Here is a 72,089-nt window from a genome sequence, read left to right as displayed (position 1 = left end):
CAGTCCTTTCCCATGAATACTGGAAAGTAGATAACTAATGCCACCGTCTTATTTTACACATTGCCTGTTACTCTTTGTAGTTTTCGTTTTTGAAACTTTCGACTTTGTTGTTTTTGATAGTACACTGGATTTGTTTGTGCACACAATGCTACATTCATTTAATAATTATTTTGAAGAATGTGACACTTTGCTCTTCACTTTGTTTGGAGTGTAGAGAGTACAGTGAGACACATCTGATTAGTTTGCATGCTTCTGGTCGTTATCTTCCACTACCACAGTATAACTGATTGCATGCACACATTATGGTTTACTTAGTTCTTTGCACCAAATTTCAGATGGCTACGATCTATAATTTGCTACATTCTGTTTTTACACATTGTTTTGTTACTCTACAGTTCCACTGTTTTTTTCTGAGTTTTACTTCCTTAATGCAGTACTTCTTCATCACAGTTTTTTTGTCTGCCGAGGCTGAGCCTTCATGCATCATCAGTGTCTCACATTTTCCCAACTGAAGTTTTTTTATATTCATTCCTATAGTACGAATCATGAATTGTAAACCTGTTATACGTTCGTTTAGCTGTATCTAGTCCTTAAAATTCACACACCTTCCTTTTTCCAACGAAATTTACTTTTTTCCATGGAGATGCACGTTTCATTTTTTTCACTGTGAATTATTATTTTTTAAAAGATTGATTTCTCTGTTTTGTGTGGCGCTCTTTAGTGGTAATTGTAAAATAAATTTTGATAAGAGGAGATTAACTAGAGTGCTGTTAATTAAAAGAAGCAGTCAAGTAAAAAGAAAGTCTAAATTATGACACTGTACAGATAAATTTACCACTAAGAGAGAGAAAATTAATAATTCAAGATTCTGTCTAACCTGCTTTGATACCACAGAGTGGGCCGGCCACACACATCGTTTGTTGGCTGCACGCCAACCATTAGTATTGCACATTAAGAACAGAAATACTACTTGGAAACTACATTTACAGATCAGCTTACCAGAGTAAGGGACGACAAGTGGCTGCTGCAAATTTGAACATCACTGATGCAGTGGCCAGCAAAAGATGTGTTGGCCATCTTGCAGTTCTCCTAGCTTAAACCTAGAATATTTGGCAGGCAAGGTTAATGTTGTTGAGATGAAACATCGTTAAACAATAACAATTGTTCATATAATGACGATAATTTTACATAGGTAAATACTTTGCACACCTTGAAAATATCTTTTGAGTATAACTGCCCGTTACAAAATCATTCAACAGAGTGATCGAGAAGAGCTGAGACATCCAAAGAGTGCGGGCCTCAGGAGAGAGAGAGATATTGGGAGAGAGCGAGCCAGACGTCGCTCATGTTAATGTACAAGTAGACAACATAAGGAATCTTACTGTCATTTTTCCTCGATCTATTCCTGTTTGGAAGCCTCTTGCACAGAAAAATATTCGAAACACTTCGCTACGCTCCTTTCTGGCGCAGCTGATGGCATACATTTAGGTTGTTGAATCTACCTGCACTTTGTCTGATGCATTATTTGTAAATTAAAAATACAGTTGTTCTCTTTCCCTAATTTTAAATTCAGGATGCTCTCTCACATTTAAGAATTAATTACAATTTTTCATTATAAGACAATTTAATGACCATACACGGAATTAATAAAAAAATACAGCGTTTCTTACGTAGATTTACATAAATTATTTTAGTGTTTGGGGTTTCAATTTATTTGCACCTAAAAAGAAACATTTCAGTTAGCTGCATATTGCCTCTATTCACACAGGTCGTCAACGGAGCGTCACGTCAGGTCACGTCAACTTTTCTTGAGGATGTAGTTTTTATGGTGTCATGGTCTGCTATTATCGGAATATGTTGTTATTGTTATTATTAATAACAATAACAACGTATTCCGATTTTGTGCTTTTGTTTCTTCTTAACCTTAATTTTTATTATTGCCCTTTTCTTTGTGGAAAGTTGCAAATGTTTTTCCATTGAAGGCAAATTCACGCTAGCCGTCACGGGTTTGTCACATCAAGATACAGTCACGTCAATGTGTATTCACACTGTCCCTCTTTTATACGAGAAGTACAGAGACACAATGCAATTGGTTATATACGTCCAAGCTGTAGCGCAGACTGAAATAACGGTCGCAACACCCTGTCTCGTTTTTGTTACCCATAGCCATAGCAGCACCACAAGCGGTCACCAAGCAATGCTTCTGAAGACGACATCGGCTGAGTGCGAATATTAACGTTTATATTGATCTGTAACATAATTTTTATAATAAAAAGTCTGTGTAGTGCTATTTAACTTGACAATAAATATGAAGTGACACCACATTCGTCTTTCTTTAGTTTCCTCGAAGCTTTGGACTAGTACATTATGAGGCAATTTATCTACATTTCTATTGTAATTTATCAGATATGTCGTTTTGATTTAATAACAAAAAAATGTTACTGAACACGAGGAGACACGACCTTTTGCAGAAAGACATTTTATATCTACCCAGCAAAGTGAAACTTTGGGTTCTACACTTCCAGCCAAATCATTCCTATGTGGAATGTAATACCTGTAGCTTAAGAGAATATTTCACAGACGTGGTAACAAACTGTTGGAAGCAATAAATCTTTTTCCCATTTCCACAGATGTTGTTAAAATTGAGCCACAAATGGCAAGAAGTTTCAAAACATTTGAAGCAAAAGCTATCACATTTACAAAATTTTTCATGTCTTAGTAAACTGTATAAATGCAAGAAAGGGCAAACCATTAGAATGCATAAAAAAATATTACATGTCAAGGAGAGTGTCTATGATGTTGGGTTCTAAAACATGAAATTAATTTTTATGTTCTCTTGCTTTCAGCTGAGTAATCTGCAGATATAAACATATTCCAATGTATCTCTTCATGAATAAGTTGTAACTTATCTAATTGAATCAATGTGATTTAGCTGGTTTTACATAAATTTGCTGATAATTCATGTCTCTTGATAATTTACTAACACATGGAATGCACAATAATAACAACTATTACAATGAAAGTGACCGTATGCTTTCTCAGTGCTTGGAGCGCTAGTGTCGCTCCAGCTGCCAAACAGTAACAATTTCTGTGACTGTCTTTATTAGATTGTGGCCATAGTCCAGTTTCTGCGAAAATGACATTTATCGGACTCAAATGGTTTGCAGCTTGCAGGAATAGCTTGTATGTTATTGAACAAAGAAAGAAGTGCAAAACAATGCTGAAAAGAGATTGGGCCCAAAAATATTATTACACGACACAGAAGGAGAATTTCAGACACTGCAGTGAGCTCGAAGACGAGGTGTCTGCATTTTATAAATATTTAAGAAAGTCGAAGCACCAATTTTTTTCAAATCTTACTTCAAATTGCAAGCAGAATTACTAAAGCGAACACAGTTCTGTGAGCTGCCATCACACACAGTGAGAAATTGATTTGTTTATTTTGGTTTCCAATCCAATGCAAATTTTTGTGGATTTGTCATTTCTTCCTCAATACCTTTCCCTTCAAAACTTTTAGATTTTCTTTGCATCTTGTATTTGGATTTTAATAGTTCAGGCGCTTTATCGTTTGATTTAAAGGAGAAACACAAGTTTTTCTTAGTTCATTAAAGTCTGCACACTAGTGCTTAACAACGATAATGAACACTTCCACTATTTGCAAAAAGTATAAAACAATCTGTGTTTGTTAATACAGAGATATTTAAATGTCATAAAATTGTTCACAATGCAAAACTTTAATACTCTTTCTCATTAAAAAAACTTCCACGTTCTCATATTATTGCACAACTGTCATAGTCAGACAACAAATAATTGTTTTTTATTAAATCTTCAAGCTGATTTCTTGTATTTACTCTTAAAATAGTAATTTCACCAACTGTAACTAGCTCACGAACAAAGAAATGTCTGAGTCGAATAGCAGCTTCATTGTCCACTCATAAGCAAGGTTTCGAATCCCTTAGTTGGCAGACTTCAGTTAAAAGTTTCTTGATCCAAACAATTTCTCATGCTGCTTCGCAAGCCGCTACAACTGCAGCTTCTGTAGCACAGATTACAACTGAAGTCTGTCGCTGACTCATCCAACTGACATGTGCATCAAAATACAAGCAAAGAATACCTCTGTGATCTCTCACTATTACAATGAGAATGCCTTTGTCTTCACCATTTTTGTAAATATGTCCATAGTCATATGTGCCTCTGAAATAGTGGAAGAGTCATTTTGTTATTACGTCATACTCTGCTGGTTTTTCAAAATTTCTAGGAACTACTCCAAGAACATGTACTATGCCTGGTCTTGTCTCACACACCAGGTACATCAAGGATCCAACTGCTTGCCTATAATGATATTCAGTACTGTTAGGGTTCTGTTCCATACTGTCGTCCTTAATAATTATAGCAGCTCTGCAATCACTCATGCCAAAGTGCTCGAAAACCTTCTTCTTGTAGTAAACCAGACTGACTTCTTTTCTGTCAGTTTCCAGTCCTAAGAAATTTGATACCAGATTTTATTTTATTTTGATTTCTCCTTCAAGATTTCCAATAATTTCTTTAAGCGCAGTATCATTGTTCGCTACAATGAATCCATTACCAATACAGAGTACAAAGAAAACTCGTAAGAACCTTCCTGTCTCATAAAGAGATAGGAATCAGTGTCACTTTTCTTAAGTCCTAATTCCACAACATAATTAATTCCAGCAATGGGGTCCCTTTTTCAGGCCATATATGCTTATCTTTAATGGACATACTTTTCTAGAACCATCATTATAATCTTCAGGCTGTATCATAAATATTATTTTCTTCACATCACCATAAAGAAAAGCAGTAAGCACATATATCTGTGCAACATACACTTTCTCTTTGGCTTATTGTTGTGACACTACACTCATACCTTGTACAGTGCCATGATCTTTAGTGTTCTGGATTCCGCCAGCCCTTATACCCAAATACCAATGGTGATGGAAAACATACTGAAAGCAACAATCATTACACCATTCAGATTGTTTGCGAGTATGTTTGTGACCTCCAGTCTACGTAACACAGCTCAAACTTGGCTACAAAATCTAATCTTCAGCTTTGACCATCTTGATGAGATCTTCATCTTTTTTACCCCCACATAAGAGTATCAACAACACCTCAGGGATGTTTTCAAATGGTTTGAGCAATACGATGTTGTTCTGAACACAGTTAACTGCATATTTGGATAATCTGAAATCGATTTTCTCAGTGATCCTGTATTTTCTGCAGGGTCCTGTTCCATTTTGGACAAGGTTGAAGCTACTCTGTGAATTCAGAAGTCAAGGAATGCCAGTGTGGAATCGTTTCCTTTGGATGCTAAATTTTTATCTCCAGCACCTACTGTGAGCAGCAGAACTGCAAGAGCCGTTAATTGCTGCACTGTCCGGCCCTAAGATTAAATGGAACTCTCCAGTTAAAAGACTCAGGCATGAACTCTGTCTTAGAAGCTGCTAAACAAAGCACGGTAGACGCAACACTTCTGGAGCATCCTAAACTCGATGCACCCTTATCAGTGATAGAGCAAGACTGGCAGCTGTGGGGGCAGCAATGGGCAAGGACTCGTGGAAGTGCTAGCCTTTTATTTTAACAAAAGATCGCCATCACAGCGCGGTTGGTGTATCTACGACCAAGTACATCTCGCTATTTATGATGCCATCAAATACCTTTGGTTGCAGATGAAGCGAGAGACTTTACTGTCGATATGGACCAACAAACCATCAACATATAGCAAGAACTGTTCACCATGACACTACAATATTCGAGAGTTTATTGCACAGTTTACCATTAATATCAAGCATATCTCTGGTCAGAACAATGTGGTAGCCGATTGTCTTTCACGAGTTAAGTGCGTTTTGAGCCCCATTTACGTGAAATCACATCCTCAGGTACAACAGGCCCAACAAGAGCTACACACTACGCCAGCTCAGCACTAAAGTTGCATCTTGTGAGTGTCCACAGTGTAGATCTTAAAATTTTTTGTGACGTCTCGCCAGGAAGATCCCCACTGTTCCTCTCTGCTCAACTTCATAAACGAGTCTTAAACAATTTACATAGCTTGTCTAATACTTGAGTTCATTTGACATTCCACCTGATGTCGAAGCTCTTTGTCTGGCCAGGACTGAAGGAAGACTGCAAAGAGTGGACCCCCGTGTGCATACCGCGCCAATGCAGTGAAGTGTTGTGCCATGTATATGCAATGCTGGGCAAATTTCCAAATATCACCTAACATTTTTCGTAGGTACTCCTGGATGTTGTGGGTCTGTTACCTACATCAGATAGCCAATGATACTGTTTGACTATCATCGATCGTCTCACCAATTGCCTAGCGTCAGTACCATTAGACAACATCTTCACAGATACATTGGCCTCCACCTTCATGTGTGCATGGTTCTCAAGCTTCAGTTGCCTACTGCACATAACAACATAGGACAACGACTGTCTCCATGGACAGTGTCAAACCAGCACATCTTTTTCATAACGTAGTGCTGCCCGATGTTTTGAGAATATGCTTCCTGCCTCTGTTCCAGCACCACTGCCGCAACCACGATCTCAAACTCAAGCATGAGTACAAACTCAGCGACTGTCTGACTCAGTTTCACAGCCAATATGCACTACCTGCTCTGGACAGTAAACGCATTTTCCTGCACGTTTCAGAGTTGACACTCTGCTTCAACGACAGGGGCTGATGTAGCGACAAACTTGTCTTTTTCTGTGTGCAGTCATCACTCAGTCAAGCAAAACATACTGCCAAAGATGATGTTACAGAAACTGTCTTTTATTCTTTGCTTTTCTTTCATTCTGTAGGTAATTATACATGGTTACAACTTTAACTCTACAACTTATTTTCCGATAGTTTATTCAGTGTGTTAAGGATTATATTACAGTCATGTAAGACGTCTTCTCACTAATGTAAACTATTTAATACGATTGTTTCACTATTCTATAAATAATGTTATTGTTCTGTGTTAATTGACAGTGGATCTTTTTATACTCGAAGAAACATACTTAACAAAGTCAAGCAACACTAATCTCAGCTGCTCCTGACAAACTCATAACTGAGATTTCTTTGGTACATAACATCAGCAACATGACTAGGACATCTGTAAACAACGGTTCTCATATCTTTGAAAGAATGTGTTTTGTTCTTGGGTACGAACTGTTAATGCCATCGCGAACATTTTTAAATATAAAGTTAGCAAAACTTTCACACATTTCTAACTAACATTTTTATACAAAGAGAATGAGGTTTGCACACACCGTCGGTTATGTTCTCACAATTTTATGTTACCATAATGTTAAAAGAAAAGAAAAAATTCCTTGTTGTCTATATTTATGTGCTGCTCCATGACTCTGCTGCCAGTACCTTTATTCTTGGCTTTTGTGTAACTTTTGTGTTTTTTTCAGTAAATGTGTTTTTTCCATATTGAGGGTGTAATTATGAAGTTAATAAAATGTATTCTTGCCTTTAAAAAAGTATTTTTCATCAGGTTATGGGCCCGGTACACGTTTAAAGACAAACAACATAGTTAAATTAAAACAATATTTGAAATGAGCCTATGTCTGTAAAGAAACATGATTATACAGTCAGCATTGATAAGCTTGAAGGACCTGAGGACTGGGTCAAATGGAAATGGAAATGCTGCGTGCATATGGACTAGAAAATATTATTAACAGTATACGTGAACGTGTAGAGTTGCCCCAAGATGCGACAAGTGCACAAAAAGAAGCGTAAGTGGAATGGCACAAGGACGACGCGAAGGCAGCAAGTCTTATAGCAAGTGCGCTAAGTAAACCCGTCTTAACGTGCAAGATTGCTAAAGAAATCTGTGACAAACTACGCACCCGATTTGAATGCCGTCTTCAGGCTGCTGCCTCGGAGTGTAGCGGCAGTGGGTAGTCTGATGCGTCGCAAGGTACACCCCAGGTGTTACATGCTTCACCCACTGTCCCTGCTGTCGGGCGCGGTTGGGCCACCATCTCCCCAAGGGGAAGAAGGCCAGTGTTCATTCTGTCTGCTTGCCGGGGGGTCTCATCCGAGATGTGGAGGAGGCCCTGCCGGCGGCGATAGAGAGCACTGGGTGCAACCCGACTGCAAATTGTCGCTCATGTCGGCACCAATGACTCCTGCCGTCTGGGTTCAGAAGTCATCCTCAGTTCGTACAGGCGGTTGGTGGAATTGGTGAAGGCGGAAAGCCTCGCTTGCGGGATGGAATCAGAGCTAACTATTTATAGTATCGTTCCCAGAACCGATTGCGGTCCTCTGGTTTGGAGCCGAGTGGAAGGCGATTCTGTGGAGAGATGGGGTGCAAATTTCTCGACCTCCGCTATCGGGTGGAGATATGTAGGGTCCCCCTGAATAGGTCAGGCGTGCACTACACGCCGGAAGCGGCTACAAGGGTAGCGGAGTACGTGTGGAGTGCACATGGGGGTTTTTTAGGTTAGAGAATTCCCTCCCTAGGTCCGACAAGACGCCTCCTGAGACGCGGCAAGGTAGGAGGAGGCAAAATGCAACAGGGAATAACAGCATTAATGTGCTAATAGTAAACTGCAGGAGCGTCTATAGAAAGGTCCCAGAACTGCTCTCATTAATAAACGGTCACAACGCCCATATAGTACTAGGGACAGAAAGTTGGCTGAAACCAGACGTAAACAGTAATGAAATCCTAAACTCAGATTAGAATGTATACCGCAGAGACAGGCTGGACAGTGAAGGTGGAGGCGTGTTTATAGCGATAAGAAGTGCAATAGTATCACAGGAAATTGACGGAGATCAGAAATGTGAAATGATATGGGTGAAGGTCATGGTTAAAACAGGCTCAGACATGGTAATTGGATGTCTCTATAGGCCCCCGGGCTCAGCAGCTGTTGTGGCTGATCACCTGAAGAATAATTTGGAAAATAGTTCGAGTAGATTTCCCCACCATGTCATAGTTCTGGGTGAAGATTTTAATTTGCCAGATATAGACTGGGAGACTCAAATGTTCGTAACGGGTGGCAGGGACAAAGAATCCAGTGAAATTTTTTAAGTGCTTTATCAGAAAACTACCTTGAGCAGTTAAACAGAGAACCGACTCGTGGCGATAATATATTAGACCTTCTGGTGACAAACAGACCTGAACTATTTGAAACAGTTAATGCAGAACAGGGAATCAGCGATCACAAAGCGGTTACTGTATCGATGATTTCAGCCATAAATAGAAATATTAAAAAAGGTAGGAAGATTTTTCTGTTTAGCAAAGGTGACAATAAGCGGATTACAGAGTACCTGACGGCTCAACACAAAAGTTTTGTCTCAAGGACAGATAGTGTTGAGGATCAGTGGATAAAGTTCAAAACCATCGTACAATATGCGTTAGATGAGTATGAGCCAAGCAAGATCGTAAGAGATGGAAAAGAGCCACCGTGGTACAACAGCCGAGTTAGAAAACTGCTGTGGAAGCAAAGGGAACTTCACAGCAAAAATAAACATAGCCAAAGCGCTACAGACAAACAAAAATTACATGAGGCGAAATGTAGTGTGAAGAGGACTATGCGAGAGGCGTTCAATGAATTCGAAAGTAAAGTTCTATGTTCTGACTTGGCTGAAAATCCTAAGCAATTTTGGTGTTATGTCAAAGCGGTAGGTGGATCAAAACAAAATGTCCAGACACTCTGTGACCAAAATGGTACTGAAACAGAGGATGACAGACTAAAGGCCGAAATACTTAATGCATTCTTACAAAGCTGTTTCACAGATTGTCGCACAGATGACAAAATGGTAGATATCGAAATAGACGACAGAGGGATATAGAAACAATTAAAATCGCTTGAAAGAGGAAAGGCAGCTGGACCTGATGGGATACCAGCGATAGAGCTGTCGATTTCCATTTAACCAGTTACAAAAGTGCAAATGATTGGCACAACCGTATGGCTCTAAATGGTGAACTTTCTGCTCAATGAAAGGATACAGTCCAGTCTCATAAAGAATCCTACTTACTGTAGATTGTGATATGTTCAATCGAGTAGCTAGGCGTCTTGTACTTGAATTAGGACTATGCTCTACTGAATTAAGAATGTTTTCTTCTTCTTGAACTTTACGATGTCTTTCGGAGTTAATACAAATACTGGGAAAAGTACCAGTTTCTAGCAATGTTTGATATGTTCCACTAAATGTTTTGGCACTCGGAATCCTACGATTAGGATACCGACAGCGATATTCCTCAACAGCAGCTTTCGCATTATCATCACAGAAGCCCAAAATGTACACCATCTTTCCATACTCCTGCAATAAAACCTGTGTGGCATCGCAAAGTGTACTGTACACAGGCGTCAATAATAGTGAACAGTGAGTGTAGTATCAAGAACCTGGTTGTTATGCAAAGGTACCACTCGCTGCACTTGTCTACCTAAGACTGAGTGTGTCCTGTGAACACAAGTGTAGCGCTCCATGCACCAAAGCATGTTTCGCAACTCTGTTGTAGCTCCTTAACTGATCACATTACAGTATTTACATTTTTTGTTCCAAATAACCTAAGGAATAACCTACAGCAACCGCTGGGAAAACACCGTGACTCACCCTGTATACATAAAGATAATACATTCTTCTTTCACCTTTTCCATCCAGTTCTTCTATAAAAATATTACAATAACGTCATTTTTCAGTTCATGAAAGCTGTGCTATGACATCATTTGAAAGTTTCTTTATGATTGGAAAAACTAATCTTCATGCATTCCTGCAGTTCTCCTGCATCCAACATGCTATGTTTTTCTTCTGGTCCCTCTCTGGATGGACCTGCAACTGTGGCAGATGCCTCCCATATAACGTTACTAGTTTTGAAAAGCCTGAAGCACACTTGAAACATGAAAGGTGAAGTACAGTAGTCACAATATATTCAAGCCAACTGATCCAGCAGATAATAATACATCATAATCTAAAACATGCATTAGTATGATTCTTGAACTTTTCCCAGCGTATTCAATATTCTATGAGCTTTTGGGATTGGAGCTGGATCATGTTGACATCTTAAGAGCAAAAATATTTTGGCAAGAAGACGACATGTTCTGACTGCAATCCTCAAACTTCACAGAACATGCATTAGTAAATTAGATTCAAAACAAAGAGTTATGTTAAACTTAGCACTGAATAATTAGTAACCATGAAAATGAATTGAATGAAGCCATTTCTGTCTCTTTATATCGTCTATTAGAAAACTGAACACTTGAACATTGTTTTCTGATTTATAATTTCTGTTGTGTTTCTGTATACAACACTTCAGAACAATAATGAAGATGAAACTGTATGAATGTATATTATATTGCATTACTCTAACACAAACATAAGTTAGTAAGACATAATATGATTTCCGTGTACTTAAATAACAATTTCATAATGGTCACATAATGGAACATAGCCAATACATTGTTGATAAATGAGTTGACTTTTCTATCTCGATACTTCTGTTTTCTTTGTATTCTTAGGTTTTGTGAAGTTTCTGACAGGTCAGGCATAACTAATTCTGTACTTCATTTTAACACTGAACTTCATACCAGTCATCATTCAATGGTTGAGCCAATAGGAACACTATTATATTTGCATTATATTTTATTTCATGTCAGGGATATCTTTAAATCTCTGAAGACACACACAATTGTTCTGTTTCTATCTCACTGCAACATTTACACTCAAAGTCTGAAGCAAAAATTTATTATCTAAATATTCTTAGATACATTTCTTTTGCAGTAAGTCACCTATGGATGATGTTACTTAAATAAAAATTAGTGATTAAAAAACCTGAAGGTTAGAATGAGATTCTCATCACAAGACTGAAAAACATTTTAGCACTTTATAAATGAAATATCATACCTTTTTTATTTGTAATCTTTGTTGTTACTAGCTTTAAAGAAGCGAAGTACTGTGAAAAAGATGTGTTTGCAGAAGTTTACTTCAGCTTCTGTCTGCACTTCGTACGTTTTTATGATGTTGGTTCTATCAGTTACCTGTTATAAATTTTACTAGTGAACGGTCGCCTTTAGAAATTGTTCTGCTGGTTCAGGTACCTTGTCCAACTGCCGCATACAAGATTCCTTTCTTTCTGGATTTTGATCCTTGCTAGATGTTGCTGAAATGTTAGATCGCAAAAACTATTTTGAGCTACAAAATAAACTCCCAATTCTCGTTTGCACTTCTCTGTATCCGTAGTCTTCAAGTCCCAAAAAGACAGATTCCAGTGATTGTAACTCAAAATAGTTTAACCAGACATTAACCCATTCTGAAACATAACTTCTGACACTTAATGGCTGCACCTTAGTTCTTTTTTAATGTAAATGCGATATATTTCTTTTTGGTCCATCTTGTCTTGCTGAGCTGTCCATGACACTGTCAACTCAGAATGCAGAAGCCTACATATAGCCTTATACAGCAAGTGAACACCACGCTTCACTTGACAGCTTGCTGCTGTCCTTGTCATTATAATGCATGTACCCTTGGTACAAACGCATCTTTCTTATACACTACATAACAAATATCCGTTATCACAATCATCATTAGCTGCTATGAACACCCATAGGGAGGCCAGGGTATTTCATAAAAAACACCTTGTTGCAGTACATATATCTGCAGTCAAGCTAAAGATGTCATGTATAACTGCTTATTCATGTGCATAAATATTTTCCTCTACAGGTACATATTTTATATCACTAGTGCCTATTACTCCAGCTACTGTTTAACATTATTTGATGAAACATGCTTCATTTATTGTAAATGTCGTGTGATATTTAAACATTATACCATGTCACAGCTTTTTTTCACCACACATATGCATTTATTTTTTAAATACTAAAGAATTCTCTCTGTAGGTATGTACTGTTGTTTCTTTAGTCTATTATCTCAATAAAGAGACTGATTTGCTTTAATGTATGTAACATTTAACTGTTTTAAATATCAGTTCCCTTATACATATTACGATTAATTTCGCGTTTTTCAGAGGAGTCATGTGTTGACTGTACATTCTTTCTTCTATGTACACATCAAAATTTCAAACGTTTCTGCATTAATATGCACAGAGATAGAAAAGGACCCTTCATGCAGTAATTAGGAAAAACCTCAGTCCTAACTATTTGGGAACACTTTCTTTGATGTGATCAGTTGTCACTATACCAATTTCAATCATTTCATAAAAAACTTGCTCTACTCTTATTTTAATCATGTGAAAATGCCCCAAACAAATTCTCTACAAATATATAGTAAGCCCATTCCTTTCATAAAAGTACCTGAACCAAGACAGATCAGCCTCTCTCAGTGTATTAATCTATCTGTCTCCCATTTCTACCTTCTTGTAACTCAAATAAACTTCACTTTATGTTGTAAACCAATTACACAGCAGATACCAGCATATTTTCTACTTCTCTCCTTACATCGGTTCAAAGAGACTCCTTCATTTAATACCTGACTGTAGCCACATGTCAACCTGTGTTGCTCCTAAGCTTACATTTTACATTTCCTTATACTCTAATTATTCTGATTAAAGCAAATCCAATTGCTTATAATATTCTATACAAGAGCTCCCAGGCCTACCTATTTACTTAAAACTTTGAATCTGCTTTCGCATTACCTACCAAAGTTAATGTGCTTATGTTAAGCCAAACATTGTTTGTTATTTCTTATACTCAGAGTAGTCACAGTCAGCCCCCATAATTTTTTTAATAAAAAGGGAAAACGTCTCGATTGGGAGTTAATAAGGAATAAATTACTTTTTCTCATTTTTCACTATATTATGCCTTTAATTAATTATTAATGACCTGTGAGATAAATTAGTTTGTGCTCTTAACTAGTCTATATTCTCAGAAAAAATTGTATCCGGACTTATGCCAATCTTCTGATATTCATATTCTTACATACTTATGTTGTATGTCAATAATATCCTGTTTTCAGGTTGTTGTTGTTGTGGTCTTCAGTACAGAGACTTGTTTGATGTGCTCTCTGTGCTACTCCATCCGGTGCAAGCTTCTTCATCTCCCAGTACCTACTACAATCTACATCCTTCTGAATCTGCTTAGTGTATTCGTCTCTTGTACTCCCTCTACGACTGTTACCCTCCATACTGTCCTCCAGGACTAAATTGGTGATCCCTTGATGCATCAAAACGTGTCCTATCAACTGACCCCTTTTTGTAGTCAAGTTGTGGCACAAACTTCTCTTCTCCCCAATGCTATTTAGTACCTCCTCATTAGTTACATGATCTACCCATCTAACCTTCAGCATTCTCCTGTAGTACCACATTTCGAAAACTTCTATTCTCTTCTTGTCCAAACTATTTATCATCCATCTTTCGCTTCCATACATGGCTACACTTCATACATATGTTAACAATTTTTTTTCAGAGTATGACTCCGATTTCACCTCTTCACACACTGTCTTATAGAAATCGATCTTGTTTTGTTATGCCCATGCATCTGCTGCTCAAACAAATAATGTTTCATTCATCCTTCACCTGTATTTAGTGTGTCATCTTCAATGCTCCTATTGCTTCACACATAGCTATCTCCTGTGAGAATTTTTGAAACATATTTTCTTAACATGGCAATAATTCATGGACACTCATCAGTCTAACATGTTCCATTACTGTGTGCCTATTTAGTGTGCATGCAATCCAGCATGAGGCGAACCGTTACTGTAGCTTTCTTAACTTCTACTAATGGATCGTCATAAAAAACTATGTTCTATTATTTGCTCGTCTATCATTTCCTTATTTCTTCTTTCTTCAAATCTATAGGGACTGTGTAGAATCTACAACAGAATAGTTTTTTTACATTAAAACTGTAGATAATCAGCTATGACACCCAGTTCGTCAGATAAAACTATTTCATGTGTGTACAAAATTTGATATAATTCCTCCTTTTGTGAATCTGTTAACAGATCAGACTCATATGCCTTTTGGTGTAGATTATCAAGAGCCCATTGCTGTAAATATTTCATACATCTTTCGTCTATGTTTTGGCACTAGCCACTAAATGTTAGCTCCAAAATCACTTTCTATGTAAGCAACCAGTCAACACCGAATCGTATTTGAATATTTGCATTAAGCATTACAAGTAATATCTGTATAAAGGAGAATGGTCCTAAGTTTATAGTTGACGGTTTCCTGTCTAATAAATTTACTTTTGGTTCCAGTAACTCCTACTATATAAACACCTGTAACTGGTAAAACAGGAAATTATTCTTTCTTTTTTCATGTAGTTACCAACTTTTCTGAGATAAAGGAAATGTCGCTACGTGAAGCAGTATAAATTTCTACTTTCTTGTTCTCTGTTTCTTCACTTGCTATAAATTTTGACTTAATGTCCTCTTGTTCCTTATCCTCTTCTAACAACCATTCTCTTGCGGATGGCTTTTGACTATATGCAACCAACATATTGTATCTATATACAGGCCTAATACCGATCAGTTACATCCTGGATTTTGGCCTGTGATCCAGGACGATCTTCATTTTCTTTAATTGCAATGCAATAATTATTTTGAACTAAATCTGTACTGGAATTATTTATGTCCACATTTTTAAAATTTGTGATGATGCTAGACTGATTATGAGGTATGGAAAACTGTGAATGTAAATTTTTTCCATCATTGCTTTTTGTCATGTTTCTATTGGAAAATGACTTATTTTTATTTCCATTAACCCACTCACTATCCTGTAAACTCTACCTCCTTTCTTTATTCAGTGTATCTAATTTTTCTTTGCAAAATCACTCACATTTGTCTACCCTCTACACCATAAATCTTTCATCATGTAGTGTGGTAGCTGTCTTATAAATACCTTGACTAAATGCTCTTCATCAATTGGATCATCTAAATATTTAGATTTTGTGAAGTGCATTCGATCTACTTCTTGCAAGTACACCAAACTAATGTAATGTTTAGGGCTTGATAGTTCAGGCATTAATTTTTCCTACATGCTGAGAGACCAATACTGTCATTGAAAACTTTTTTCCGAATGGGCGTTACTCAATTCAGCTAAACATCCTTTTAAATGAGCTAATGCAAAATCAGTTTTCTTGAGGTCATCGCACATGCTTGATAATGATGACGAAAATGATCCTAATAAGTATATTGGAGGTACCCCACCATCCAGCTTGAATTTGGGAAACTGTTTGGACAAATTTAAACTCCTCCCAGTTTGCAAATTTTCCAAAAATTCCTTATATTCCTATATTGCCAGTCATTTCTTTACTATATAGTGCTTGTTTAGTTTCTCCTAATACACCTCATACTTTTTTAAATTCCTGTCGATCATTTACAGTGTTATCCACAGAAGCGATCTTACTACTGATTGATTCAACAGTGTCCTGTGCTTTCTGTTCAATGAACACTTGTAATATTTCTTCCAAACTGCTTAAGGTAGATTCTGGACTTAACATCCTATCTCGCTCTAATGATTCTACTCTCTCATTCTTGTTCGAAATTTTCTATTTTCCATTAACGAATTAACTTTACATCTTTTCGTCCTGTACTGTGGATGATGACATAAAATCGATCTTAATAGTCTCTTCTACTTTCTTGGTAACGTTTTCCTCTAACTTTCCCTTACTTTCGTTCAGCTTACTGTTAATAGTATCCTCAACGTTTTATTTATATATTCCATCTTGCTATTAATGGTTACCTCCACCTTATTATTATTGTTCTCCTCCATTAATGGCAATTTTCTATTATTTTCTACTTGTTTACTGTTAATAGTTTCCTCAAGTAATGTTCTATTTTCCATTAATTTTTTTATTTTCGTCCATTAATTTTGAAAATAATGTTGTTGTATCAACTTTCATTGCTCCGTCTCACCTTGCGAGTTGAGAGAGGCATAACTTTCAATTCAGTACAATAGTTCACTGCTTCGAAGCTAACTAAGAAATCAACCCTCAATATTGTATCACTACATTTGGTTAGTTACATGGAACAGTTAAGATTTGAAGTAAAAAAGAAATTATATTTCTCAATTTCTGACAAGTGCCTTTTTTTTAAAAAATTAGGTGTTTGTCATCTGTAAAATGCCACTGCATTGGTGACGCGATGTCGATATCAGCTTACCTGTTGGTGGCTGCCAATGGAATCATTCTTGACCCGCAAAAGGTGCTGCATGTAGTTTCAGAGTGTTGACAGCTACCTGACGAGTGCTTATACACTGTCCACTGGCTGCAAACATGTCAGTTATTTTCATTGCCAACTCCACACAAATCTCTTATCTCACAACCTCAGCCCGTTTTGCTTTGTACTTTCAGTGCAAGCACGTTGTGGTATTTTGTTGCTGAGTGTTTGGAATTCTAATAATACATTATTCCTGTTGTGTAGAATTTAATTATTCACAAGCTCAAATAATGTTTTTCGACATAGTCTTGATAATATGGTCGTCGAAATGTTGGGACAAACTTATTGATTCATCTCTTGAAGTTCTGTTGTTGATTATTTGTAAGTTGACAGGGAAAACAGAATAACTATTCTTAATTTCTCGTCGAAATTCATGGAATTTTTATTGTATTTTATTCAGTAAATGGTGATCTTCTCAGCATTACTGCTTTGTTACACTAATTGGTCGCCACATGTGGTGAAAAGATGTGTTTTCTGTGGTGTACTGCAACTGCTGTCTGCACATTGTACGTTTTCACCATTTTAGATCTGTCACTTATCTGTTATAAAGCTTGCTGAAGAAGGATCACAGTTAGAGATTGTTCTGGTGATTCAGCTCCTTTGTTCCATCGCCATGTACGAACTTCCTTTTCTTCTGGAGAGTGATCCTTGCTGGGTGATGCCGAATTGTTAAGTCACAATTACTATTTGTAACTAACAAATAATCTCTGCCCCCCCCCCCCCCCCCATGAACCATAGACCTTGCCTCTGGTGGGGATGCTTGCGTGCCTCAGCGATACAGATAGCTGTACCGTATGTGCAACCACAATGGAGGGGTATCTGTTGAGAGGCCAGACAAACGTATGGTTGCTGAAGAGGGGCAGCATCATTTTCAGTAGCTCCAAGGGCAACTGTTGGGCTGATTGACTGCTCTGGTCATGTAACCCTAGCCAAAATGGCCTTGCTGTGCTGGTAATGTGAACAGCTGAAATCAAGGGGAAACTACAGCAGTAATTTTTCCTGGGGGCATGCAGCTTTACTGTATGGTTCAATAATGATGGCATTCTCTTGGGTAAAATATTTCAGAGGTAAAATAGTCCCCCATTCGGATCTCTGGGTGGGGACTACACAGGAGGACGACATTACCAGGAGAAAGATACTGGCAATCTACAGATCGGAGTGTGGAATGTCAGATCCCTTAATTGGGCGGGTAGGTTAGAAAATTTAAAAAGGGAAATGGTTAGGTAAAGTGGGAATTAGAGGAGTTCGGTGGCAGGAAGAACAAGACTTTTGGTCAGGTGAATGCAGCGTTATAAATACAAAATCAAATAGGGGTAATGCAGGAGTAGGTTAAATAATGAATAAAACAATAGGAATGTAGGTAAGCTACTACAAACAGCGTAGTGAACACATTATTGTGCCCAAGATAGGCACGAAGCCCACGCCTAGGACAGTAGTACAAGTTCATATGCTAACAAGCTCTGCAGATGCTGAAGAAATTTAAGAAATATATGATGAAATAAAAGAAATCATTCATGTAGAGAAGGGAGACGAAAATTTAATAGTCATGGGTGACTGGAATTCGGTAGTAGGAAAAGGGAGAGACGGAAACGTAGTAGGTGAATATGGATTGGAGGGTAAGAAACGAAAGGGGAAGCCGCCTGGTGGAATTTTGCACAGAGAACAACTTAATCATAGCTAACACTTGGTTCAAGAATCATAAAAGAAGGTTGTATACATGGAAGAAGCCCTGAGATAGTGACAGGTATCAGATAGATTATATAATGGTTAGACAGAGCTTTAGGAAGCAGGTTTGAAATTGTAAGACATTTCCAGGGGCAGATGTGGTCTCTGACCACAATCTATTGGTTATGTACTGTAGATTAAAACTGAAGAAACTGCAAAAAGGTGGGAATTTAAGGAGATGGGACCTGGATAAACTGAAAGAACCAGAGGTTGTACAGAGTTTCAGGGAGAGCATAAGGAAACAATTGACAAGAATGGGAGAAAGAAATACAGTAGAAGAAGAATGGGTAGCTTTGAGGGATGAAGTAGTGAACACAGCAGAGGATCAAGTAGGTAAAAAGACGAGGGCTAGTAGAAATCCTTGGGCGACAGAAGAAATATTGAATTTAATTGATGAAAGGAGAAAATATGAAAATGCAATAAATGAAGCAGGCAAAAAGGAATACAGACGTCTCAAAAATGAGATCGACAGGAAGTGCAAAATGGCTAAGCAGGGATGGCTAGAGGACAAATGTAAGGATGTAGAGGCTTATTTCACAAGGGGTAAGACAGATACTGCCTACAGGAAAATTAGAGAGATCTTTGGAGAAAAGAGGAAGATTTGTATGAATATCAAGTACTCAGATGGAAACCCAGTTCTAAGCAAAGAAGGGAAAGCAGAAAGGTGGAAGGAGTATATAGAGGGTCTATACAAGGGAGATGTGCTTGAGGGCAATGTTATGGAAACGGAAGAGGATGTAGATGAAGATGAAATGGGAGATATGAACTGTGTGAAGAGTTTGATAGAGCACTGAAAGACCTAAGTCGAAACAAGGCCCCGGGAGTAGACAACATTCCATTAGAACTACTGACAGCCTTGGGAGAGCCAGTCCTGACAAAACTCTACCATCTGGTGAGCAAGATGTATGACACAGGCGAAATACCCTCAGACTTGAAGAAGAATATAATAATACCAATCCCAAAGAAAGCAGGTGTTGACAGATGTGAAAATTACAGAACTATCAGTTTAATAAGTCACAGCTGCAAAATACTAACGCGAATTATTTACAGACGAATGGAAAAACTGGTAGAACCCGACCTAGGGGAAGATCAGTTTGGATTCAATAGAAATGTTGGAAGACGTGAGGCAATACTGACCTTACAACTTATCTTAGAAGAAAGATGAAGGAAAGGCAAATCTACGTTTCTAGCATTTGTATACTTAGAGAAAGCTTCTACAGTGTTGACTGGAGTACTCTTTCAAATTCTAAAGGTGGCAGGGGTAAAATACAGGGAGCGAAAGACTATTTACAATTTGTACAGAAACCAGATGGCAGTTATAAGAGTCGAGGGACATGAAAGGGAAGCAGTGGTTGGGAAGGGAGTGAGACAGGGTTGTAGCCTCTCCCCGATGTTGTTCAATCTGTATATTGAGCAAGCAGTAAAAGAAACAAAAGAAAAATGCGGAGTTGTTATTAAAATCCATGGAGAAGAAATAAAAACTCTGAGGTTTGCCGATGGCATTGTAATTCTGTCAGAGACAGCAAAGGACTTGGAAGAGCAGTTGAATGGAATGGACAGTGTCTTGAAAGGAGGATATAAGCTGAACATCAACAAAGGCAAAACAAGGATAATGGAATGTAGTCAAATCAAGTCGGGTGATGCTGAGGGAATTAGATTAGGAAATGAGAGACTTAAACTAGTAAATGAGTGATGTAGGCTGCAGTACGTACAGGGAGATGAAGAAACTTGCACAGGACAGAGTAGCGTGAAGACCTGCATCAAACCAGTCTCAGACTGAAGAACACAACAACAACAAATAATCTCTGAACTACCATTTGCACTTGTTTGTATTTCAAGTCTTCAAGTCTCAAAATGACAGTTGCCAATGACTGTAACTCAAAATTGTTTAACCAAACACTAATACATTCCGATACATATCGTCCGACCCTTTGGCCACACATCAAAGTCCTTTTTTAACATAAAAGCGATTAATTTGTTTTGAGTCTCTGTTGGAGCCCCTCTTACTTCAAGCCATTCATGACATCACGTAGTTGTTGTGCCAAAGCATACATTTAGCCTCTAGACCAAGTGAATGCCATCCATCACATGACAGCTTGCTGCTGCACTTGTTGTTATGGCGAACACTCCCTCTGTAAAAACACAGACTGGGGCACAGGGTATCTGCTTCTTTCTTATACACTACTTAAGATCGACTTCAGCTGGTACGAATGCCCATCGTCAACCAGGTACTCAGTAAAACGCCTTGCTACACTAAATTTTACTTTCGCTCATGTCTTGTTAAACAGGGTCGGATAGAGCTGCAATGAGCCAAGAAGATCAAAATTAACAACATAAATGCAGTACAAACACCCTAAATAGAAAATAAACATCGAATGGGTTATTCCTGCATGTCCTCTTATATAAATAATAATAACAATAATAACAGTTATAGTAATAATAATACCAATGATAATGACATCGTTGAGTAGAAAAGTATTCATTGCTCAAAAACGTGTAATCAGAATAATTGCTGGAGCCCACCCACAGTCATCTTGCAGACATCTATTTAAGGATCTAGGGATACTCACAGTAACCTCACAGTATATATATTCACTTATGAAATTTGTTGTTAATAATCCAGCCCAGTTCAAAAGTAATAGCAGTGTGCACAGCTATAACACCAGGAGAAAGGATGATCTTCACTATGCGGGGTTAAATCTGACTTGGGCACAGAAGGGGGTAAATTATGCTGCCACAAAAGTCTTTGGTCACCTACCAAACAGCATCAAAAGCCTGACAGATAGTCAACCAACATTTAAAAATAAATTAAAAGAATTTCTAGATGACAACTCCTTCTACTCATTGGCTGAATTTTTAGATATAAATTAAGGGAGGGAAAAAAAAACTAACTTAAGCATTAGTGTCATGCAATATTTTGTGTAATGTAATATCTTGTACAGACATCTTTCATTAACCTGACACGTTCCACATCATTACGAAGTGTCGTATTCATGATCTATGGAACAAGTATTAATCTAATCTAATCTACAGTTTTGCAGCAGAATCAAATAATTTGCCACCGATAGTTTCACTTGGTACTCGTGATCCGTTGCTACCGGAAGGTTACTCTGACTGTGAGTTTAATCTCTCAAGTGACTTTTCTGCACATGTAGAAAAGTATCGATAAATAAGAAACAACTCTTCGAAAAATTAATGCGTTGTTCGTACTGTAAGACCTTCGGTACACACACCATCAGATTATTTGACTTGTCGCTCTAACGAAGTAGGCGAGTGTCAGCAATATTTCTCGTGGTCTTATCGTGGCGTGTTTTTCTTCTGCCGTTAGGTCAGGGGATAGAAATGCTACTTGCACACTTAGAGTAGCAGATAGACGGTGACCAACTTTAAACAGAACTTGATTAATTTTCACACATATTTATTAAAATAATAACAAGCATAAACATTACGTCACTTGATTCTGGATGCTATTTACAATTGTTAATCGGACGTTCCTTTGGTCTTGGTACGTTTATGTTATTCTCACATATCTCTGATACTTGACAAAGTGTCTATACATTTATCTTCATGGCTATGTACAGAAATATGATAATCTCATTAGGCGCAGACTGAAACTTGACTATAGACTGGTACAGATTAATGCAGACTGGTACAGATTAATGCAGACTGGTACAGACTAATGCAGACTGACTAATCGGAGGTCTGTACACTCGTTATAATACCGCGCGCGTTCATGCATCACTACGCGAGTGTAGTCTGCGAGGAGAAAAGGTTCTACGTTAGCAGCAATCTCATTTGCTGCGTTACATTTTAATACGCGGATCGGCGGAAGAAGAATTTGATCCGTCTTTAAGGCAGTACCGTCTCGTAGTGCGGAGACGCACGTCCGCAGCGCCTGCGCTGTTGTGCTTAGCGGGGCGCGCTCTACGAGGAACTATGTACACAACAATTAAATTGTGGAACTATACAGCAAGATTTATGTAACGGATGTGGTATTAAATTACACAGCGTATTTATTGATGAAGTTTATTAGGTTTCTTGCCACTACATAGACTACTCATATCCACAAAAAAGCGAGTCAATATCTATTCCCACGTGCGAACAAAATCAGAAAGGGAACATATCCACTTATCTCAAGGTCTTAGAGGCTACTATGGAAGAGAATGAGACGAATAAGTTAAAAGCATTGTAACTTTTCTATTATGCACGACAGTGAGCCAGTAGAGTTTTCCATGCCCCTGTTGTCTGGCTCATGTGGAGATGGGTGTGTGGATGTATAAGTTTTCACTACCTGTTGAGCCAGCTTAAATTCAATGTCATGTAACTTATCTGAATGTTGTACCAACTGACATGACAGTTAGTATAAGTTTCCAGTGCCTCTGGGATAAGTGCTTCAGTTCTGTATGTATTAAGGGGTCTGCTCACGTTCATTATTTATTGACAGTACTAGTTTTTCAAACCTTCAATTTATAGAAGCAACCTCACATCATCATCGACAATACTGACAAAAATTGCCAGCTGACAAGGTTAAATCGTTACAAGGTTAAAATGTCAAATACCCAAATGAAACCGTGTGCTGCAGTTGTATTAGTTACTGCGTGCAAGCAACAGAAAACAACGAAAAAGAGGAAATGGGGCCGAGATGGTTGAAAATAAGAATCGACTGGTTAGATGTTAATTTACTGCATGAAAACAGAACCACAGACTCGAAAGATTTTATAAATTACTTGCCGATGAAGCCTGCATTATACAAGTTCTTAATGTTAAGAGATAAACAAGAAGTAAAATAACTTAATGAGAGAGTCACTCGCAGTCGACTAGAGATTATGAGAAATTTTGAGATTTCTTGTGACATGCAGGTCATCAGAATGCTCGAAGTTTAATGCTGTAATATCAGCAAACACAATTAGCAAGATTCTATGGAAACTTGGGGAACAATTTTATTAGCTAGGCAGGGATATGTGCAAATTAATGTAATTTGTTTTACGTTTTATATTCATTTGGAGAAGCTCATATACATTTCGCTGGCCTCCTGCTAGTCATTGCAGATATATAATTTCTTTTTCGAAGTGAAAGCGCTTTTTCCAAACTATTTTATGTCTTAACATTAAAAAAGGAAGCATTGTCGTAGAGAATCCTCCGTTGACCATCATATTGCGGCATATACAATGTTTTACTCTTGCATAGGCCTATTAAAATTACTTTGTGTTAAAAGACTACTTGCAAAATTGAATCTGAGGCAGATATGCTGGAAGGCGAATTGAAAACATAAACTGTGGACGCTAACGTTGTGTGGCTTGTTCATCGATCATCTGAAAGAAGAAGATTGTCAAACCGTGAATACTTGGCCTCCCCCGATCATTATGAACTGACAATACTGAGAATATTTTAGAGCAATCAATACTGCTCGTCAGTATTTCTATTATTGACAATACCTGAATTCGCGCCCGCTGACATTCAATATACTGACGGTTTGAGCTCACTGTGTTGATGTGGGAACTACAACCTGCGAAAATCTTTGCAGCGAAATACTACTGAATGTAAATAAAAATGGCGAGATGTTTGTATGGGCCGGTTTGTAAATAAACTTTGAGTAGTAATGGGAAAGGTAGTTATAAAATTTGTTTTAGTAGCAGCTGACGAAAGTGATACTGTTGTGGTAAATTTTTGGTTGTTGTAAAGTCCATAATAAATTTTATTTGTAAAACTGCAAAGGGAAAAGAGAAACACGTGTTTTAATTTATTACACTATTTCTAGAATTTTTCGATGGACATGTTTATATGTTAGTGTAGAATGCCATGTTTTATCACGAGGGCTAGGTGTACTGTGGCCTGAAAATGTCATTTGTATATTGTGGATTCCTTATAATGAGTCAAACCAGCACCCAGTGCATATATTGACGAAAATAAACAAATACGATAAGTGTAGCAGCACAGGTTCACTGGGACCATCATACTATACGAGTAGACAGATAGAGCTGTGTAAAAAGGCACAAAGAATTATTTTCACATTCCATGTTTGCAAACCAAAATTCTCATAGTTGCCAATGCTTTGATTTAATCTAAGTGTGACCCAAGTTCTCAATCAGGGATGCAGACAAAATTAGTACACGTTTTGTATTTATTTGTTATTTTTGAGGTACTGCTGGAAGTTTGGGTGAATATCGATTACGAATTTCCATAATAGTCATTTTGCATTCAGTGACATTTTCCTCAGCGACCTATACTCCTTTTTACATACTACACATATTTTTCAACATTGTCACATACCTCTTTCATGACGTTGCCATGGCTGTTTCCACTTACTAAAAAACTCATATCCTTGCTGCTTATTTATAGTTTCATGTTCGTGATGTATGAGACATGTTCATGGTGGCGCGTACCAATAACCTTGCCTTTCAGCATTTATGTAACTGAACTGTATTTGTTTTATGAATGTCATGTACACACATCAAAAAAAGTTTTGCATCATCCCAATTCCCAGAACTCCTGAAGATAGACGTTGGCTGTGGATATTGTATCACAGACACAGTCCCTTTTACTGTCCAGAGATGTCACTAAACCCGTCCAATGATGTAAACAACTGTGCATGAGCAGTGCCAATTGCACGGAGGTGTCCGACAGCCCATCATTTCCAATCATTCCACCAGGAAGTAGGTACACAGCTAATGTTGTCTGTAGTTCAACCATGCTTAGATGGTTAATACCGGGGTTTGATCGCATCTGCATTGTTATGTTGTGCCAGGAAGGGCTCTCAATAAGGGAAGTGTCCAGGAACTGTCAATGACATGTCTCACTCAGGCTGCCCAAGGGCCACTATTGCAGTGGATGACCGCTACCTACGGATTATGGCTTAGAGAAACCCTGACAGCAATGCCACCATGTTGAATAATGCTTTTCATGCAGCTACAGGACGTCATGTTATGACTCAAATTGTGCTGCACTATAGGCTGCATGATGCGCAGCTTCACTTTCGACGTCCATGGCGAGGTCCATCTTTGCAACCACGACACCATGCAGTGCGGTATAGATGAGCCCAACAAGATGCTGAATGGACCGTTCATGATTGCCATCATGTTCTCTTCATCGATGAGTATCGCATATGCCTTCAACCAGACACTCGTTAGAGTTGTGTTTGGAGGCTACCTGATCAGGCTGAACACCTTAGACACACTGTCCAGCAAGTGCAGCAAGGTGGAAGTTGCCTGCTGTTTTACGGTGGAATTATATGGGGCCAACATATGCCGCTGGTGGTCATGGAAGGTGGTGTAACATCTGTATGATACATAAATGCCATCCTCTGACTGATAGTACAACCATATCGGCAACATATTGGAGAGGCATTCATCTTCATGGACAACAATTCATGACCCCATCGTGCACATCTTGGGAATGACTTCCTTCAGGATAACGACATCGCTCGACTAGAGTGGCCAGCATGTTGGATAGATTGAAAAGGGCTGTTTATGGATGATGTGACCCACCAACCACTTTGAGGGATCTACACCGAATCGCCGTTGAGGAGTGGGATGATCTGAACCAACAGTGCTTTGATGGACTTGTGGATAGTATGCCATGATGAATACAGTCATTCATCAGTGCAAGAGGACGTATTTCTGGGTATTAGAGGTACTGGTATTTACAGCAATCTGGACCATCACCTCTGAAAGTCTTACTGTATGGTGGTATAACATGCAGTGTGTGATTTTCATGAGCAATAAAAAGGCAGAAATGGTGTTTATGTTGATCTCTATTCCTATTTTATGTACAGCTTCTGGAACTCTCAGAACCGAGGTGATGCAAAACTTTGTTTGATGTGTCTATTTATGTTTACATTGAACATGTTCTTAAGACTGCTTTTGACATGTCTTAATAGTTCTTTTTTATCCCTACAGAGACACCACCACAAAGAAAAACAGTTGATCAAAAATTTGGCTTTTGATGTGAAGTTAAATACTAACTATCAGTATGGAAACCAAAGCTAATTTTGTGGTATCACCTGGTGAGGATGGAGAGGAGAAAACTCAGTCAGAGGAACAGATGTCACCAAACTGTGCCAGTGGTACTTCAGTACAATTAGTGACTGATGATGCTAAACAGTCTCTGAAGAGAGTGGGAAGCAATAATACGGAGGAACAGTGCACTGCAGTAAAACGTGAATGCATACATAACTCTGCGATAACATCAGGTATAAATGTTTGTGATGAACATTATCTGTGTGTTAACGTGGCAGGCCTAATAGATGATGGTAATTCAGTTGCACTGGAATGAATACATGGTAGACATAAAATAAATTGTACATGTATGGGACTACTATACATGATTCACTCCTTCTCAAAACTTTACGTTTTCCAAAGTTTTACATGCACATAAGATGAAGTATTCTTCAGAAATTAAGATAGCGTAGTGCCATTTTGTAAATATTATATTCAATTTTATGACACCTTTGGTCTGTAATCTGCTGGCTTCTAGATGTGTAATGTGTTCCATACATTTCAAAGCCCAAAAATATTCCCTCTCAATATACCATTTGGTGCTTCTCTGATACTTCTGAAATGTGTCAGGTATAACATTTAGCTCTGTTCATCTCTTACCTTCACCTTTATCTTACATTTATTGCAAATATGCATTTCATTTACTCTATATTATGCACTTGGTGTTGATGGCATTTCAATTAATTTCTGTATGAAACATAGGAACATATGTGTTGCACCTAACCTTGGCATAACATCATGGTTGGGTTTAATGGGAAGCTATCCTTTCATGAGACTCGATTTTCTTAGTTAAATTTTTTGTTTAAGTAGCATAATATGAGTCAATGTTGGTTTACACCACAATGTGCATTCTTAAAGAGTATACCTAGTTATGCATCTTATATTCTTAATGGCACATTTTTTAAGGGAGCCACATTATTCGTTCAGACATCTACAAGCTACCTGTGTTAATGACTGACAGTGGGGATTTATGCTTTGTTCTTCCATATTCAACTGAGAGTTGCACCATTGGTTGCAATGCCTTTCTTAACAGAGAAGGTCATAATTTAACCATCTTTCACTTCTTTTTCTTTATAGTGAAGTTGGCACTACTATACCAAATAATGTGGTGACCAACTTAAGATCTCTGCTCAAGAAAACCAATGAAGCTCTCATAATACTAGGTACAGAAAACTGGTCAACACCTGAAACTGATAGCAGTGACAGGACATCGTGTGTAGCATTACTAAATGCCCTCTCAGGAAACTACCTAGAACAGATAGTTCAGAACCCCACTCGTTATGGTAAGATATTGGATCTAATGGCAACAGATAGGTCTGACCCCTTTAAGGATGTCAACATTGAAACTGCTACCTGTGACCATGACACCATAGTGATAACAATGATCACCAAAGTACAAAGGGCAACTGAAACAAGTAAAAAGTAATATATGGGATAAAAGAAGCTTTTGTGTCGTATCTTGATGCGCAACTTGAAATGTTCAGCACAGGGCAGGAGCATATAGCGAAACTATGGCTCGAGTTTAAAAGAATGCTTGACCATGCACTGGTTAGATGTGTATGCAGTAGAATAGTTCATAATGGGAGAGACCATCCTTGGTATGCAGTCACTGTAAAGGAACTACTAAAGAAACAGAGAGTACAGCTTAATAGATGTAAAACAAAGCATAGGACTATAAATGGATGCTGAAAGAAACACGTTTGGCTGTCAAGAAAGCAATGCATACACCTTAATGACTACTGTAGCAGAATATTATTAAATGATCTTCCACAGAAGCCAGGAAAATTCGGGTCACTGTAAAGGCCGTGAGTGGTACCAAAGTTAAGTGTCGAGTCACTCGCAAATAACACAGGACATGAAATTAAGGGTAGCAAAGCAAAATCCGAAATGCATAACTCTTGTTTTCAAATGTTCTTTTACAAAGGAAAATCAAGGAGAATTGCCCCAATTTAATCCTTGAAGTGCTGGAAAGATGAGTAAAATAAATGTTAGTGTTAGTGATGTTGAGAAAGAATGAAATCATGAAAGTTGAGCAAAGGTCCAGTGCGTGATGGAATACCTATCGGATTCTATAATGAGTGTGCAGCCAAGTTAGCCCCTCTTCTAACTGCAGTCTATTGTAGGCCAGTCAAATACAAAACTGTGCCCAGTAGTTGGAAGAAATCACAGGTCATATCCATTTACCAGAAGGGTAATAGAAGTGATCCACAAAACTACCATCCAATACCCTTAACATTGCTTTCCTGCAGAATATTTTATAATGTATTCCGAACTCAGATATAATGAGGTCTCTTGAACAGAATGACCTCCATGCCAACTAGCATAGATTTTGAAAATGTTGATCATCCGAAATTCAATTCATACTTTTCTCACAGGACCTACTGAGAGGTTTGGGTCAAGACAGTTATATAGATGCACTATTTCTTGATTTCTGAAAAGCATTTATCTTACTACCAAGTGCACACAACCTGTCAAAAGTACAATCATACAGGGTATCAAGTGAAATTTGCAACAGGATTGAGGATTTTTTGATAGGGAAGGTGCAGCATGTTATCTTGGATGGGGAATCATTGTCACATGAAGAAGTAATTTTGGGTGTGCCACAGGGAAATGTGATGAGATCCTTGCTACTTATGTTGTATGTTAATGACCTTGCAGGCAATATCAATGCTAACTTCAGATTTTTTGCAGGTGGCGCAGTTGTCTATAGTGAAGTACTGTGCTAAAGAAGCTGCACAATTATCCTGTCAGTTCTTAACAAGATTTCAGATTGCTACTAAGTTTGGCAACTTATTCAGAAATGTAAAAGTGTGCACCTAAGGAACCAAAAATCATAGTATCCCAGGACAATAATATCGAGTCACTGTTGGAATCGCCCATAATGATACCTCGCTGTAACACGTGTAGGGATATGAAATGGAATGATCTCATAGGCTCAATCATGGGTAAAGCAGTTGGTGGACTTCGGTTTGTGGGTACAATACTCTAGTCATGCAATCAATCTACGAAGGTGACTGCTTGCAAATGACTTGCGTGATCCTTTCTAGAATAGTGCTCAAATGTGTGGGACCTGTACAAAATGGGAGTAAAGGGGGACATTGAAGGTGTATGGGGAGGGGTTTGTTTGATCCATGGGAAAATGTCACAGAAATACTGAAGAAACAGCTGCCAGAAGTACATAAATTATCTTGAGAAAGCGTACTTACGAAGTGTTAAGAACCGGCTTTAAATGATGACTCTAGGGGTATACTACAATTCCCCATGTGTCACTCATATAGGAACAGTGCAGAGAAGATTAGAATAATTACAGCATGCACAGAGGGAGTTGAACAATCGTTCTTCTTGTGCTCCATGCGTGAATAGACTGGGAAGAAACTGTGATAACTGGTATCATGGAACATACCCTCTACCACACACCTCAAAGAGTATAGGTACAGATGTAGCTGAATCATTAAGGCTATTCATATACCATGTGTTACATTTATTTATATTGAAGTTCGGCCACGAGATTGTGCACTAAGCATCAATTTGATTGCTGCAGTTGTCTGGTATTGTGTTAAGAATGACATGTAGTTCTGTCTGCTAGGAAGTCATGAATTCAGTCAAAAACCTGGTCAGTAAGCTCGTATTTTATTCACTAAGTAATAGTGTGGAACAGTATCAAAGACCTTTTGGAAGTTGAGGAACACAGTATCAATCTGTGTGCTACTAGGTGTAGCACATTGGATTTCACAGGTAAACAGTTTGTGTGCTGAGCTGGAACCCATATTTATTTACTTATTTTATGTGTCCAGGACTTAGATAACACAAAATAATAAAAATACAATACAGTAATGGAAAATAACAAAAATAATAACAAAATTCTGCAAGACACAAATGGTTTTCTATTAGATGGATCATGAGCTTATGGCGTTATTATTTAGTACATATAGGTCTTCTGCGGTGCAAGGTTCAGTCAGGTTTTTACAGACCAGAAGATAATTATGGGACCTGCTGCTTATCACATTCACAGAACTCTTCTACAATAATGGAGCACTACTTCCTAAGTTTCATCTTGCATTGTTGACACTCCTGTCCTCAATCAGTGAAGTGCCTTCCCTGTCTCATACGGCAGATGAAATCTTGTGGCAGGCACCTACTTGACTTGCTCCCCAACCTTATCAATTAATGAATTTTGCCATAGCTCTTTTCAGACAGTGTCAGCTACTGCTGACAATGTTCATGAAGATCTCCCCTCCCCCCCCCCCCCCCCCCCCTCCGTCTTCAGTTTAGGTTCTCGTGGTTCATGTCCGAAGAAGGGGGTGCCTGGCATTGATTTCCTGCTTTATTTTCTCAATTTCTGCAGTTGTTCTTCTGCAGATATCAGATGATGCTAACCCCATAATTTGATAAATTTTGGTTAAAGGCAGATAGCCGCAATGCATCTAGTTTCATTTATGCTGTATCCACCTATTTGACATTTGTGGAGTTTTGCTAGACAGGTGCTGTGTATTTTGCTGTAGAGAAGCATAAGGCCATGGCAAATGTACAGAACACATTTGACTGTTAGCCATAGGTAGTGGCCGTGAGTTTATGTATGATGATGTTCCACATAACTTCCTGGCACTGATGTTTGAATGTGGGACTACTGTCCAACTTTACTCTCAGTAATTTTGGAGTACTGTAGTGGTGTAATTATTGCCTCTTCCAAGTAATATTTAACTTCTCCCTTGTTCCTGATTTCTCAAATGGAAGCCACAGACCTACATCTTTCTTGGGTTTCATTTGAGATGGTTATCATCATAATATAATAAACTATATTGATTTATGTGGAGATCATAATACATCAGTGTAAAATGTGCTGCATGATTTCACAACGTGTTGGTGTCAACAATAAAGACCTGCAACTATGTGTCTTGGGTGATCCTTCTTGAAAACCTAAATAATTTGCACTTTTTTTGCAGTCACTTTGAATCCTTTGTTACTCCACCCAGAAAACTAAGACAGGGAACAAGTTCTTTTGCATAATCTGTATCAGTGTTGCACACATCAAGGCTCTGTTGACTGATTTTAATTGATTTTCTACTTCACAAAGATTTATCTTAATTTTTAACATTTCAGTGTTTGTGGTGAAATAATTCTGGAAGAACAAATCTAGTATTTCAGCTTTCTCTCTGTCATCTTTTGTTTTGGCACCAGTATGATCATTAAGCGATGGAATAGATGATATTGATGTGATAATTGTTTTGTCTAAGGCCTTAACATCTTAGGATTATGTATTGGATTGATTGTTCAAGTCTTGCAAATTCATTGAACACTTCTCACAGTGCTCTCCTGATGCACAATTTGTGGTTTGTTTGACAACAAGGCTTTGTCTTTGCTATAGTTTGTGATTCAGCTCTCCTTGCTTTCATTGCTATTTTCTTACATTGTTGTGAACCATTGTGAGTCTTTCGCATCTCTCACATGGTTGTTCAGCATATATATGTCTAAAAATGTCGTGCAGCATCTTTAAGTTTTAATTGATACTCCATATCTTTGTCCCCAGAGATGATGAATATTTCACGCTGTCAACTCAGATAACACTGCTACACAACAAATATTTTTTCTCAATAGGAAGAAGAATATACAGGATGCCCATAAAAATGTCCCAGCTAGAAATTTAATAGTATCAGCTGTAAGTGTTGTAGAGTATTGTTTCAAGGTTAAAATTAAAGAGTAATTCAGACAATTTTAGATAAGTGCATGCATGAGTACTGTTTTGTTATTTTCCTGCTTTCTGAGTGAAGTGTTGCGGTGGGAAGATGAATTTCTTGATTGCATGGTGTTCAGTGGGAGACAGCTTTTCATCTAAGTGAGAAGGTAAATATCCTTAATGTTTGTAACTGGGTGTCAGAATAGCCTTGTGAACTTGTACAGTGTCAAACATATTCCCCAAAATTGAATGTTTTCCATGCTGTATCCCAAAGTCGAGTGTACAGCTACTGTAACAGGGGGGGGGGGGGGGGGGTGTGCTTACCTGGATAGGCTTTGTAATGATTTGCCAGAGCTGAGACACAGACTTGAAGAAGCTGTTGCTCCCATTACACTAGACTTGTTCACCAAGGTGTGGGAAGAATTGGATGTTAGGTTGGATGCATGCCATGTAACTAAAGGTTTATGTATTGAAGATTTTTAAGAAAAACTAGGCTGGTTTACCTACAGTATTGTTTATGATTTGTAGTCAGTAGTGTAGTCTAAATTAAACTGTTATATTCATTGAAACTGGGATACTCATTTATGGATATCCTGTACACTACTCATTGAAGATAATTGTCCCTAAATTCATTCTGTACCAGTTCAGTTTTCATGTAATCTGCCAAAAGAGACACACTCACCATAAGATTTCTAAGTGCAAAAAGCAAAAAAAGTCAGCTCATGAAGGGATCAAAGAAATGAGTAGAATAAGAGTAAAGGAAAGTAAAGAATCATACTTAAAAAATATTTCCTTCTCGATTTCCTGTGATACTTTGCCTTAGAAACATCACTAGGACCAGCATAGTTGTACAACATTGTGGTACTCCATTTGCTTTTACATTTGAGAAATGTCTCAGTGAAACCGTCCTCTATGTCCATCACTAATGGTGCCAAGGTTGTGACTATTCAAGAAATGTCATTTGAGTGACATGTTACATCCTGTAAGGTTGTGTGATATCAGTAGTTCTTTTAAAATATTGAGGTAGTTCTCTACCCTGTGGTTGTCTGAAAAGTTGTAGCAGACACTTGTGAAAGATAGCCTTTTCGTTTTCAAGGAAATGCTCATGAGACATTAACTCCCTTTTATGTGGTCCTACAAATATTCCTTCGTTTATTTTCACTTCGCCTATCCTTGGAAATTTGTCTCACAAACATGTAAATCCCCATGACATTTTGTCCATAGTTTCCACAAAGTTTTTATTAAGACCCATAGCTAAGTATACATTTTTGGAGGGAACTCATCTGCCCAGCCAATAGTTTATTCTAAGCAAGCTATGTAACTCATAATAGTAGTTTTCTGTCTGTAAGGTCCAACTCACACCAGCCTGTATGTCGAGAGGAATTACAGTTACCTTGAGATCTCCACACCTATGTCATTCATATTTCTCATACTGGATAAGTGTGAGTAGCATTTTCAAGGTCTTATTTGTTTTCTTCAGATTAACTGCATGAACAATCCGAACAGAAGGAAATTTGGAGAAGTTGTGCTTTCTCACTAACTTTGCTGGAATCTGTCAACAAGCACCACTCATTTACATCTAAATGATGGCCAAGAATCTTCGTAATGGACTCAACATCATTAGAAACAACTGTGTCATCTTCCTTGGCAAAATGTTGTTTGAAGAAAGTCTACAGTCAGTGGCGTGTAGATGCTGAGATCATGCAATACCAGTTGGAGGTGACTTTGACCTACTGAGTATAGACTGGGATGTTTGAGTATACTACAATCCCCCATGTATCACTCATATAGGGACTGTGCAGAGAGGATTAGATTAATTACAGCATGCACAGAGGCAATTGAACAATCATTCTTTTTATGCTCCATGCAAGGGATGCACTCAGTCAGTCTTGTGAAGTGCTTTTGAACATGTTCTCCAAAAACTGTATTGAGCATCTAGATTTGCAGCTCACACTCAATGGAAATATCTTTGACCCTGTAGCTACAAAGAGACCGGACCTTATCGATAGCATCAGTATAGAAAGGGGGATTCGTGATTTTGATGATATCATAGCAACTGTGGTTGTGGAAGTTAATAAACGTGTCAAGAAGGCTAGGAGAATGTTTCTGCTAGAAAGAGCAGATCACCAGTTGTTAGCATCTCACTTAGACAGTGAATTAGATTTGTTCAGTTCCAGTATGAGAGACAGAGGGAAATAATGGGCAAAGTTTGTACAAATTGTAAGTAGTGCTGTGGAGAAGTACATACCTAGTAGGTGGATTAAGGACAGAAAATACCCACCATGGGTTAACATCTACATTTATACTCGGCAAGCCACCCAACTTTGTGTGACAGAGGGCATTTTACGTGCCAATGTCATTAACTCCCTTTCCTGTTCCAGTCGCGTATGGTTCCTGGGAAGAACGACTGCTGCAAAGCCTATGTGCGCGCTTGAATATCTCTAATTTTACATTTGTGATATCCTCGGGAAGTATAAATAGGGGGAAGCAATATATTCGATATCTCATCCGGAAATGCACCCTCTCGAAACCTGGACAGCAAGCTACACCACAATGCAGAGTGCCTCTCTTGCAGAGTCTGCCACTTGAGTTCGTTAAACATCTCTGTAACGCTATCACGCTTACCAAATAACCCTGTGATGAAATGCGCCACTCTTCTTTGGATCTTCTCTATCTCCTCTGTAAAACCCGACCTGGTACGGATCCCACACTGATGAGCAATACTCAAGTATAGGTCGAACGAGTGTTTTGCAAGCCACCTCCTTTGTGATGGACTACATTTTCTAAGGACTCTCCCAATGAATCTCAACCAGGCACCCACCTTATCAACAATTAATTTTATATGATCATTCCACTTCAAATTGTTCCGCACGCATACTCCCAGACATTTTACAGAAGTAAGTGTTAGAAGTGTTTGTTCCGCTATCATATAATCATACAATAAGGGATCCTTCTTTCTATGTATTCGCAATACATTACATTTGTCTATGTTAAGGGTCGGTTGCCACTCCCTGCACAAAGTGCCTATCCGCTGCAGATCTTCCTGCATTTCACTGCAGTTTTCCAATGCTGCAACTTCTCTGTATACTACAGCATCATCTGCAAAAAGCCGCATGGAACTTCCGACACTATCTACTAGGTCATTTATATATTGTGAAAAGCAATAACACTCCCCTGTGGCACGCCAGAGGTTACTTTAATGTCTGTAGACGTCTCTCCATTGAGAACAAAATGCTGTATTCTGTTTACTAAAAACTCTTCAATCCAGCCATACAGCTGGTATGATATTCCGTAGGCTCTTAGTTTGTTTATCAGGCGACAGTCCGGAACTGTATCAAACGCCTTCCGGAAGTCAAGGAAAATGCCATCTACCTGGGAACCTGTATCTAATATTTTCTGGGTCTCATGAGCAAATAAAGCGAGTTGGGTCTCACACCATCGCTGTTTCCGGAATCCATGTTGATTCCTACGGAGTAGATTCTGGGTTTCCAGAAATGACATGATATGCAAGCAAAAAACGTGTTCTAAAATTCTACAACAGATCGATGTCAGAGATATAGGCCTATAGTTTTGCGCATTTGCTCGATGACCCTTCTTGAAAACTTGAACTACCTGTTCTCTTTTCCTATCATTTGGAACCTTCCGTTCCTCTAGAGACTTGCGGTACACGGCTGTTAGAAGGGGGGCAAGTTCTTTCGCGTACTCTGTGTAGAACCGAATTGGTATCCCGTCAGGTCCAGTGGACTTTCCTATGTTGAGTGATTTCAGCTGCTTTTCTATTCCTTGGGCTCTTATTTCAATGTGAGCCATTTTTTCGTTCATGTGAGGATTTAGAGAAGGAACTGCAGTGCGGTTCTCCTCTGTGAAACAGCTTTCGAAAAATGTGTTTAGTATTTCACCTTTATGTGTGTCATCCTCTGTTTCAATGCCATTATAACCCAGAGTGTCTCGATATGCTGTTTTGATCCACTTACTGATTTAACCTAAGACCAGAACTTCCTAGGATTTTCTGTTAAATTGGTACATAGAATTTTACTTTCGAATTCACTGAACGCTTCACACTCAGCCCTCCTTACGCTAATTTTGACATTGTTTAGCTTCTGTTTGTCTGAGAGGTTTTGGCTGCGTTTAAATTTCCAGTGCATCTCTCTTTGCTTTCGCAGTAGTTTCCTAACTTTGTTGTTGAACCACGGTGTGTTTTTCCCATCCCTCACAGTTTTACTCAGCACGTACCTGTCTAAAATGCGTTTTATGATTACCTTGAACTTTTTCCATAAACACTCAACATTGTCAGTGTCAGAAAAGAAATTTTCATTTTCATCTGTTAGGTAGGCTGAAATCTGCCTCCGGTTACTCTTGCTAAACAGATAAACCTTCCTCCCTTTTTTTATGTTCCTATTTACTTCCATATTCAGGGATGCTGCAACAGCCTTATGATCACTGATTCCCTGTTCTGCACTTACCGAGTCGAAAAGTTTGGGTCTGTTTCTTATCAGTAGGTCCAAGATGTTACCTCCATGAGTCGGTTCTCTGTTTAATTGCTCGAGGTAATTTTCGGATAGTGCACTCAGTATAATGTCACTCGATGCTCTGTCCCTACCACCCGTCTTAAACATCTGAGTGTCCCAGTCTATATCTGGTAAATTGAAATCTCCACCTAAGACTATAACATGCTGAGGAAATTTATGTGAAATGTATTCCAGATTTTCTCTCAGTTGTTCTGCCACTAATGCTGCTGAGTCGGGAGGTCAGTAAAAGGAGCCAACTATTAACCTAACTCGGTTGTTGAGTATAACCTCCACCCATAATAATTCACAGGAACTATCCACTTCTACTTCACTTCAGGATTAACTACTACTAACAGCGACAAACACGCCACCACCGGTTGCATGCAATCCATCCTTTCTAAACACCGTCTGTGCCTTTGTAAAAATTTCGGCAGAATTTATGTCTGGCTTCAACCAGCTTTCTGTACCTCTAATGATTCCCGCTTCGGTGCTTTCTATCAGCGCTTGAAGTTCTGGTACTTTACCAATGCAGCTTTGACAGTTTACAATTACAATACCGATTGCTACATGGTCCCTGCATGTCCTGACTTTGCCCTGCACCCTTTGAGGCTGTTGCCCTTTCTTTACTTGTCCGAGGCCATCTAACCTAAAAAACTTGCCCAGTCCATGCCACACAACCCGGAAACTGAAACCCCACCACCCTATGGCACAAATTCGGAACATGCAGAGAAAGCAAGGGCTGTTGCACTCTTGATTCAAGAGAGAATGTGCAAATGATGGCAGTAGAGTTTTACGTGTCTGTGGAAAGATGTATGCAACTACCTGCATCATACCTTAGCAAAAGAACTGGCTAAGAACCCAATAAAATTAGGGTCCTTCCTAAAACCATTAAGCGAGTCTAAGGCTTCCATCCAGTTACTCATTGACTAGTCAGGTATAGCAGTTGAAAAACAAAAGCCGAAGTTTTAAATTCTGCGTTTAAGAAATTATTCACACTGGAGGGTCATAGAAACATATCGTGGCACCGAGTCCCATAGGGACGATATAGTAATAAGTATGCCTGGCGTAGAGAAACAACTGAGAGAATTGGAAACAAGACACCAGGTCCGGATTGAAGCCCTATTTGGTTTTACAAAGGAAACTCTACAGCTTTGGCCCCTTACTTAGCTTGCATTTACTGCGAATCTCTTGCCCAGTGCAAAGTCCCAAGTGACAGGAGAAAAGTGCAGGTGACTCCTGTTTAAAAGAATTGTACAGAATTACAGACTAATATTCTTAACTTCAGTTTGATGCATAATTATAGAACATATCCTAAATTCGAATATAATATATTTGCTAGAGACCAAAAGTTCGTCAGAGACATCAGTATCATCTGTTGTGCCCAAGGGAAGTGTGATAGAAATGCTGATATTTTCTATACACACAAATGATCTAGTGGGCAGGGTGGGCAGGAATCTATGGTTGTTTGTTGATGGTGCTGTGGTGTGTGAGAAGATGACAAAGATGAGTGGCTGTAGGATGATACAAGATAACCTAGGCAAAATTTCTATGTAGTGTGATGAATAGCAGCTGTTTCTAGATGTATAAGTGAAAGTCAGTGCAGATAAGTAGGAAAAACAAACTTGTATTGTTTGGATACAGTATTGATAGTATTCTGCTTTAGACAGTCACATCATTTAGATATCAGGGCATAACGTTACAGAGCGATATGAAATGGGATGGCCATGTGAGGAATGTGGTTGGGAAGGCAAATGCAAATGGTTGGTTTATTGGGAGATTTTTAGGAAAGAGTGGTTGATCTGTAAATGAGACTGCATATAAGATGCTAGTGCGGCCTATTCTTTGGTACTGCTCGAGTGTTTGGTATCCCCACCAGGTCAAATTAAAGGAATACATTGAAGAAATTCATAAGTGGGGTGGGTAGATTTGTTTGAAGGTAGGCTTGAATAACATGTGAATATTATGGAGATGGTTTGAGAACTCAAATAGGAATCCCTGGAGAGAAGGCGACTTTCTTTTTGAGGAACACTGTTGGGAAAATTTAGAGAATCGGCATTTGAAACTGGCTGCAGAATGATCCTGCTGCCAGCAATGTAACATTTCATGTGGAGACCATGAAGATAAGATACAGGAAATTAGGTCTCATAAGGAGCACATAGACAGCTATTTTTCCCTTGCTCAATGTACATTTGAAATAAGAAAGGAAATGACAAGTGGTGGTACCGTGTACTCGTCACCACATACCATACGGTGGTTTGCAGAATACATATGCAGATGTAGATTCAGAAAAGTACCATGGCTGTCACATAAACATTCACTTTTATACCACAGAGAAGAAAATTCCATCCTTTCAAATTTTGAAACTGTAAATTGAGCTGTTGCTTTGGCAAATTTAAGTCATAAACAAGATTTTTTAGATATCCCTGAGACAAAAAGTATGGCACATTTAGTTCCCAGTCGCATTGGGTCGTCATTCATATCTCCTTTACTGTATTTGTCTATATTCACTGTTATATGCTTATGAGGAACAGGTATCAGCAGTTCTTCACTGTGACATACAGAGCAATAGCATGTCGTATATTAGGATATTTCCCAGTTTTCCTTGTCTGTGAGGTGGTTACATATATTTGTGGTAGACAAGAGCTGCAGTCTGTTCTATTTTTGGCAGACAAAAACAGCAGTCTGTTCTGTGTTCTGTTAGTTCTCTCCAAATTACGGGAACAGCAAAGGACATGCTGTGATTCTTTTAACCAGCCTCTCAGAATATAGTATATGGCAATAAAGCATGTGTGATGTTCCTAGTTATCATTCTTGTCACCAGTCTTACATCTGAAGTAATATTTTCATTGTCACAAGCAGGACCTACAGACTGTTCCACAAGCTTGTACCGACCCTTCTGTAGCATTCCTTTTGAATCATTGGCACCCTTACAGAGTTTATTTTCCACTAAATGCATTAACACTACACGACATGTAGAAATTAGTAATTAACATGACTAACACAATAAACACACACAGACAGAATCTATAAGGGCCGTTCAAAAAGAAATGAGCCAGAGGCATAATTGCAGAAACCAATACCTGTATGTTAGAAGTATTGACCTGGTTGTTGAGACACTTGTCCCACTGTGACACTAGGTGGTGAATGGCTGTCTCATAAAATTCCTAGGGCTGTGATGTCAACCAGTTCTGCATGTACAGCTGGACGAGGTTGTCCAAGGTGAATCGTTTGCCACTCAGAGCCCTTTTAAGGGGACCAAAAATGGTGTAATCACAGGGAGAGAGGTCCGTACTGTATGGAGGGTGGCCAAAAATCTCCCATTTGAATTTCTGCAGGAGTGCCGCGACTGTGTTGGCCATAGGATGCTTTGCATTGTCATGGAGTAGAATGACTCCACTGGAGAGATTGCCTGGTCATTTTGATTTAATTGCTTGGCGAAGGGTGGTCAAGGTTTGCAACTAACACTGGGAATTCATTGTTGTCCTGTGCTGCAGGAAGTGAATCAGAAGGGGGGGGGGGGCATATTGGTCAAAGAAGAATGTCAGCACAACCTTTTGTGCAATTGTGTGGACGATACCATTCACACTCGTAACAAAACTTTTGTTGACCATTGTAACCAGCAATTTGTTTCCTCTTGCATTAGCTTAGTAAAGTTGTCATTAACACAAAGATTGATTTGAAAATTTTAGTGCTTTACTGAATGTAATATTACTATTTAACATCCCTTTGACAATGAAGTCATTAGAGACTGCACAAGCTCAGAATAGAGGAGGATGGGAAAAGAAATTGGCAGTGCCCTATCAAAGGAACTATCCCAACATAACCTGAATAACTTTAGGGAAATCATGGAAAACCTATATCTGGAAGGCCAGATGGGGGATACAATCTGTTGTCCACCTGAAAGTGAGTCCAGTGTGGTAATAACTATGCCATCTTGCTTGCTGTGCGTTACTGGAGCTAGTACGTTTTCCATTGCCTCCATCCAACCCAGCCAGTTTACGGGCTGTGGCTAAGCCATTTCTCCACAATATATCTTCTTCCAGGAGTGCTAGCCTCACAAGGTAGCCAAGAGAACTTCTGTGAAGTTTGCAAGGTAGGAAAAGAGACACTGGCGGAAGTAAAGATGTGAGGGTGAGGCATGACTTGGGCATGGGTAGCTCAATCACTAGAGCTCTTACCATGAAAGGGAAAGGTCCCAGGTTTGAGGCCTGGTCTGGTGCACAGTTATAATCTGCCAGGAAGCTACATCTTATTTCTGTTGCTGGGTTAAGTGGACAGTTTTGCAAGACAGTATTCACACTCATCTTCACCGAGAGATATATGGATCAGCATCAGTCACAATTTTTCAATGCCCTACAATTAGTAGGAAACAGATTGTGGACAGTTGTGATTAAGATGCAAAAAGAGACAGACAGAGTTGCAACTAAAATGAATATTTATTTAGTCTGTGACTGGTTTTGGGCATTGCCCATTCTCAAACCAATCAATATTTGCCAAGTAAAATGTCCATCCAAAATATCTGTAAATAAAGTGGATACATATGTATATGTCCCCAACTAATTTTTGTTAACAAACATACACAAATGTACCTACTTTATTTACTACCATTTTAGACAGACATTTTACTCAACAAACATTAGTTTGTTTGAGAATGGGCATAGCTCAAAACTGGGCACTGACTAAATAAACATCCATTTTAGTTGCAACTCCATCTATCTCTTTTTGCATCACAGTCTAAAATGAGTTGCTGTTCCTCTATACACAGCACACTGGATTGAAAAAGACTTATGAATGATGATATTTTGAATGTCTTTACAGAGCAGTTGAATGCATTTGTATTCTGAATAGGAATTGCATGATTATTAATTTGATAAACTTAGTTTGTTTTAACTGCTTGAATACATTTTATTTCAGCTGTAGCATAGATAGATCTATCACCATTCACACCCCTCCCCCCCCCCCCCCCCCAACCCCCATGTGTTTTATGGACTCCACTATTATTGGTGTGGCCAAAGCTTCAGTAATTCTAGTACCTCAAAACAAAATTTTCACCATTAATTTATAATGACAACCATGTCTCATAATGACCAGAATTAAAGTATACAGTTGTTACAGTGAGGGTTTCAGTTGAAATGTATGTTTGTGTGATATATCTGAGATGCTAACATTGAAATGTGAAACCCAGTCTTGACACTTATATTCTAGGAACCATGGATAGAAGATGTGAAAACAGTGTATCTGCTTTGCTGACCATTAGAATCGCAACACCAGGAACGACAGCTAAGAACAAAAGTTTACTTATTGTGTGTATGTAATTAACTTTGTAGATGATTTGAGGGTGTACATGATGTGAAATTTAGTACACATAGCTACCACCTCTGGCAGCAGTGACAACTCTAACTGAACTGGGCTTCAGGTGGAACTGGCCTTTGATGAGAGAGATCTGGATGTGTCATTCCATGCTGCTTCTACTCTTTGCCTGGCTTTTATCAATTATAGTGTTTGGCAAGTGCTGTCATGCCAGTCTCTTGGAAATCCATGCTCAAATATTTTCAGTGGGCGAGAAATTTGAACTTGCTGGGTAGTGTAGCAGTCTAACACTTTCTGTACTGACGTAATGCAGGGCAGTATTGTTAATATGTCTTGTATTATCTGTATTGAAAGATAATGTCACAGAGACCTTGAAGATGGTACACAACCTTAACTTGTTAGAAATGTAGCCGTTAGTGGCTAAATTCCCACCTCGGAAAACAAGCAGTGATTTTTTTTTTGTCTCCAGCGACATCACATATCATCACACTAGGTGCTGGGCCAGTATTATGATGACAAATGCAATATGACTCTGTCCCTTCTCTCCAGAACCTCCACACTCAGATGTACATTGTGATGCTGTACACAAAACTACGACTTGTCTGAAAACATGTCACGATGCCACTGCTGTGTCCAGTGTTATTGAGCATGCTACTGCTGGTGTGTTAACTCCTCCTGTTGCTGCAACAATGGACCCCATGCTGACAGTCCATAGTGCTCTACAAGTCATCACACTATTTGTGAATACTAGTCTTGTGGCAAACAAGCCTGTTTCCTGACTCAAGATGAGTAATGTGATTGTACAGTCCTACATGGCTGAGCTAATGGTACCTTTATCCTCTCAGGTGCTAATCTCATAGGCTCATTAAGATCCTGTGTGGTGTTGAATATGGTCCTCCTGAACCTATTGATTCCATATTTGCATGACAATTGTGGAAGTATTGCTAACGTGACCAGCAATATGATAAATTGCAGCCTCAATTGGATTGGTCAAGATCTTGCCACTTTTGAATGTCAGTGCGTACTGGTACACATTTCTCCTTCATAAGCAAGGAAAACACAATCTTCTCACAAACTACCAACACTTGAATTTGATTTCTGAATGGGAAACAAACTCCATAATCTTTTCTTATGTAGCAAAATGATGATAATGGAATGTAATCGAATTAAATCAGGTGATGCTGTGGGAATTAGGTTAGGAAATGAGACATTTAAATAGTAGATGAGTTTTGTTATTTGGGGAGAAAAATAACTGATGATGGTCGAAGTAGAGAGGATATAAAATGTAGACTGGCAATGGCAAGGAAAGTGTTTCTGAAGAAGAGAAATGTGTTAACATCGAGTGTAGATTTAAGTGTCAGGAAGTCTTTGCTGAAAGTGTTTGTATGGAGTGTAGTCATGTATGGAAGTGAAACATGGACGATAAATGGTTTAGACAAAAAGAGAATATAAGCTTTTGAAACGCGGTGCTACAGAAGAATGCTGAAGATTATATGGGTAAATGATGTAACTAATGAATATGTACTGAATAGAATTGGGGAGAAATTTGTGGCACAACTTGGTTAGAAGAAGGGATTGGTTGATGGGACATGCTCTGAGGCGTCAAGGGATCACCAATTTAGTATTGGAGGGCAGGTGGAAGGGTAAAAATCATAGAGGGAGACCAAGAGATTAATACACTTAGCAGATTCAGAAGGATGTAGGTTGCAGTAGGTACTTTGAGATGAAGAAGCTTGCACAGGATAAAGTAGCATGGAGAGCTGCATCAAACCAGTCTGTGGACTGAAGACCACAACAACAACAACTTGATGTACAGAATGCAGAAGACATAACCTATTTACTTCAGGTGGTTGTGCTGAAATGCTAAAGCATATAGGACATTTTGTGCCAATTCCATTTTCATGGTGTTACAATTTTAATGCCTGACAGTGTAGATTTTATGAAGGCTTTCATTTCAGTGCCTTACTGAAACCTATAGCAGATTCATTCATATAGGGCATCCAGCAAGATTTTTCTTTGGATTGAAAATATCTTGACAGTTCGAAAGAAAATGATCTGGAATGGAGCATGTTCAATTGATACAGCTCTAATTTTGGGTAAGCCTCAAGATTGTAGTTTCGAAACCTAGCAAGTTTCTTTCTTTTGTGCGTGCCTATCGACAATTCAACACTTTTGCTTTTTGGTGAAAGGTCTCCTTTAATCCAAAAGTATTTACATTGTACAAGAAAGTTCCTACTAGATTTTTTCAACTTTAATACATATGTACACAAAGTTTAACTCTCTTATGAATTAGTTGATTGTGATTGGCAACTATGCTAGTATGACAGACTAAGAGAAGTATTGTTGGACTCTGATGTACTGAAATGCTTCTGCTACTGTTCTTGAGTGCTAAACATGCTAAATAATTCAAACTTCGATTGTAATTATAATTTAGACCATCATAATAAGTGTATTGCAGTGATTTAAAAGATAATTGAGAACAGGAAGTGTCACATAGTTTTTATTTAGCTTTAAGATCGATGCTCTTGATGAAAATTCATTGTAATTGTTCCATTAAAGTCTTGGTTTTTTCATTTTTGTGGGATCATGCAACTTCTGTACTCATACAACTCCATTGTAGGACTTTTACTTGCAATCCAGAGACAGCTGTCAAAACTCTTGACACTTTGACCTTCAAAGACAAAACTAACACAGAAAGCTAGTGAAATACAAAAAAATATGTGAGGCAACATAAGAGACTTTTTTTAGTGTCAAAACTATCGACAACTTGACCTTCAAAGGAATAACTAACATATGGTGCAATAATAATAATATTTGAGTAACTAATATCCACACCTGTTTTCATATTCATTCACGGATTTGTGTACCCCCTCAGCCCACTCCAGTTCTGTTACAATTGAAAATCGGACACATGTTAATAGGACTTTATCGGTTATTTTCACTTAACAAATTATGTGATATTCCTCCTGAATCACACTGTATTTTTGATAATATCATGTAATGTGAATTCTTTGTTATGCTTTAATATCATTAATCTTAAACACTATAAATTCTTCACTTGATGATGTTGGCTATTTGTGTATTGAAATGTGTGTATATTTTAATGTTTATTGAAGCTATTGTATTATTTTAGAAATGAAAAAAGGGGCTCTAATTTTATTGATAGCCTCGATTACCACTTCCCTTAGATCTATGGAGTGGAACTTCTTGTCAAAATATTTATTGTATAATGTTTTTGTCTGATGCTCTCATCTGTGAAGGTCCCCTTACTTAGAAACAGCACATCTAATTTAATGTAGTTAACAACGAAATATACAGTGCAAGAGAAAAGCCTTTGGATGATCATAAGTTTTTTGCCACTCTAAATTAGCAATATTTCTTTTATAAGGTTTTACTATTTCTCCAAAAAGTTATGAACACAAAACATTTACTGCATGTAGTAGTAGTAGTAGTAGTAGTAGTAGTAATTGTTGTTGTTGCTTTGACAGTTCATTGGTGTTTTATGGGACATATACGTGTTTCTGAAATGTAAAATGTTTCTCCTTTTCTTTGTTGACAGAAAGAAAAGTAAAAGATATTTTGCCAATTGAAAAGAGTGTGGATTTGTCTGTACCACAGTTGCCACCTTGGGAACGCTACTTCACCAAAAGAATAGTTGGAGATATCTGTCTGTTGATACATTCCAACCGCATTGCAGTGGTGACACTTCTTCCCACTCACCCTGTTATTGCAAACGGCAAGTCAGTTGTCTCAGTGGATTTTGCCAAACGGGCTGATAATTCTGTCCGTGGGAAAGGAAAGAGGGGTGCTCAGGCACTCAATGTAGATTCAGCACTTTGCGAACTCTTGTGCAGTGATGACACCAAATATATAGTCCGTGCATGTATTGGAGGAAAGTTGATCGAAGTTAACTTTCGTCTGATGAAACAGCCACAGCTTCTCACTACGCGGCCTCAGGCAGAAGGATATATAGCAATAATGTTACCATATGAACCACGTAAGCAGAAGGAGAGACCAGTATGTGATACTCTCATAGATGCAGAAGTTGACTAGTTGTTGATTGCTTGACATGTCTTACTGGCTGTGATGTATGTGTGGTTTCAGGGAGAGGTAACTATTTCAGTTTTAATTTAATGTTATTTGTACTTGTGCAGACAGGAAAACAGTTTTTGTACAATAAGCCTGTGATAAATAAATAAATAAGACTTTTACTTTTACACCTTTTTTGATTAAATTGTTTCTTTATACTTGAAATTAAGTTATTTACTGTATTTAATGTTTTGTTCAAACCATTCCATGCCATCACTTTGTGATAACAATTGTCTTCCAAAAAACCCATTGGAATAATTCAGTGCAGCAAGTTCTTTGTTACTTGAATTAAAGCTGTCCCAGAGACCAGCATAAGAAAACTTGCCACAGTGATAAAATAAAGTGTTTGCAGAACATTTGTGTATTTTTTCCCCCAACAAACATTTTGTTTTTGTATTTATGTTAACTTGACATTTGGTTTGTATCTCTGTTTTCAATTGATGGATTATGGCTATTCTTTGTGCTAAACAAAACACACACAATAGGAGGAGGATACAATCATTATTCAGTGTTCTCAGTGGTGAAACAAATACTGTGAATGATATGGGGGAAAATACAAAAAATTGAAGTAGCAACTAATTTAATAAATGAAAGAAAATGTGGTATAATGTTGGATATCTGATTTGTAATTCAGGTTCATAGAGTATGAGAAAAGAAAAACTGTTACGCACTTAAATTGAGGCATGATGGACTGGTCAAAGATTCAGTCTCCTTCACCCAATCTCTGCTACAATGAATATCTCATTTTGCTACCGACCCCTGAGCCCAAAACCAACTGAAAGCTATCCGTGAATCTTGCATCTTCCTGTCCATACTACAATCTGCCTGTGTCCTACTACCACTCAACCATGTGCTGGTTAACAAATTCATCCATTACAAACTAAGTTGTAAGAACTGCAACTGCAAATTAAAATGGAAAACAATTATCTTGTTAGTGGCAAGCATTCATTATTTCTTGCAGCCACACATGATTTGGTCTAGAGATTAGGTTGTGTTGTAAGCTCAGGAAGAATAGTATGAGTCGTACATTCTGACACTGGTAATATTGTAAGCTTCTAAGTGCACAACATGATGTGACTGATATACAGTGAGAAGAACACATTAGGGAATGTACTTACAATACATCCCTTGATCCCACAATCCTATTCTCAATTGGCTGTTGTCCGTGTCTCACACCCAGCTCCACCCCTGTTCCCATGCCTCCTAGTTCACTGCAATAATCGGTGATCTCGGTGGTCTCCCTCTTTCTTCTATCACCTCCTCCCTCCCCCCTCCCCTTTGTGCCCTACAGCTGCCAAACCCACTGTAACACAATATAGTGTGCCACAAACAACTGTACCAATGTGAACTCAATGTTGCAACTTTTCTACGATACTCCCGAGCCATAAGCTTCCTTTGCCTCCACCTGTTCCTTCCACTCACCACTTCCTGGCTCCATTCGTCTGTTCTGTCCAACACAACCATTCACTCCAGCTGGGTTGCAGCAGTAGGAAAATGTAGTTAGTCAGCAAGTGTAGCCATGTGTGTCTTTGTTAGCCATCTCTGAAGGCAGACATTGTACAGAATCTATGCAATATTTCCAGCCTTTTCTTTATGTGCCTATCGACTACTCAAAGCTCCAACTATATGGTAAGGGGAAGCCCTTAGTCCTTTGCAGGTGGGTGTGTAATCAAAGTGTTGAAAAATGCAGCTTGGATTTCAAATAAGAACTCCTTGTGAGGGCACACAAGTGGATATGTAACGAAAAATTGTTAAGAAAAATGAATGCTAATTACCTCTGAAATCTTGTTTTTTTTGTTTAGTGGAAAAGTCATTAAATGTCCATTACATTTTATGCTGATTACTTATTTACTCAGCAGTAATCTCTTCTGATGAAACTGCTGTTGCTGATCAACATGATAAAACTTTTGATGCTGGAGCAGAACTGTACAGAGGACATCCTACACCCGTGACAAAATAGCTAAAACTGCACCTCCCCTAAAACTATCTTTTTGCAAACTTTTCTATGTATATTTATCAAATTTTAATTTTGTAGGCAGATTTAATAAAAATGAAGCACAGCAAAACTATCGAGTGAGGTTTAATACAAGAATTACACGGGTTAAATGTTTAACAAAGAACATTATGACTTTCAATGCATTAGCATGTATTGGACTTTCATTTGTATTAGTGTAAAAGGAAAGCACCTAATACTTAAGTACTTACGACACCAGATTACCCAAGCAATGTTGCTAGTGACCAACGACAGAGTATATGATTTTTTATATTAGGATTCACTGCATGTGAACAGAGTGTAGCTGTCTATAAGCACAATGACTAGCAATGCCTCTAATATTATTAATCAGCCACAGAAGGCTTATTCATGAATTCTTATTTATTTACACAGCAGGTCGTATCAACTGACTCTTGGGAATAGCAAAACTACTGGCTGGATGGTCAAGTAAATTACGTACCACTCTATTGTTTTACTTACTCCCTCTACAGCTGTGTGCTGCTCAAGACCTAAGTCAGCTGAAAACAATAAAAATTGGAAGCATTCAGTCAGGTAGCATATTTGCCCAATCACTCCCTTCACCAACTCTGTACCATCCCACCGCTTTACCTCCTGGATCCGTACTCATCACTTTTGATGCCACCTCCCAATACACCAACATCCCTCATGCCCATGGTCTTACCGCTATCAAACACTGCCTTCCCCAACATCCTCCAGACTTCAAACCCACTACCACATTCCTCATACATTTAATTAACCTTATCCTGACCCACAAAAACTCATTTGAAGGCTAGGTGTATAAACAAATCTGTGACACAGCTAGGGGCACCCACATGGCACCCTCTTATGACAACCTACTTATGGGCCATCTAGAGGAGACCTTCCTAGCCTCCCAAATCACCAAACCCCCTAGTCTGGTTGATGCCATGTTCATGATCTGGACACACAGCCAGGACACCACCTTCAGTCCTTCACAGTGTCAACACCCTCTCTCTCATCTGCTTCACATGGTCCTCCTCAAGCCTGCTTGCCACCTTCCTAGATGTTGACCTCCTATTCTCTGACGGCTCCGTATTCAGCTCTGCCCACATTAAACTCACAATTCACCAACAGTACCTTAATTTTGACAGCTGTCATCCCTTTCACACCAAAAAGTCACTTCCATATAGCCTCGTTGGCCCAGGGACAGACTACCTGCAGTGACAAAAACTCACTTGCTCAGTATGCTGAGAGTCTGACCAAGGCCTTTTCACAGACAGGCACTGTCGCCTAGACCTAAACCCCAAACATATGTTCTCAACCCCAATCCTCCTACCACCCCCATTACCGGTCACAAGGGAGTGTCCCCTTCATCTCCCAGAGTCACCTCAGATTGAAACAACTGAACATCATCTTCACCAGGCCTTTGATTACCTCTCATGGTGCCCTGAAATTAGAGACATCTTACCCAAGGTACTTTCCCCCCCTTCTGAAGTGGTGTTCTGTTGCCCACCCAAACTCTGTAACATCCTAGTCCATCTCTATGCCACTCCCAATCCCAACCTCTTTCCACAAGGACCATACCTTGTGGAAGGCGCAGGTGCTAAACCTGCCCAATCCACTCACCCAGTGCTTCCTATTCCAGTCCTGTCACATGTTTATCCTACCCCATCAGGGGCTGGACCACCTGTGAAAGCAGCCATGTCATTTACCAGCTCTGTTGTAATCATTGCTCAGCTTTCTGTATTAGTATGACTACTAACCAGCCATTCACTAGGATGAATGGCCACTGGCAAACAGTGGCCAAGAGCAAAGTAGACCATCCTGTGGCACAACATACAGCTGAAAATAACTCACTCTATTTCAACAGCTGCTTCACTATTTGAACTGTAGGGATCCTCCCCTCCACCACCAGCTTTTCTTAACTGTGCAGATGGGAGTCATTCTTACAACACATTCTCAGCTCGTGCAATTATTCTGGCCTTAACCTATGGTAATGTACTGCCACACACCATCCACCCAACATTTTCCGCCCCATCCACTCCATCCTATCATCTCCTCCCCATTATCGTCTCCCACCCTGTTTATTTGCAGGCTTCTGCCAACACATTTGCCCAGCTTTACCTGCTCCTCTCCTTTTTTGTTCCTTTTTCCCTCACCTCTCTCCCCCACAACTTCCTGATACTGCACCTGTCGGCAGTCTAGTCCATGCACACTCCACCAAATATCATTCGTCTCTCTCCCCACTCGTACACAACTATCCCTTCCTTCCTCCTCCCCACCCTCTGAAGATTTCTGCGTGTATGGGACGTGATGTTGCATTTTGGCCCCAGTTGCTAGGGTCTGCTGTCGTGTTTGCATGTGGTGTCCTTGCTTGTGCATGTTGTGTGTGTCCTCTTTGCTGACCAAGGCTGTGGCCGAAAGCTGTATGTGAGTGTCTTTTAATCATGCTTGTCTGCAACTTGATGTGTCTTCCTTAATTTAGGAAGAAATTTATTTTTTGCTAAATTGTTGATATTGCTACATGGAGTTTCCTTGTTTGATTTTTACTGAATGTATCTGTTCTAGCCTAAATCCCTGTGTTCTTTTTTTTTGTTACTCTTCTCTATTGCATACTCTTCTGATTGTCTGTTCTTTCTCTTCTTTCCTTTGTTTATTCACCACCTTCAAATCCGCTTCTATTTCTGAGCTACACTGCATCAACGATTGTCCACGCTCAACACAGTCTTTACGACCGCACAGATTGTTGGTGGAGCATGTAATGCCAAAGATGTTTTCCTCTTATAGTAAGTACATGTTTTGCACATTGACTGCACCTAATCCCTCATCCTGACGTACTTAAAAATTTTATTTTCGACACCCACCCGCACCATATGAACTTTCGATTCTCGACATAATCCATCCTCCTGTCCCCTCTCTTCATTAATTGCAACGCATACACAATACCATGCTCGTCATTTCTTTTCATCCACATTTTTGTATGTTTTTAACATCTCTGTGTGTAGTTTTATGCAGTTTTGGTGTATTTTTAGTATTTGTGTATATTTTTTACGTATCTGTATGTATTTTTTTAGTATCTGTGCGTGTTTCTGCATGTCTTTGCATATTTTTTACGCATCTTTATGCATCTTTTCTCTTATTCAAATTCCCTCACAACCATCAACACATATTTGGCCATTTCTGTGTTATTCTCGTTTCCTTTGCACCATTTCTGGCACAATAGACCCTTGCTCCATCTTTCTGACCCAGTTCAAAAAATTACCCCTTTCCCTTGCTTAAACCAAGCCACACATCCCGTTTTTCAAATTCTGCCTAAATCATTCAATGCCTGCAAATGACCTAACTGTAAAAATTTTTTTCCCTGCATTCTCTCCCTCCTTTCACAATGTCCTCGTTTCCAGATTCTGCCAATTGCTGCCTGTCACCAACTTGGTACTGCAAAAAAAAAAAAAAAAAAAAAAAAAAAAAAAAAAAAAAAAAAAAAAAAAAAAAGGGTCACGATGGCACAGGCATCCCAAAACCACCTTCTCCTCCTTCCACAAGGTACTACTACTCTGCAGTCCCTATTCCATAGATCACATTGCGCAGGGGATAGCATCGCAGTCTGAGGTGCCTTGTCACAGTCTGCTCGGCTGCCCCCATCGTGCGTTCAAGTCGTCTCTCAGGCATGGGTATATGTGTTGTCCTTAGTGTAAGCCAGTATAAGTCGCACTACTGGCCATTAAAATTGCTACACCAAGAAGAACTGCAGATGATAAACTGGTATTCATTGGACAAATATATTATACTAGAACTGACATGTGATTACATTTTCATGCAATTTGGGTGAATAGATCCTGAGAAATCAGTTCCCAGAACAACCACCTCAGGGTGTAATAACGGCCTCGATGCGCCTGGGCATTGAGTCAAAGAGAGCTTGGATGGCGTGTACAGGTACAGCTGCCCAAGCAGCTTCAACACAATACCACAGTTCATCAAGAGTAGGGACTGGTGTATTGTGATGAGCCAGTTGCTCGGCCACCATTGACCAGACATTTTCAGTTGGTGAGAGATCGTGAGAATGTGTTGACCCTGGCAGCAGTTGAACATTTTCGGTATCCAGAAATACTCATACAGGACCTGCAACATGATCCTGCTGAAATGTATTCACAGGGATCGAATGAAGGGTAGAGTCATGGGTCATAACACATCTGAAATGTAACGTCCACTGTTCAAAGTACCGTCAATGCTAACAAGAGGTGACCAAGACGTGTAATCAATGGCACCCCATACCATCACACCAGGTGATACACCAGTATGGCGATGATGAATACATGCTTCCAATGTGCGTTCACCACGATTTCGCCAAACACAGATGTGACCATCATGATGCTGTTAACAGAACCTGGATTCACTCAGAAAAATGAAGTTTTGCCATTCGTGCACCCAGGTTCGTTGTTGAGTACACCATCGCAGACGCTCCTGTCTGGGATGCAGCATCAAGGGTAACCGCAGCCATCGTCTCCGAGCTGATTGTCCATGTTGCTGCAAATGTCGTTGAACTGTTCGTGCAGATGGTTGTCGTCTTGCAAACATCCCCATCTGTTGACTCAGGGATTGAGACGTGGCAGCACGATCCGTTACAGCCGTGCAGTAAGATGCCTGTCATCTCGACTGCTAGTGATATAAGGCCATTGGGATCCAGCACGGCGTTCTGTATTACCCTCCTGAACCCACTGATCTCATATTCTGCTAACAGTCATTGAATCTCGACCAACGCAAGCAGCAATGTCACAATATGATAAACTGCAATCGTGATAGGCTACAATCTGACCTTTATAAAAGTTGGAAACGTGATGGCACGCATTTCTCCTCCTTACACGAGGCATCACAACAATGTTTCACAAAGCAACGCTGGTCAACTGCTGTTTGTGTATGAGAAATTGGTTGGAAACTTTCCTCATGTCAGCAGGTTGTAGGTGTTGCCACCGGCGCCAACCTTGTGTGAATGCTCTGAAAAGCTAATCATTTGCATATCCCAGCATCTTCTTCCTGTCGGTTAAATTTCGCCCCTGTAGCATGTCATCTTCATGGTGTGGCAATTTTAAGTAGTATAAGTCTAGGGACCGATGATCCCATCAGTGTGGTCCCATATTAATGTATAACCACAAAATACATCCAGAACCTAGAGGAGCTTTCCAGACACAACCTCTATAAATTATCCAAACTGCTGACATCCTGCTGCCGCCTCAAAGAATCACTATCCAACCCCTATTCTACCCACAGTGTTTCTCCTCGTCCACCACTCATAAAAGCTAAACCCTGTATAGCTGACCTTTTCAGTTTGCCACGTATCCCAAAACTCACTACCAACCCTCTACCAAATGCAGTACCAAACCATTCCCATAACATTTTTAACCTTTCCACCAAACCCCTAAGTTCCACAGGCCTCCCTTTAGCCCTACACCAATATATAACCACACTGGAATTGTCAAAGTCCTACACTCCTCTTCCTGATCCATGCAATGGAAGCACTTCTTGGCCACCAATCCTTTCAGCCAAAACCAAACAAATTGCAATGCTGAACCCTGTCTGTGCTAGTTCATACCACCATCCAACTATGATCCTCCCTCACTCCCACATAACCACCCACTGGTCACCTTTTAGGAAATCCTTACCTCCAACTTAGCCTCACCATCGTTCTCCAGGTGCCTTCCCCTGAACACCCACCTTTCAGTGAAAGAAGGAACAGCCATACACAACCTCAAAATAAATGCTGACCTAATCATCCTACCTGCAGACAAAGGTTCCACCACAGTTGTTAAGAATCACAGTGACTACCTGGCAGAAGGCCTCCTCCAATTGTCTGATGCCACCACCTATAAACTTCGCAAGAATGATCCCATCCTGGAAGCTCAACACAAACTCCAATCCCTGCTTCAAGCTTTAGGCCATTCCCAGAACATCTTGCCTGAATCGATTTCTCTTCTGTCTCGTGTGACACCCTGCACACCCATGTTCTACATGCTCCCCGAAATCCACAAACCCAACAATCCTGGATGCCCCATTGTGGCTGGTTGTTGTGCCCCCACTGAAAGAATTTCAGCACTCCTTGACCAACACCTCCAACTAATTGCCTATAATTTAGCTTCCCACATCAAAGACACCAATATCTTCCTTCACCAACTCTCTACCATCCCACCACTTTATCTCCTGGATCCGTACTCATCACTTTTGATGCCACCTCCCTATACACCAACATTCCTCATGCCCATGGTCTTACCAATGCCAAATACTACCTTCCCCAACGTCCTTCATACTTCAAACCTACTACCTCATTCCTCATACATCTTATTGACTTTATCCTAACCCACAACAACATCTCATTTGAAGGGACGGTGTACAAATAAATCTGTGGGATAGCTATGGGCACCACTGTGTCACCTCTGGTTCAGATCCATGACGTGGACCCAGGACGAAGACACCCTATCTTCAGTCTTTCACAACTTAAACACCTTCTCTCCCATCTGCTTCACATGGTCCTCTTCAAACCAGAGTGCCACCTTCCTGGATGTTGGTCTCCTCCTCTCCGATGGCTCCATATGTACCTCGGTCCACATGAGATTCACCAAACATCAACACCACCTGCATTTTGACAGCTGTCATCCCTTTCACACCAAAAAATCTCTACCATATAGCCTGGCTACAAGGGGACGGTGTATCTGCAGTAAGAAAAGCTCCCATGCCCAGTATGCTGAGGGTCTCGTTACAGCCTTCACAGACAAGCTTTATCCCCCAGACCTAGTCTGTAAACAGACCTCCCATGTCAATTTTCCCCCACAACTCTAGTCCTTCCACCATCTTCAAAAACCAGCCACAAAGGATTCTCCCTTTCATCACTGAGTACCACCTCGGACTGGAATAACTGAACCATATCCTTCACTGGTGCTTTGATTACCTATCATTGTACCCTGAAATTAAGGACATCCTACCCAAGATACTGCCCGCCCTCTCTAAATTGGTGTTCTGTCACTCACCCAACCCCCAAAACATCTTAGTCCATCCTTCCATCCGTATGCTTTTCTCAATCCCAACCAATTGCCACAAGGATCATATCCCTGAGGAAGACCCAGGTACAAAATCTGCTCAATCCACCCACCCATCACTTCCTATTCCTGTCCTGTCACAGGTTTATTCTATCCCATAAGGGGCTGGGCCACTTGTGAAAGAAGCAATGTCATTTACTAGCTCTGCTACAATCATTACGCAGCTTTCTATATTGGTATGACTGCCAAGCAGTCGTCCACGAGGATGAACAGCCTCCGCCTAACTGGATCAAAGAGCAAAGTAGACTAACGTGTGGCACAACATGCAGCTGAAAATAACACACATGAATTCAATGAATGAACCAATATTCAAACCATCAGGAACCTTCCCTCCACCATCAGATTTTCTGAAGTGGCAGATGGGAGTTATCCTTAAACAAATTCTCTGTTCCTGTCATCATTCCGGCCTCAACTTGCGGTAACATATTGCCACATACCAGCCACCCAACAGTTTCCACCCATTGTTTGCAGGCTTCTGCCAACACATCTGCCCATCTTTACCCTGTTCTCTTCGTTTTTGCTCCTTTTCCCCTCACCATTCTACCCCATAACCACCTGATGCTGCACCTGTCAGCAGGCTAGTCCATGCACACTCCACCAGACAGCATATGTCTCTCTCCCCACCCATACACTATATCCCTTCCCCTTTCTCTTCTTCTTCTTCTCCTTCCCCACCTTCTGAAGATTGCTGCTTGCATCCCACGTGATGATGTGTTCCAGCCTCAGATGCTGGAGTTTGCCATTTTTGATATTGCTAACTGGAGTTTCCGTTGTTAGATTTTTGCTGAACATCTTTCTTCCCCCCTATAACCCTGTGTTCTTTTCCTTTAGCACTCTTCTGTATTACATTATTCTTCTGAGTGTCTATTCTTTCACTTTTCTCCTTCCAATTTGCTTCTAGTTCTGAGCCACACTGTATCAATGATCATGTACACTCAACACAGTCTTCATGACCCCACAGATTCTCGATGGAGCATGTAATGCACAAGATTTTTTCTCATTCTCCCGATCCCTGCTACGGAAACCTTTCTTTGCCGCCAATCCCACTCTTAATTCCAATATTAAACATTGCCTTTTTCAGTTTGTACCACTATCCAGTTATGATCTTTCCATCACTCCCACCCAACCACCTCACTTTTCACCTTCCAGGAAATCCTTACTTCCAACTTAGCCTACCATCCTTCCCCATGTCCCTTCCCCAGAACACCACCCTTTCAGTAGCAGAAAGAACAGCCATACACAACCTCAAAACAAATCCTGATCTAATCATCCTACCTGCAGACAAAGGTTCCTCCACTGTTGTTATGAATTGCAGTGACTACCCAGCAGAAGGCCTCCGAAAATTGTCTGACTCCTCAACCAATAATCTTTGGCAGAGTGACCCCATCTGAGAAGTCCAACACAAATATCATTCCTTGTTTAAAGACTTAGGCCCTTTACAGAGGATCTCACCTGAATCCATTTCCCTCCTCACTCCTATTTCACCCTGCACACCACCTCCTACATGCCCCCAAAATCCACAAACCCAACAATCCTAGACACTCCATTGTGTCCTAACCCACAACTACTTCTCAGTTGAAGGGAAGGTGTATAAAGAAATCTGTAGCACAGCCATGGGCACCCGCATTGCACCCTCCTATGCCAACCTACTTATGGGCCATCTAGGGGACACCCTCCTGGCCTCCCAAAACATCAAACCTCTAGCCTGTTTCAGGTTCATTGATGATATCTTCATGATATGGACCCAGGGCCAAGATACCCTGTCTTCTTTCCTTGTGAGGATTTGGCTCGCAGCTCCCCCTGGACAGGTAAATAGTGAACTAATATCCAGTTTGTCTTGAGTCGCCTTCACGACAGTGTGTGTCACGTGTAAGATTCAATATGACAAGTGTTTGCGCATTGATAGCTTTTGAACTCTTACTACTCAAGTCGTACTGGGTTGAGGGGTCAGCCATGGTCAGCTGGCCTCTCTCTGGCTAACATGCACTTACGCACTGTGATCTTGGGCCGTAGATGTAGATGTATTTATGGCGGCAATTTACTCCGTCGGCGCTGCACTGCGGCACAGTGAGTACGTGGGATGTATTTGATGATCTGTAGACCATTTCTGTGCGGTCTGTCAGTGTAATATGATGATCTGTTCAAAATAGTTCTGCCACTGAAAGAGTCATCTGCAGAAAACAATGGTGGATGGTGCTCCCACTCAGCAGTTTGACGGGTAAATTCAGTGATGGATAGGGTCATCAGGAAGAATGCATTCAATATTATTCGAGGCTATATTTGTAAACAGGTCCTGTTAGGACAAGAATTTCCATTCAGACAAGCTGAGACATCACGATAGCTCCTACAAAAGCGATCGTTAACTACTTCTGCGGCACTTCACGATTTCCAGGAAGGAACTGATATGTAGTGGATGGGCTGTCCCATTAGTGACTTTAGGCACAATGCAGCCAGTGCTATTCTGGGAAGCATTGGAACAGATTTCTATAGGGCGACATGTGACGACAGTATAACATTGAGAATCTTTTAGCTGTGCCTGCGAGGGTGAACCACTATGCAAATATCTTACTGATGGTGATCCAGTTTGCAAACATCTCTCACTCAGTGGGGGACCCACAGCTACGCGTCATCACACCAGCAACAGTGCCTTAGGTGAACACGTATTTCGACATTTCTTTCTCAGGTATCATGTATCAAAGGGATGTTGCAATATCATCATTGTGGGACCCTAACTGACACCTGATCATGGTTCAGAAGCTGACGTGCGTATCGTCACTTAGCAGGGGCTGCTGGTGCATCCCAACTCCTGGGAACGTGTGCCGTAGCGTCCTGTGCGGTTCAGTGGACAGGGGACAGCAGGCAGAGTGTGCTTCGCGACTGAAAGATTTTTAACTGTGTAATTACATGTGATGTATGTTTCATGATGGTAAACCTTGTCCAATCGGAATAAAAAAAATGCATTCAATGTAATTACTTCTCACAAGACATGCATCTTTTCAAACAGCAGAGAATGATGAGCAAGAGAAATGCAAGCCCAGCAAACAGATGTTTTTAATAAAAATATATACCCTTGAATTTCCCTTCATGAGATGCTTCCTCTCCACCACAGAGCCAGGCAGGGGAGGTGAGGGGGAAAGGGGAGGGGGCGATGGGGTCTGGGATGAGGTCGTGGGGGTGGTGATCTATTTCCTGAAAAATTCTTTAAATAAATAAATAAACTATATTCCATACAGTGCCTTGGATCCACTAAATTGTTTAAATAAACAGTATTCCATACATTGTCTAAATGTTTAAACAATATTCGAAACACTGCAATTGGATTCCCTCCATATTACCGATCAAGTGAGTCTTTTTCCTGTCAATTTCTGGGAGGAGAGTGGGAGGTGAGGGGGTTTACCAGAGGGGCAGAGGTTCATTAATTCATCAATTTAATTAAGTAGACAGTAAAATTGGGGAGCTATTCCAATAACCTCAGACCTGAAAGTGTACCTGGAGCAGCGGGGGAAAGGTTTCCTGAGGGTTGAGTCGAGTGGGGGCGGGGGAACAATAGGTTTAGGATCCATCAATCAAAAGGAAGGATTCTTATATCAGAAGAATAAGGTAAGGACCTGTCAATCAAAGGAGAACAATAGGTTTGCCCCTGAGTGCATACCTGCCCCTGATGTAGGCAACCTGGACTAACGAAATGTGCTCGCTCCCACTACAGGCCCGTCGTCATTGAATAGAAAGGCACTATTCCAGACTTACACTGGAGAAATTTTATTTGTTGAAATTCCTCCTACTGCTGTTGTTTGGCCATCATCAAGGGGTAGATGCGAAACTGACAGCCCAAGAGAGAGGGAATGTTCACCCAAACTATTATCGTCCGTCGAGGTGACTTGCAGCCCACATATTTACTTCCTAGATTGCGGGGGGGTCCACGATGCCGGAAGCCTATAGCCATCCTCTTTATTGAAATTAGATGCATTCTTGGAAATTTCAATCGCTTCTCAGACCTTTCTTCTATAAATGTTGGTTTCTTTAGCCAGCACACGTACGGTATTAAAATCTATGTCTGAGCCACAGTTCTCATGATGTTCTGCACTCCGATTTTACACTTTCTGTTAGCCGCGTGTGCCGTTCGTGTTCCGTAAAGCATTCTTCAACAGTTCTTCCCCTTTCACCTATATGCACTTTGCCACAGCCACATGTCATTTGATAGATGCCTACATTGTGGACGCAATCAGGGGCATCCGTTTTCCGTCGGAAAAAATCTTTTATTTTGTTTTGACTAAAGAAAGATGTCTGGATAGCCTTTTTCTTTAAAATTCTGCTTGTGCAGTCATTGACCCGAGAAACGAACGGTAACCTAACAGATTGAGAAGGCCGGTCCTTGTCATTCGTATTAGTGTGATTAACATTCCGCCTAGAAGTCCTGTCGATTGAGTAACTATCATAGCCATTCGCCTTCATTGCCCTCTTTAAAAAAATCCAACTCCGACTCCAGATCGCCGTCATTGGTGATATGAAAGGCACGTGAAGACAGAATGTTGAGCATTGCTTGCTTCTGGGCTGGGTAGTGGTGCGAAGTGGCGACTAAATACCTGTTTGTGTTGGTCGGCTGTCTATACACTGTGTGACCTAGAGTGTTATCTGATCTTCTGTATACCAACACATCTAGGAACGGAAGACCGACCTCACTCTCAAGCTCCAAGGTAATTTGATTTTGGGGTGAATTCCATTTAAAAAATTGCGAAATACACGAAGTTGTTTTTCGTTATGTGGGCATATAACAAATGTATCGTCCACATAGCGAAGCCAACAAGAAGACTTCAAAGGAGCACAACCTAATGCCTGTTGCTCAAAAGGTTCAATAAAAATGTCAACTGTAACTGGTTACATGGGTAAACCCATATCAAGGCCGTCAGACTGTTCGTAGAATTCACTATTGTATTTAAAATACCTCGTACGAAGACATAATTCAATTAATTCACAAACATCTGGAGCAACTTTCTTCATTATGATCTTCATTGTATCTGATACTGGGACGTTAGTGAATAACGATGTCACATCGAAGTTAAAAAAAAGTGTCACCTGTAAATATTTTCACTGCGCCTATAATTACTAAAAAATGTTTAGAATCTTTGACAAAGAAACGTCGATTATTTTAGAAGGAAATATGACATCGGCTAACAATCCAGAAGATTTTATCTTTAATGGTGGTTATCTTTTTTTAAAAAAGGTAGAGTGGTCAGTAAATTATCTTTGAATTTATTTCGTTTTTATTGCTCAGAAAGTTTAATGTTACCCCTCAGGGATAAATTACCCCCCAAGTTGGGAACCAGTGTCTCAGACCGATGTTTGTGAATCAATTATCCGACAATGACACTGTGCAGCGAACTGCTGCCTGCCGTAGACTATTTCCACAAAAGCCATGTCACGCTCAGCGGTGCTATTTCCCAATGAATGTCGTGTCTCGCTCAGGAGCTAGATAACTAGGGACATGAGAGTCCGTATAAATATGTGAAATTTTGTGCCGCCCACCCCCTCCCCCTCGCTTCCCAGCCCAAGATAACTTTCTAGGAAGAGAAGCAACACAACGACTTTGAAAGTTTGCCCCTTGAGGTTTGCAACCGTGGTGACCACCTCCCTGGCCGGCCTATAGCTACGTCTTTTTATGATGAATGTGTTGTCTATCGCATCTACATCTACATCTACATGATTACTCTGCAATTCACTTTTAAGTGCTTGGCAGAGGGTTCATCGAACCACAATCGTACTATCTCCCTACCATTCCACTCCCGAACAGCGCGCAGGAAAAACGAACACCTAAACCTTTCTGTCCGAGCTCTGATTTCTCTTATTTTATTTTGATGATCATTCCTGCCTATGTAGGTTGGGCTCAACAAAATATTTTCGCATTCGGAAGAGAACGTTGGTGGCTGAAATTTCGTAAATAGATCTCGCCGCGAAGAAAAACGTTTTTGCTTTAATGACCTCCATCCCAACTCTCTCTCTCCGATTACGTGATAATACAAAACGAGCTGCCCTTTTTTGCACCCTTTCGATGTCCTCCGTCAATCCCACCTGGTAAGGATACCACAACGCGCAGCAATATTCTAACAGAGGACGAACTGTCTCTTTAGTGGACTTGTCGCATCTTCTAAGTGTCCTGTCAATGCAACGCAACTTTTGGTTCGCCTTCCCCACAATATTATCTATGTGGTCTTTCCAACTGAAGTTGTTCGTAATTTTAACACCCAGGTACTTAGTTGAATTGACAGCCTTGAGAATTGTACTATTTATCGAGTAATCGAATTCCAACGGATTTCTTTTGGAACTCGTGTGGATCACCTCACACTTTTCGTTATTTAACGTCAACTGCCACCTGCCACACCATACAGTAATCTTTTCTAAATCGCTTTGCAACTGATACTGGTCTTCGGATGACCTAACTAGACGGTAAATTACAGCGTCATCTGCGAACAACCTAAGAGAAGTGCTCAGATTGTCACCCAGGTCATTTATATAGATCAGGAACAGCAGAGGTTCCAGGACGCTTCCCTGGGGGAACACCTGATATCACTTCAGTTTTACTCGATGATTTGCCGTCTATTACTAAGAACTGCGACCTTCCTGACAGGAAATCACGAATCCAGTCGCACAACTGAGACGATACCCCCTAGGCCCGCAGCTTGGTTAGAAGTCGCTTGTGAGGAACGGTGTCCAAAGCTTTCCGGAAATCTAGAAATACGGAATCAACTTGAGATCCCCTGTCGATAGCGGCCATTACACAAAGTTTTTCTGGTGTAGGGAAAATCAGCATTATGATCAATATTACGGTTAGTAGTGACTGGAAGACTTACGATGGCACAATGGAGCACCACGCACATCCTGGGTCATCATTTGGTACCTCTCATGTAAAAATACCATGGTAACGCTGGCAGCGCCGGAAATATTTCACTGCAGAATGTACATCTCAGCAATCGGGCGAGGGAAATTAGGGGAAAAAGAAGTAGAAGGCGGGGCACGACGTCGAATGCGCGGTCCAGTGAGCGAATTATCGGCAACAGAAACAACTTATTGAGGTAGACAGCTTACTAACACATTTCATTTAACAAAAACAAAAACGCAAATAAACTATGTGCACTTGCACAGCGAAGGTTCTCAGTTAGTGCGGGTACTTGAATAAACACAAGTTTAAAATACGTAACGGGAGTCTTCACTAAGATTTACTAAAGTTCGAAACCTCAACGTAAACACATACAGTTTGTCTGTAGCACAGGATGTGGAGCGGGACGAATAAAAGTAAAGGGGACACTATGGCGAGGCGCCGTCGCGCGTGAACGAAAAGTCGCGTGGGGGCTTGACACTGGCGCATAACAGTACAATGTACAGGAGGTTGGCGTGTGTCACTGAGTGTGGATTTACGGGCTCCAGAAATCGAAAGGCGGCTCTCCAAAGCATCTCGGGAAAGTTAGAGGGAAAATGGGTCACGAGTAGTAAACCGCTGGATTGCGCCGTGCTACCTATTCGAAGCAATGAACATGGCGTCCGCCCCGATAGCTGAGTGGTCAGCACGAAGGAATGCCGTGAAAAGGGGCCCGGGTTCGATTCCCGGCTGGGTCGGAGATTTTCTCCACTCAGGGACTGGGTGTTGTGCTGTTATCATCATCATGCCATCCCCAACTACGCGCAAGTCGCCGAAGTGGCGTCAGCTCAAAAGACATGCACCAGGTGACCAGTCTACCCGACGGGAAACTTAGCCACACGACATTTCATTTCAATGCACATGCCCAACTTACGCAATTTTTCCTCTAATGGTCATCGTGCGACAGTCCTCGGGTCCTCGTTGGAAAATCTCTGTCTCAACCGGCCTGAGAAGGTCCAATGGTAAAGACCGGGAGCCATGTCATCCTTAGTCCTCAGGTGTCACTGGATGCGGGTCAATGTGGTCAGTACACCGCTCTCTGGGCTGTATGTCAGTACGAGACCGGAGCCCCTGCTTCTCAATCAAATAGCTCTTCAGTTTGCCTCACGAGGGCTGAGTGCTCCCCACTTGCCAACAGCGCTAGGCAGACCCACTCAAGTGCTAGCCCAGCCGGACAGTGTTCGATGATCTGACGGGAACCGGTGTTACCTCAGGGGCAACACCGTTGGCCTCGTTGGAAGTGCAGGTCCAAAACAAAAGCACTGCTTCACAAATGGGCCGGCCGCTGTGACCGAGCGGTTCTAGACGCTTCAGTCCGGAACCGCGCGACCGCCACAATCGCAGGGTCGAATCCTGCCTTGGGCATGGATGTGTGTGATGTCCTTAGGTTAGTTAGGTTTCAGTAGTTGTAAGTCCCATAGTGCTCAGAGCCATTTTTTTTCACAAATGGAAGCAGTGGTTCAAGGACGGTAGCATTGGTTCACAATGAAAGGAAGAGCATTCTCTTGGATGCTGCATACTCCGTCACTCGCACACACCGAAGAATACTTGCCTCGCAAGCGGACGGGAATTTCGGATGAAAGCACCGATAGTGCTTGCGACTGTTGTAGTAGACTGAAAGACACACCAGTAGGTAGGTGCTAGGGCAGACTGTAGGACTCGCGAGAATTTTAGAACTTAAAGCGGCGCCATAGTATTGTGAACCATTTTTCACCAGGACAATACTCGAGAGCATTTGGCGAGTATCTCTATAAACTGTCAGAGTGATGTTGAAGTACTCCTGTGGCCAGCAAGATCCCTAGACCTGTCGCCACTGTAACATGTGTTTTACCAGCTTGGACGCCAGCTCTACCCCATTGTCAGTCTCCAAGATATTAAGGATCATTTAAAACAGTTGGATATAACAGCTTTATGACAACCTTCCCAAACGCATCAATTAATGTATCCACATATACACTAAGATGGTATCTGTTCTTTCGGAGATGTCCGAAAGAGCAGATACCATCGGTGACCATGCAGCTCGTTAGAATGAAATTACAATGAAATGAACACCATTAGCTGCTTACAGGCGTTGACATAAGTCAACGGGGGCAGATGAAAATGTGTGCCCCGACCGGGACTCGAACCCGCGATCTCCATGTCCGAAACAACAGATACCATCTTAGTATATATATAGTTAACGCTCACCGGCCACTTGACCATCTTCTTCTGTGCGAATGCACAAACAGTGCCCGAACTCTTACGGGAATCGGCAACACGCCGCGAGTAATGATTATAATGGGCGGGGGCACTACGAATGTAGTGCGGGACAGTAAGTTGAGAATGTGGGTTTCGCGGGAGGCATGCCAGAGATAAATCCCTGCAGTCGCGCTATCCTCTGTCCTCGGTGGCTCAGATGGATCGCCGGCACGGTAGCTCAGCATGTTTGGTCAGAGGGTTAGCTGCCTTCTGTAATAAAAAAAACTGAGTGAATGGATCAATAACGAACTTCAATGGGCGTCAGGTGACGTCCGCCACGAACAATTGAAACGAACAATAACGAACAAAATGAGATTAAAAAAAAATGGATAGAGCGTCTGCCATGTAAGCAGGAGATCCCGGGTTCGAGTCCCGGTCGGGACACATATTTTGATCTGTCCCCGTTGACGTACGTCAGTGCCTGTAAGCAGCTAAGGGTGTTCATTTCATTGTAATTTAATGTATCCACGCCAGAGGCAACGCAACGCCATACTGATGTGGGCGCAGTACTGCCAAGTTCTTTGCAAATTTGACTCGATAATGTGATCAATGAAATAACATCACATACAATCTCAAACAGTGAAGTTTCATTTCGTTTCCTCGTTACCTTCTGAGAGTTTTAAGGTTTATGTCATAGACTGTAGTTGGAACGAATGTGGTGCAGCAATATCTCCAAGACAAATGAAATTGTCGTCACAAGGCAGGGTCTTACCACACCAGAGAACTTGGGTAATAATCAACTCCCATGTATCTTAATGTCGACACAAAACTAATGAAGAATTGTAGAAAAGTGTTGAACCATAATTGTTGAGATCGTTCATAAGATGGTGAAGGAAGGCATGGAGATGCACAGATCTCTGTGTAAGGCACAAAGGTGCGCTTACAAAGCTTCAGGTTACAAAGTTTTACGTGTAATTTCTCCAAAAGACAATATACTGTTCTGATGTAGGGGTGTGGAGACTTCTTGGACATGCTATACATTTCCAACTAGTTGAGTACCTGGCGTTGCCTAGGTATGTTCCAGTCTTCCACCTTTCATATCTTTCTATCCATCGCCTCGTTCATGCCCCTCTATCGCCCCCACCCCCTCTCTCTTTCCACCTCAACCATCTGCACCACCCTCTGTCAATCTCCTCCACCCCCTCTCTGTTTCCACCTCAACCATCTGCACCACTCTCTGTCAATCTCCTCCACCCCCTCTCTCTTTCCACCTCAACCATCTGCACCACTCTCTGTCCATCTCCTCCACCTCCTCTCTCTTTCCACCTCAACCATCTGCACCACCCTCTGTCAATCTCCTCCATCCCCGCTCTCTTTCCACCTCAACCATCTGCACCACTCTCTGTCAATCTCCTCCACCCCCTCTCTCTTTCCACCTCAACCATCTGCACCACTCTCTGTCCATCTCCTCCACCTCCTCTCTCTTTCCACCTCAACCATCTGCACCACCCTCTGTCAATCTCCTCCATCCCCGCTCTCTTTCCACCTCAACCATCTGCACCACTCTCTGTCAATCTCCTCCACCCCCTCTCTCTTTCCACCTCAACCATCTGCACCACTATATGCCCACCTCCTTGTGTCCTTCTCCATGTCTGTCTCCTCTGCTCTCTCTGTCCATCTTCTCCTCCCCTCTCTCCCACTTCATCTCCTCTTCTGCCCTTTCTCTGCTCATCTCCTCATCTCCCCTGTCTCTGTCCATCTTCTCCTCTGCCTTTTCTCTATCCATATCTCCTTCCCCTCTCTCTGCTAATCCTGTCCTGCCCCTACCTGTGCATATATCCTTCTTCCCTCTCCCTGTCTGCCTATTTCCTCCCCCCCCCCCCTTTCGCTCTCCATGCTAAAACGCTCATCTCAATAAAAGGCTTTTAATACTTATTTCCACAGTATTTCTTCTCATATTGTAACTAATACATGTACCAAATTTGGTTGAAATCGTTTCAAGGGTTTGGAAGAGTCTTTACCCTGCCTTTGTCCTCGTATGCACACGTCAAATATATTTCAGATATATTTAACATATTTCACAAGTATTTGATTATGTATGTAGATTGCATCTCTAGCGAATTTCGCTCTGTAATTTCGTTTTCAAGCTGCTTGATGTCATGACGTCGTATTTTCTGAACTATGTGCTGTATAGTGATACAATTTTGCAGGTATATCCAGTGATATACGCAGTTACTGTCTGCATAACGTCTTGCATGATGCAGCAACTTTTCATGCATGTCGATATTTGATGTTATATCTCCCATGTGCCGTAGAATGGTATATTTTCGTACATACATTTAGCAGTACATGTGGTTACTGTCTGAGTAAAGTTGCAGATAGAGTTAGTAGCAGCGAACTAATAAACTTAAATGTCTTCCAGGATGAGAGTGTGTTACAAGCACCTCAGTGTTTATTATGTCATAGCACCTGAATTATATGACGTACACTTATATAATTTTGCAGGTACATTCAGTGATATATGTTAATACTGTCTGCAAAATGTGTCGCGAATGCGGTTAGTAATAAAGAAGAAATGAATTAAAATATGGCTGAAGCGCCAGTTTTGCTGCATCATTTTTTGGAGGTTGTCAGAGAGAAAAAGTTTCGTAAAGGTTTGTTTCAAGTCACTAAGTGTTTTTATTCTCAAAATACTGGATGACTAACGTACGGATATTTGCAAGTCATGTCTGTTTTTTCACTCCCACCCCGACCACTTTGATAGGTAGGTGGTTCTTACCACAACAGCAATTCTTCCCAGACGTATACCGAGGCTGGGTGAAATCGGTCCAGTGGTTTAGGACGTGACGAGGTGATGTGGAACACACATGCGTACATGCATATATATGTTCATCCATTTTTATAATACGAGGGTGGTTTGAAAAGTTCTCAAAATCACCACGAGAGGTCAGCGCTAGCGCAACGGGTTGTTCACATGATATTCATTGGACTGTAAATACGTGCCACGTCAGTGTTCTAGGAAGAGAGCTGTGGCGGTGATGATGTGTCTCTGTTGTTGTTCCCGCTTAGTGACATGCGAAGATGTAAAAAATCGAGATTCGAGCAGCAATTAAGTAGAGGATCGCCGATTGAAAGTGCGTGTAATTGCTCACGTTTGACAGATGTCATCTGAAAGGGTATATCACATTTTAACTGAAGAATTAGAAATGAAAAAATTATCTGCAAGGTCGCGTCTCTTGATGCTGGATCAAAAACGCATGAGAATGGATAAATCGGAACAATGTTTGGCCCTTTTAGGAGAAACGAACAAGATTTTCGATTTCACAGAAGAAACTTGGATACACTACTGTATCCCAGAGACAAAACAACAGTCAGAGCAGTGGAAACATGCTGATTGTCCTCAACCAAAGAAAGCAAAGACAACTCCTTCGTCGGGAAAGGTAGTGGCGTCAACGTTCTGGGATGTTAAGGGGATTCTGTTTGTAGATTATTTCCCCAGTGGGAAAACAATTATTGGGGAATACTATGCAACAAAAGATACGCGAAAAAAGGCCAAGTTTAGCAAGGAAGAAAGTCATCTTCCATCAAGACAATGCGCGCTCTCACACATGCGTCGTCTCCATGCTAAAATTACACGAACTATGGTATGAATTGTTGCCACAGGCGCATTATTCAGCTGATATGGCTCCGTCAGACTTCCATCTCTTCCCAAAACTGAAAATTTTTCGTGGTGGACGAAGATCGTTTCAAACGAAGAATTGATAGCCGGAGTTGACAACTATTTTGCAGGCCTGGAGGAAATTCGTTTTCGAGATGGTATCAAGGTACTGGAACACCGCTGGACCAAGTGCGTTAGTCTACAAGAGACTACATTGAAAAATAAAAGTTTCAGTGATGTAAGTATTTTTTTCTATTCCGTTCCGAGAACTTTTCAAACCACATGGATGTAGTAGAGAATAGATGTCGGTTCCAAATGCAAAGAGCTGTAATAATTTTTAGTAGATTTATTCCTACGAGTAAAGCAAAAAAATACTAAATGGACAATAGAGAAAGATATCGCAAACCTCTCCAGGGACTTGTTTCTTCATATTTCTCAGAATATTTTTCTCAGTTCGACTGACTGTGTAATTCATTAATTTGAATGAGTTCGAAGATCTAAAACAAACCATTTCTTAAAATGGAAATATTATAATAGATTTTAGTTGGCGCCAGAGACAAAGACTGCACAGTATGACATGTTCACATTTGGTTTGCGATTCGCTGACTGAAAACCTTTGCTATTGTGATAGCCACTTCTTGAAAATCATTCCAGCAGGTTGCTAGTTTGAAATTTTACTGACAAGGACGTAAAACACAACACATATTTGAACGATTTTTCACGATCCTTGTAGTTGCATGAACAGGGGTCTATCATCTCGGAACACAGCATGTTGTTGTTGTTGTCTTCAGTCCTGAGACTGGTTTGATGCAGCTCTCCATGCTACTCTATCCTGTGCAAGCTGCTTCATCTCCCAGTACCTACTGCAACCTACATCCTTCTGAATCTGCTTAGTGTACTCATCTCTCGGTCTCCCTCTACGATTTTTACCCTCCACGCTGCCCTCCAATGCTAAATTTGTGATCCCTTGATGCCTCAAAACATGTCCTACCAACCGATCCCTTCTTCTAGTCAAGTTGTGCCACAAACTTCTCTTCTCCCCAATCCTATTCAATACCTCCTCATTAGTTACGTGATCTATCCACCTTATCTTCAGTATTCTTCTGTAGCACCACATTTCGAAAGCTTCTATTCTCTTCTTGTCCAAACTAGTTATCGTCCATGTTTCACTTCCATACATGGCTACACTCCAAACAAATACTTTCAGAAACGACTTCCTGATACATAAATCTATATTCGATGTTAACAAATTTCTCTTCTTCAGAAACGCTTTCCTTGCCATTGCCAGTCTACATTTTATATCCTCTCTACTTCGACCATCATCAGTTATTTTACTTCCTAAATAGCAAAACTCCTTCACTACTTTAAGTGTCTCATTTCCTAATCTAATTCCCTCAGCATCACCCGATTTAATTTGACTACATTCCATTATCCTCGTTTTGCTTTTGTTAATGTTCATCTTATATCCTCCTTTCAAGACACTCTCCATTCCGTTCAACTGCTCTTCCAAGTCCTTTGCCGTCTCTGACAGAATTACAATGTCATCGGCGAACCTCAAAGTTTTTACTTCGTTTCCATGAATTTTAATACCTACTCCAAATTTTTCTTTTGTTTCCTTTACTGCTTGCTCAATATACAGATTGAATAACATCGGGGAGAGGCTACAACCCTGTCTCACTCCTTTCCCAACCACTGCTTCCCTTTCATGCCCCTCGACTCTTATTACTGCCATCTGGTTTCTGTACAAATTATAAATAGCCTTTCGCTCCCTGTATTTTACCCCTGCCACCTTTAGAATTTGAAAAAGAGTATTCCAGTCAACATTGTCAAAAGCTTTCTCTAAGTCTACAAATGCTAGAAACGTAGGTTTGCCTTTTCTTAATCTTTCTTCTAAGATAAGTCGTAAGGTCAGTATTGCCTCACGTGTTCCAACATTTCGACGGAGTCCAAACTGATCTTCCCCGAGGTCTGCATCTACCAGTTTTTCCATTCGTCTGTAAAGAATTCGCGTTAGTATTTTGCAGCCGTGACTTATTAAACTGATAGTTCGGTAATTTTCACATCTGTCAGCACCTGCTTTCTTTGGGATTGGAATTATTATATTCTTCTTGAAGTCTGAGGGTATTTCGCCTGTCTCATACATCTTGCTCACCAGATGGTAGAGTTTTTTCATGACTGGCTCTCCCAAGGCCGTCAGTAGTTCTAATGGAATGTTGTCTACTCCGGGGGCCTTGTTTCGACTCAGGTCTTTCAGTGCTCTGTCAAACTCTTCACGCAGTATCGTATCTCCCATTTCGTCTTCATCTACATCCTCTTCTATTTCCATAATATTGTCCTTAAGTACATCGCCCTTGTATAAACCTTCTATATACTCCTTCCACCTTTCTGCCTTCCCTTCTTTGCTTAGAACTGGGCTGCCATCTGAGCTCTTGATATTCATACACGTGGTTCTCTTCTCTCCAAAGGTCTCTTTAATTTTCCTGTAGGCAGTATCTATCTTACCCCTAGTGAGATAAGCTTCTACATCCTTACATTTGTCCTCTAGCCATCCCTGTTTAGCCATTTTGCACTTCCTGTCGATCTCATTTTTGAGACGTTTGTATTCCTTTTTGCCTGCTTCATTTACTGCATTTTTATATTTTCTCCTTTCATCAATTAAATTCAATATTTCTTCTGTTACCCAAGGATTTCTAGCAGCCCTCGTCTTTGTACCTACTTTATCATCTGCTGCCTTCACTACTACATCCCTCAGAGCTACCCATTCTTCTTCTACTGTATTTCTTTCCCCTATTCCTGTCAATTGTTCCCTTATGCTCTCTCTGAAACTCTGTACAACCTCTGGTTCTTTCAGTTTATCCAGGTCCCATCTCCTTAATTTCCCACATTTTTGCAGTTTCTTCAGTTTTAATCTACAGGTCATAACCAATTGATTGTGGTCAGAGTCCACATCTGCCCCTGGAAATGTCTTACAACTTAAGACCTGGTTCCTAAATCTCTGTCTTACCATTATATAATCTATCTGATACCTTTTAGTATCTCCAGGGTTCTTCCACGTATACAACCTTCTTTCATGATTCTTAAACCAAGTGTTAGCTATGATTAAGTTGTGCTCTGTGCAAAATTCTATTAGGCGGCTTCCTCTTTCATTTCTTAGCCCCAATCCATATTCACCTACTATGTTTCCTTCTCTCCCTTTTCCTACACTCGAATTCCAGTCACCCATTACTATTAAATTTTCGTCTCCCTTCACTATCTGAATAATTTCTTTTATTTCATCGTACATTTCTTCAATTTCTTCATCATCTGCAGAGCTAGTTGGCATGTAAACTTGTACTACTGTAGTAGGTGTGGGCTTCGTATCTATCTTGGCCACAATAATGCGTTCACTATGCTGTTTGTAGTAGCTTGCCCGCATTCCTATTTTCCTATTCATTATTAAACCTACTCCTGCATTACCCCTATTTGATTTTGTGTTTATAACCCTGTAGTCACCTGACCAGAAGTCTTGTTCCTCCTGCCACCGAACTTCACTAATTCCCACTATATCTAACTTTAACCTATCCATTTCCCTTTTTAAATTTTCTAACCTACCTGCCCGGTTAAGGGATCTGACATTCCACGCTCCGATCCGCAGAACGCCAGTTTTCTTTCTCCTGATAACGACATCCTCCTGAGTAGTCCCTGCCCGGAGATCCGAATGGGGGACTATTTTACCTCCGAAATATTTTACCCAAGAGGATGCCATCATCATTTAATCATACAGTAAAGCTGCATGTCCTCGGGAAAAATTACGGCTGTAGTTTCCCCTTGCTTTCAGCCGTTCGCAGTACCAGCACAGCAAGGCCGTTTTGGTTAATGTTGCAA

The 72,089-nt window shown here is 40.3% G+C and overlaps 1 protein-coding gene across 2 annotated transcripts; it reads left to right on the top strand.

Moving 5' to 3' along the window:
* Positions 1-24,128: 24,128 nt before the first annotated feature.
* On the top strand, positions 24,129-46,776 carry LOC126281853 (protein Abitram). Of its 2 annotated transcripts, none has more exons than XM_049981108.1 (3): positions 24,129-24,455; positions 26,743-27,035; positions 45,893-46,776. In XM_049981108.1, exons 2-3 carry the CDS (start codon positions 26,816-26,818, stop codon positions 46,384-46,386), a joined length of 714 nt encoding a protein of 237 aa, XP_049837065.1. In that variant the 5' UTR covers positions 24,129-24,455; positions 26,743-26,815; the 3' UTR covers positions 46,387-46,776. The 2 variants fall into 2 exon arrangements, with proteins under 2 accessions (XP_049837065.1, XP_049837066.1); XM_049981109.1 differs by having other exon boundaries at positions 24,158-24,506.
* The last annotated feature ends 25,313 nt before the right edge of the window (positions 46,777-72,089 follow it).

The sequence above is a fragment of the Schistocerca gregaria genome, chromosome 7 (assembly GCF_023897955.1).
Source record: "Schistocerca gregaria isolate iqSchGreg1 chromosome 7, iqSchGreg1.2, whole genome shotgun sequence".
Taxonomy (NCBI): Eukaryota; Metazoa; Arthropoda; class Insecta; order Orthoptera; family Acrididae; genus Schistocerca; species Schistocerca gregaria.
The sequence above is the reverse complement of the archived record's forward strand: the minus strand, read 5'-3'. Positions and strand labels throughout refer to the sequence as shown.

Coding starts and splice junctions, on each gene's coding strand:
- LOC126281853 (XM_049981108.1), top strand. CDS start 26,816: ATGGAAACCAAAGCTAATTTTGTGGTATCACCTGGTGAGGATGGAGAG. Junction 27,036..45,892: donor TAACTCTGCGATAACATCAG/GTATAAATGTTT, acceptor CTTTGTTGACAG/AAAGAAAAGTAAAAGATATT.